Raw genomic sequence first — 72,089 nt, forward strand, 5'->3', positions numbered from 1 at the left:
AACATGAAATCTAACTAGTGGTAAAAAAAAAAAAGAACTTTATTTAAAAACATGGGTTAAAAATTGGAAAAAATTTGATGATTTGACATGGAAGCCCCTTCAGTAGAGAAATATATAACACCATCACGGAGAAATTTTAAGTTGATTTAGGATTCAGAAAATTAAAATTATATCAAGTAATATTTAATATACCTTCAAAAACTGCCTCAAGTGCATCTATCTCCTCATTAGAGTAGTCTGTCATGCAAAATGACGTATGGAAAAATGAAATCCATGACTTTAAAACATTTAACGCCTCCAAGATTAAAATTTTTGTCTCATTTTCAGTTACAAATGTAGCTATAATTTGATAATCTATATTTGTTTTTAATGTCACAAAAACAATGGCAGCAAATACTTTGTAGTACGATATGTGGCATCAAGTAGAAGAATTTCTACTCCACATCGCTTCACTTGTTTTTTTTGCCAACATGTTTGATAAACAAAAAAGAATGTTCCAGCATCAGTAACCTCAACATTTTGCTCACATTTTGGTAGAAAAATACATCAACTGTCAGATCAGTTTCTTTCCAAGCGTCAATCTTCTTTAAAAGATATTTTTGATCTATCATAGAATACATATACACAAGTAATTAAATAAGATTTAACATTTGTATGTTAAATCTTATCTAATTATGTATAGTTATTCAATGGTAGATAAAAACTACCAGCTTAGTAACTCTCCGATTAACCTACTCTTCAAGGTTAAAAAATATATATTAAGTAGATTAAAATATACCTGAATTTGTGTTGTGCTTTTACAGTATGTGATCTTATAGTTTTATTTCTAGGAAAAAATCTTCTGTTATTGAAAGGGGGATTTTGATCTTCAAACATTTCTTTTACTTTAATCCTAAGCAATCTTTTCATTTCTCTAAGATTTAAAATTCCTTCTTTCGCATATTAATCAATCTGCATTGAAAGTTTAGGATCTGTCATAAATTAAGCATTTTTTAGATTGAGCTAATTTCCTCAATCTAAAAAATGCTTAATTTATCAAAAAGTTAAACTTAAAACAATACAGAATAATATGATATATTTTTATAACTTGGAGAAAATATTTTATTATACCTTATCCCTAACTGGATGATTTTCATGACAAGACAAATCATCTATTACCAGCACTATCTTTCTAATGACACTATCTTTCTCAAATGACCCATTCTTTATACTATTTCTAAGTAATTTTAATGCATTTTTTTTTGCCATTCAGTTGATTCTAAAATCTATAAATACAAACTGACTTCTGAATTAAACGTGAAAATCTTAAAATAAAACAAAAAATATACATAAAAACAAATTAAAAATACATATATATACATAGAAACAAATTTAAAAAAATAATAACCTTAAATTCTGGGAAGAGTATAATTTCTCACATAACAGCTTGGGCAGGGCACATAAACTTCTTGCAGTCCTGAAGAACTACATACTTTTTATGGTAATGATTATCAGCAATGCCGTAGTTTGATAATACCATATATCTATTATAATGCAGATAAGTCATATTAAGAAAATTGGACATCATCGCCATATCTTTTTTGTTTATTGCATTCATTTTGAACTTTGTTATTATTGATGAATTATTAATAATACTATTACGTGTTATACCTCATATATCAGTTAAAGACATTTGTCACTTGGACATATTTGGTGTTATTACACTAATTATTTACAACATTACACTGTTGTATTATTTGTATTGGTATATTTTTTGTGTTGTATGTTAATAATGTATTAGCTAGAGACCAAGAGATACATATAAAGGTGAAAGTTTAAAAGAAGAGAGGATCGTTTCATTGTAAGATATAAAAAATTCCTTCGATATCGCAACATTTTGTGTTGAAATTAATGAGTTCTTTTGCAAAAATGTAGAGACCATTATATGCATACAAAATGCAAGTTTGAATTTGCTATTGAAAAAATTATTCTAGTGTTCCTAAATTGGGAACTTTACTGTATAACTTAATTTTTAAAATTTATATATATATATATATATATATATATATATATATATATATATATATATATATATATATATATATATATAAACTTGGGTTAAAGTATGTCATAACAGCCTTATGACATTAAATTGAAAAATTTGGACAATTTTTTTCTTTACTGCTGGTGAAAATAACAGACATCAGTTACTGGATATTAGCTCCAACAGCTATAATTTGAATTTTCAGGAAGTTGTTTAGAGTGAAAATATTTTAAGTTGCTCTACATTATTATTATTGTTATTATTATTACTATTTTGCATTATTTTATTATTACTAATAGCACAATACGAGAAGAAAAAGTTTAATAACCTTTGAATTCAACCTCACTAGTATCATCACTATCATCTTCATTAGTACATTTCTGGATGTCATCATCTCTGAATACATTTTCGAAGATACCATTATTTGATTCCATCATTTTTTGAATTTTTGATTAGCAATTTTGTGTGTAACTAATTTTTTAAAAGAAATTTAAAATGCGAATAAAAAATTTACGGTAAATTTTACGGACTTTGCGGAGTGACCTCCTTTGAGGGATGTTTTAGTCTCTCAACCATAAAAATAACATTGGCGGCAGATGTTGGGCCACCGCAACGCGCAACATTGGTCTAACGTTTTATCAACGTATGCGCGCTAGCTGGGATCATTTTATCAAAAATATCCATTCAAATGCGGAGTTACTCAAGGTTCCATTCTACTCTTTTTGTTTTGCATCAATAATCTTTCGAAAGCCTCAATCAAAATCAATGCCTTAATCTTTGAATGTAAAACTTATTCTAATTAATTACTTTTATAAAAGAAATTTTTGAAACTATAAGTATTGAACTTGAAAAACTTAATACTTGATTTAAATCAGGGGCGGATCCATACCAATTATGAAAGAATAAAGGGGGTAGATTTGGTTAATCTAAGTTATTTGGTACAGAAAGAAGGGGGAGCAAAAGGAGGGCGCAATTTTCAGGTTCTTTAGTTAATTTTTTTAGAATATTATTATTATACTGTCTCGATCAATGTAATTATGAAGATTCTTCATATATCAATATCCCATCAGTCCGATTTTTGTTTACAACACAATTTTATTAAAATTTTTTATCACTTCCTTTTTTCTATCACGTTTTAATAAAAAAAACCTTTTTTTTTTTAAACTTATCTTACAGGATGCGTATGGTATTTGAGGACAAATTAATATTAAAATTTATTTACTCATATTTCTTGCAAAACTTATTATAACTCCATGACATTTTTACATAACTTTAATTGACTCTTAGCCTATATAATTATTCAATAAAATCCCTATTAGCGGCAATAACGGACTCAATGCGAGATTGGAAACGAATGCATGCCCGAATCAAAAGTTCTTTGTTCGTGTTGATCATTGTGGTTGTTATAGCATCCTTCAGCGATGAAATAGTGTTATGGGGATGTTTATTGGTCTCTCGCTCAACTGCACCCCATAGGTAATAATCAAGGGGATTAAGATCCGGGGAGCTAGTTGGCTTTAAATTTGGGGTGATGTGGTCATAAAAATTTTCGGCCATCCAATCTTGCGTTGTCATGGCTTTGTGTGCAGGAGCAGAGTCTTGCTGAAATACGTATGGTCTGTTTTCACCCGAAGCCCCTGTTGAAAGAAGTGAGATGGCATAACATATCTTTTGTTGCTCGCAACTCCTTCGTTTTCTTCGAAGAAGTCTTTAACTCCGAGTTTGTGCCAACATAAACTGTCCTCTGCATATAACGCAGGACTTATAGAGGAGGTTTTTGTGGACAACTCGACGGATTAGAACCTCAGAGACATTAAGGTCCCTCGCAATAGCCCTCATGGACTTCGAAGGGCTTTCGTGAACGATCTCATGCATTCGTTGGACAAATTGTGTATTTATTGTGTATCTAGTAGTGTCAGAACGTTCCTCATGTGTTTTGCGTTTTGTAACAGTTTCTACATTGCCAACTGATGCTTTTCGACGAACCTTATGTACCAATGATCGGGCGCAGTTAAGAAAATTGAAGATTTCTAAATAGGTGTGTTTCGCGCATATAGCGACGATAACTGCATGTCTTCATTTCTTGTGCTACTTCATATTCCTCAATTGATGATCTAAAAAAAAGAAAAAGAAAAAAAGTAGTTCTCATATATGGATGTCCATATAAGAGAACTACTTTTTAAATATCGTACGTACCTTGTGCTATATTTTTTTTGGTACTTTATTTTTAATAGACTAAAACTAAAACTTTTTTAAATATAAAATATAAAAAAAATAAAAAGGCAGTGTCCTTCTTTAATACAGTATTTACCTAAATTTGATGCAATTTAGGTATACCTTCTAAATCAAATAACTTAGGAAATGTTTAACAAAAGAATTTCAAAGTTTTGGCCCAAAAATTCATTGTTAATAAGTTAAAAATATTCACCAAAATTATTGAAATACCTTTTACCAATTTTTTTTTAAATGCCTCTATTGTAATGACAACAGTTTTTGATCATAAATGAAGGGGTATAATTTCTTATAAAACATTATTTAAACCTTGATTTTGATGAATGACATAGGTACGTATTAACTGAACAATCATTGAAAATTTTAGAGCTATAGCACAATTATTTAATAAGATATATTGGTTAAAGTTGAAGCGAAAGTCAGAAAAACACATCTTTGAGAAAAACATAAAACAAAAAAAATATTCGTAAAATGTATCATTTAAAGTTTAATATCAACCAGGAAAATAAAGATCTGTTACTTCTTTCTTATTTTGAATGTCTATAAATCCTTTCTTAATCTTCCTTATTTTCTTTTCTTTACTTTTTACCATCATCTGGTGATTTGACATACACTTTATATACTTTAAAACACAGTAGTGGTGTAGTGGTAAAGCGCTCGCTTCAGAGATTCCGAGTTCAATCTCTACTACGCCCCTGATAGTACCGCCCTAACTTGTTTCTCCGCGCAACGGCCTCGTTTGTTGAGAGAGGGTTATAACCACTATTTAGTAGCTTCCTCGTCTGTAGTGGCCTCCTCGGCCTTGGGAAGGCGAAATAAATGAAAAAAATAAAAATAAATAAATAAAATAAAAAAAACTTTTTGCATCTTTATGAACTAAAACATTTTGAAAACATATACCGCCACTAATATTACTTTGTGTAATATAACTTTGCGTAAGGTATTAGTGCCATCATTGAACTGAACAGTTGGAGAATAAACTTCAATTTCTAATATTTTTAGCAATTGAAAGTCAATCAAAATTAAATTATCGTTTTCATCAGTGGATGAAACTTGAGTGTCAATTTTCATTTCTCTCAAAGTTTTTTTACTTGGAAAACTTGCAGCATTTTCTGAATTTAACTCTTCTTAACTGTGTGTTGATTAGTTCTAAACTTTTGATTCTCTTTCTATGACAAATGGATAGATTACCCATTAATTTCAAATATATTAATAAAAACATTAAACTTAGTTTATTTTCAATAAATCTGCTTGTAGAACAAGGTATGGGCTCTAACTACTTGAAAATAATACCAGCTAATATAATGAAATATGCTTGATGTTTTAGAGTATATTTTTTAGCCTCCTAATAATTTATAGAATAAAAAAAGCAGAAACTATATGGGAATATGGGAAAAACAATGTATATATAGGATATAGGAACATGGGAAAAATTAAATTAGGAAATTTTTAATTACTTATATGTAAAAGCACAAATAAACTACTTATAAATAAAAAATTTCAGAAATTTAAATACCCAGCATGAAAGAGCAGAAAATTCTAAACAACAGTTTTTATAAATTTTTGGATTTTTTTTCTTTCCCTTTTTTTTTATAGGAACAACCTTAAACTAGAGGTGTACCGGATATATCTTTTTACATTTTCGTTCGAATGCGGGATATGTATTTTTATATCCGGTCAAATATGCAGGATATTATGAATTTTAGAACTTAGTCAAGATGATCGTTTTTAGTGGTTTGTTTATTTACATACAATATCAGTTATAGTGACAATCGGCACAATGATTAAAATTTGTATCTTGCTTTGTAAATTATAGATATTGAATGTGCATATTTTAATTTTTTTTCTCTGCAGCAGAAGAAAACATTACTGTAATTATCATTATAGATAATTAAGTAAATAACATGTTTTTGTTATAAATAAAAGTTATAAAATAAAATACTTTTAAAAATAATCAGTTCAATATTTTTAAACAAATATAAATTAAGAACAACGACCTTTTCTTTTAGAAAACAGCAATTACTAATTTATTTGCAATCAAAATTGTAAAGTGCAAAATTGTGTGAATCAAAAAAAAATTAAATTTGTATTAAATTTTAATTATCTGTCTACATATTTGCATTATATGTTTTTTATTTTTTTTTTGAGAGGTAATTAAAAATTTATTGCCTAACAATAACTTAAATATAACATTGCTATCTGAATTTATATACGGCATATTAAAAACTTTAATTTATTTGTTATGTCATTTTATTGTCTTGCTTTTTTTTTTTGGTTTAATTTTTATCGTATTACTATATAATAATGCTTTAGGAATCTAACAATGTTTACATTGAAAATTAGCATTGCAACGTCAATTTTAATATAGTATTTATACACAGTATAGATACTATACCAAATTTACTATCTGCATAATACATATAAATGTGTTGGTATCAAATTTATGTGTATAATAGTTATATATTTAATTTCAGTTGTGTACACGTATTGTTTCAAATTTCAGACAAACTTAATAATGAAGAGCTTTATCTGGTCATTATATAAAATAGATGATGCAAGTGATGCGTATACAAACTGTAATACCTGTAAAAAAAATGATGAAATGGTGAACTATAGAGGCTGAGCAAAAATATTTTAGTACAGCACCTCTGCTTAACCACATTGAAATAAGTCATACCAATGAATATTATATAAAACGACATAGAAAGTGATCAGAAAAGAACAGCTTAGGCTGTCGACAAAATCACACCAGTAGTTTTGTCAACTCAAACTACAGTAAAAGACGAGATTGTTTTTGAAACTGCTAAGCAGACTTAAATAGATTAATATTCAAAGTCACAAAAAAAATATAGAGCATTAACGACTCAAGGTCCAGTTTGAGACCTAGAGTCATTAATGCTCCATCGTAAAATTAGGTTGATGATGGCCTTAAACAACCATTCATTTACTTTAGTTGAATATACTATTTTTAATAACTTAATGCATTATTTAGAACCCAGATGTTGCTTGCGAACTAGAAAATATTTTTCTTAAACAATAGTACCTTAACTTTACATGGAGTTAAGTAATAAAATTTATAAAATAATATTATATTAGCTTTTCTTCAGTTATATGGACATCTCATGAATCATTTATTTCATTGTCAAGCCACTACATTGATAAAAATTTTAACAAAATTGATGTGGTATTACATGGTTCTCAATTTCTTGAAAGCCATACTGGAATAAACATATTCGAAAAGTTAGAAGGTATGTGGGTTAGCTGGTGCTAGCAATATGTTAAGTGGCAGTAATCTAGCTGAAATTCCCCCAATCCATTGTATTATTTATTTGCTTCAATTGGTTGTTTCAGATTCAATCATGAGTGAAAATATTGTAATTGATGTTCTTTCAAAATTTTGTTGTCTTGTAAATCATTTCAATCATTTATTCCTAGCATTCATTCATTCCCTAGCATGTAACAATCTTTAGCAAATTCAGCAGCAACCACAATTTTTACCCTCGTTGTTTTGTTCAAGTCCCAAAAAAAACTGCACTTATCTTATGCTTGAAAATAAAACAAATTAGAAATTCCAGTTTAACTATACTTAGCAGAACGTTATGGTTTAATTACTTTGTTTACATTATTAAATTGTTAAAGCCTTTTTTCCAATTCACTCAGGAAATGAGTTCATAAATAACAACTTTGTCTTCTGTAATTCCGAATATACGCTCATTAAAGAAATTTATGTCAAAATGTCAAGTTAATTTAAGTATTCAAAAAATGAAGAATGAACTAATAACTTCTTTTAAAAATCGATATTTTATTGAAACAAATGTTCTGAAGTCTTTGAACATTTTGAAAAATAGGTATTTTGTCATAGCTACTTCAATTAGTCTAAGATATTTCTTTCTTTGAAGATGATATCAAAAAACAGGCTAAGTACTGGTTAATTAATGAAATTTTTTCCATTAAAAGAACTCTTGTTTGTTCTGAAGAAGTAGATTTTAGTGTGAATGAAGAATCATCACAATTAAACTTTTTAATTAATACTGAAAAAGAAGACACTTTTGAATCATGTTTCAAAAAAATTATAAATGAAACGACTGAAATAATATTACCTTTCAAAAAATTAAAGTTGGAGAAAAATTTGATTAGAAAAGTTTGGTTAGAAGAGAAAAAAAAATTTTCTGAACCACTTGAAGACAACTTGTTTCTGAACCACTTGAAGACAAAAAGTTATGTTTAGTGAATTCTTTCATGAATGAAAGTAAAACGATTTCCTCTTTTAAAAGCATCTGATTTAAAACACCTATGGAATCCTGCATCATCCATATTTTCTTAATATTCTCAGAACATGGTAATATCTATGAGAAAAAGAGGTCAATGTTTGTGCCTAAAACGAGAAATGCTTTTGTTTATTCACCATAATTGGAAGAAAATAGAATAACTTTTTGCGTTTATTCATTTGTTAAAATTGTATTTGTTTTGTTCTTTGACTTTCTAAGACTTTTTTTTTCATTGAATTTATTAAATTGAATTATAGGGCATTCATAAAGTTTGTAAATATACAGGTATGGGGGGAGGCATTATCTAAAAGTTTATAAATAATATCTAAAGGTGGCCAAGTGTGTATAAACGGGAAGGGATATGAAATTAATAAATAAATATAAACAAGGGGTCCAGACAGCACATATGTACATGGTTGGACCATCTTTATCGTGAAATTTATTTAAGAGTTGACTTTTATTTTAAACAAAGGAACTTATTGAGTAAAAAATTCTATACCGAGATTTCAAAAAGTATACTATAATCAAAAAAAAATTAGGCATTGAAAAAAAAATTTTAAATACTTGGTTAAACTAAGTTTGGTATAAATCTTTTGCGCAAAACAAATTCTTTAAATTTTCAATTTCGCTCATATTTTAAATCCTACAAAAAAAAGTGTTGAAAAGTTATAACCGTGTTGGGTTCATCTTTCCCAAAATTTATGAAAAGTTATGGCCGTGTAAGGTTTTTCATCTTTCCCAAAATGAACGGGTCATATGTTAAACATAATTATAACTTTCGAACATTAATTAATAAAATTTAAAAACTCGATAAACTTAACTTAAGAATAAGATAGCGTAATGAAATAAATTATTAAGTGGTTTCCCTCGCATTTGGGGAAGGTGGTCGAGATAAATATTTTAAGTTATTTTTGTTTCCGGGCTCTAATTATCGTGGTTTTTTGATGCAAAACATTCTCATTATATACAACAATAAATATACGTATATTTAGAGTTTGCACTAAGCTTGATAACGATGCACAAGATAAAAAAAAAGTTATGTTAATTAGCACTTTTAGCTGTGCGCCGGAAAATTATATTGATTTAGAGTGCTCAAAATTATATTTTCACATAGAAAAATCAATTCTCCACCCCCAAAAATCTTGAAGTAAAATGTGTTCTTTAAAAGCTTGTTTATAGTTTTGTTTACTTAGTTCTGCCCATTTGAGCCCGAGGTAGTTTAACATAAAGAAAGAGATACGCTTGTGATCATTGCCTAATTACAACAACGATCATTTAAACATTTTAGTGCAGTATTAGCAGTTTTCGCTGAATATTTAAAAACAACTTCGTAATCAAGTTTTTAGGTGAAGACTTGTTCAAAATCCTGTATTAATTTTATAAAGATGCCAGAACTTTATAATAAAAGGTACAAATTAATATTTGGTATATCCGGCCGGATGTATTATATATTCACCCGGATTGCAGATAGTAAATTATACGACATTTTTAACCGGTTATCGTTTACGGTACACTCTAATTAAACAACCTCCCTAATTTACTTCCGTTTTCAAAGAATCGCTCAGTTAAATATATTAACGAAAAAAAATTATTTTCAAAATATCTAAGGCGGGGGTGCGATCGTCCCTATCGCCCTCTGTACCTCCTCCTACCTAGCCAATACCTATGGATTCGCCCTTGATTTAAATCTAACAAATTATTGTTGAACACAGAAAAAAATCAACTACGTTTTATTCCATTCCAATCAAAGTAAAAAAATACCAATGATATTACCATTGCTAAAAATAGAAAATTAAATTATATCGAAAGAAGAGTTACAACAAAATATTTTGGAATATTTAAAAATGCAAGTATTTCATGGAAAGCCCACGTGAACTTTTTAAATACTAAAATAACAAAAAGCATTTGCATGCTTTACATAGCTTTATATGCTTTACATCAATGTTATTCCAAGCACCTTTATTTCTTTTTCATACTAACTTATCGTACGTATGGTAATAAAGAATAGGTAAGTACCCTTAGATCCAACTTAGTAGCACTTTATCAACATCAAAAATATTCAGCAAAAATAGTCTTTAGTTCGTCGATCATATAAACTGATAGACACGCTGTAAGTTAAATAATTTAAAGCCAACATCTTTCAACGCGTGAAGTCTCGTTTGGGCATAAAAAAAAACGCGGTACAAACGAAATAAAGTTTTAAGAATAGAAAACTTAACGTTAAATTTTAATTTTTGTATTAAACCTTATTGTTATTTTTTTAAATAAGGTAGATAGCGTAACAGTTAATACAATTTTGTGTTTTATTATGCGCTAAAAAAATTTTAATATGCAAAATAACTTGTTATTGATTCGAAAATAAAATTTGCTTTGTTAATACACTTTGTATACGTTTATTATGTCGTAAATCGTTGATCGAGTCAGCTTTGTGGTGCAATCGTATATTTAAATATTTAGCAATAACGTTTTTGACTAAAGATATTATATTATTACTTTGAGGATCTTCATCAATCATATGATCATGCAAATATTTAAAGACAGATTTGTGCATATTACGCAAAAATTTGATTACTAATATTTCTAGAATGTTCCTTTTATTTAAGGTGGTAGTACCCCAAAAAACCGGCTGAAATTTTTTTTTTAAATTTAAATTTTTAAAATTTTCCTTCATTTATTATTTCTACTCTTATAATAATAAAAAAGTTTAAAAAAATAAGTTAAAAGGCCTGAATAGATTTGGTACTGCATCATAAAGCGGCTTAGCAACGGGCCTTGGAGATATATTTCTTGCAATATTTTGAAAAATACAAGTCTAGTTTTTTATAGTTTTTTTTTGTGCTTATGACTAAATTGTTCCTTAGAAAGGTTCTATTGACCAACATAATAAAGAAGAAGATATTGCATACAGTAGTGGTGGTTTTTATTGTGTAAAAAACTTAATGTAATTTTAGCGATTTTTTAGATTGCGTTTTTTTTTGCGATTAACTTTTTGTGCATTTTTTAATTTTTTGACAAAGATAACTTTTTAACCGCTCAATGAAGTTTTTTCAAATCTTCAGCAATTATTCTTGAGTGTATTTGTGATGTGCTGAACCAAAGAAAATCAACTTTTTTTATGTTAAAGTATTAAATTTTGAATTTTAGCAAGCTGTACTTATACTTTTTTCTTTTTATTGATATAATTTAATGATTTTAAATGTTGTTTATTGTATAATTTTTAATTCAGCACATTTTTTGAACATATATAAAACTACTTATAAAATTTGGTTTGTAAAACATGAATGGTTCCCTAGATATTCTTGTTAAAAAAAGTCCATTTTTTTCCCTAAATTTTGCTAATTTATGCGCATAATTACCAAGCAGGGGGTTAAAAAAAATTAATTTTGTTACTTTTTGAAATAATTTAATTTAACACTTCAGAAAAACATAAATGTTCCTAAAAAATATCAAGTTTTAAATTTTTTTCCTCTGTAAGGGTACTACCACCTTAAATCATCTGTTTGCTCTAATATTCTTAACTTTGTTTTACCAAAACTGCATAAATAAATAACAACAGATGCGTTTATAAGGTCAGACAAAAATATCATTATCATCCTTTATATTAGCATCTAAACATTGTATTCTTGATGGTATAATTTGAGACTTACGGTTGCTACTTACAGTTAAAATTGATATTGGTGTTTGATCTAAGCAATGAGCATTATGAGAAACAGCCAGTTCACGATGAATCAAAAGACTTTTATACGCAATTTTAAATTGGCAAGCTATTGGGTTGTTATAATGACCACCACAACTACGAATAGCACAAAAAAATCAAATTATTGTGCCTAGAAAATCCATTTATCTTCCTGTTGCATACATACTTTGTCCATCTGGTATTTCTTTAAGATTTTTCAGAAATTCAATTATTTGATAAATGCGTGAAAATATTTCTTATTTGTTCCAATTTTGTGTATGGCACACTTAAAATTTTTTTTTATAAATTTAGTTGGTTTACTATTCTTAAAATTTATAGGGCGGTTTTGTTCTCAAATACACTCTTTAACTTAAAGAGTTTGTGCTGCAACTTTCACTATAATTTTTTCCCGTACTCAGTCAAGGTGTCAATTTTTAATTTTTGTAGCAATGTGCAGACCTTGTCCATTCTGAATATCTATTAATTTTTTCAATTATGACCACTCTAAAGGATTTTCATTAGTATCATAAATTGCTAGTGTAATTCGTATGAGCTTTAGCATGCGCGGAGGATCTGGTCAAATGTGTATCCGACAATTTTATATAGAATGAGGAAACGAAGATTTCATATTTTCAATAGAAATATTAATTCCTGAAAAAAATTGTCATACTAATATTTGAAGCAGTTTCAAATCTAAGCGATATAACTTCTACATCACTTCATTAATAAATTGTAGACAACGTTCTATAATGTTAGCTTTTCACAACCACCTAAACCATCAATTAAATGTATGCAACAGAAAGCTTCTAATGTCCATTCGCAGTTTACCATAATTTTGTGATAATTAACTTACAGTAAGGCTTGTCTATCAGTTTGATGAGTCAAAGCTTTAGTTAAAATTAAACTTACTCATTCCCCAGTGGGCTTCGGGACGTCCACGAGACGTCCATTTTGGACCAGAAGACATCCCAACTGGATGTAGTGGCGACGTCCAAAGGACGTACCAATTTAAACGCTTTCCTTCCGTCCCAAAGGGGCGAAATAAAGACGTTCATAGGATGCCGACTTACCGTTGTGCTTAGGACATCTGTATACCCTTTTTTCCAGCAGAGTTTCGTAGGACGGATATACTATATATAGTACACCCGTCCTACAAAACTCTGATATTTTAGGTTTTATGTTTCGAATTCCGCTGTTTAGTTTTCAATAATGATGCAAATTAACAACTTATCGAGTTACAAGTCTCTAAGTGCAAAAAGCAAACAAATAATGTTATAATAACATTTATTCGCGAAAATTAATTCTCTTAAAACAAATTAAGATAAAACATTAATTGTCAGGCTCTTTATTCTCTTTGTTCAAACTGCCAGCTCTCTTTCGAATAGCTCTTTTCAGTAAGTCTACAACATTGAAATCAATTATATCCTTCGTCATTTTTTTTGTAGAATCCAGAAAAGCCCTAAAAGATAAAAAATTTTGTGTAAAAACATCAATAATTAATAGTAATAATTGACAAACAATAATGAGTTATTTCAGTGAATTTTTTGGAGATCGATAATACCAATAATGGTGGTTAGCGACAATTGCTGAAGAAACCTGTTTTTCAGTCATTCATACATGAAATGATTATTATTAATACTAATATTAACTACCTTATAATTAATAATTAATTACTTTATCAAATAATAAATATTGAAAATACATACCTAGTAAGCAACGATAATGCATCGTCTTTGAAAATGCTCTTTTTCCGGATATTCCATCCTTGCTGAATAAATTTAGGACATCGTGAACCATCACGCATCTAATCCAAGCCTTACAGTTGTTCGTTCATCCTTTCCTCTGAGTGCTTTTATTGCTATTTTTTATATAAGAAAAAGTAAAAACTTTATTTGATCGGGATAACATTATTCTGTTCAAAATAAATTCACCAAATAATTAAAAAGGAAAATCGCTTAAGAGTTAAAAAGTATTGTTTTCCAAAAGGTAACTCTTTTACCACCATTCACCGTTGGTCTTTTCGCACCATTCACCGTTGGTCTTTTACCACCATTCACCGTTGGTCTTTTACCACCATTCACCGTTCATACAAACTTATTAATGAAACATGAATTTATATGTCTGCAAAAAAACAAAACGTTTTGAAAGGGGAAATAATACCTGATATATAAGGTATTATTTCCTTCATCAAAAATTTTTGCAACATGGTACATTACATGGTAACCTTGCATATATATATATGCAAGGTTACCATGTAATAATTCCTTACAACTAAACTCTTATCTAACTACAACTTACCTATCTTATGTATTTATTATTTTTCAACCTATACTTATTTTTTAACTTCTAATTTAGTTTACATAGTTCATTCCTTTTAATTTTTCAATTTGTTTCAAATAAAATTTTCATCAAACTTCCACCTCATAAAATTTAAACTGCTCAAAACTACGATGATGAATATAGATGAATAGGTAATAGATATAGTAATATATGTTGTGCCTTATTAAAAATCATCATAGAATGTTTAAAAAAAAAATAATTTTTTTCCATCTATGTATCCGAATATTCAACCTTACCAATAAGCAGCAAACTTATAGACTTTGTAGAATAGAAAATTATGAAGGTATAAAATGTAAACTAATTAGAAAGTTAATCTCAGATTTAAAAATGTATTTGTTGCATATAATAATAAAAATTATTTATTCACCTTTTTATCACAATATTTTTTATTTTGAAGTTTTATTTCCTCTATGTCAAACTCTTCCATGGAATGCATAGGTCGCATGTCCTCCACCCCAATACTTGTATCAACATCACCGCCATCAATCAGAGATGCTAAAGAATTTATAATCTGTATTTGGTTTTCCTCTAATTTTTCCATTTTCATAAACATAACATATTGGAACTCTAAAAAAATAGTTATATTCATATTTATAATTAATTTAGAGCTAGACGCTATTTTTCTTTAAAGATCACACTATTTTAGTTAATAGACCACAAAATTTTTCTTTAAAGATCTTTAAAGTTATTTTTAAGTTATTTTTCTTGAATTTTTGTGTTAAAGGACACACACGTTAAATTATTAAAATTAAAAACATAATTATTTAAGATATTTAAATATGTTTTTTTTTATCGATACCTTGAATTTTAGTAATAAAATCACAATCGCTGAACAGTAATTGAATACTAAAAATAAAATAGAAATTGACATAAAAATAAAAAATCTAAGTGTCGAAAAAAGAACTTATGTTTATTTGTCATCTCCTTGAATCCTGCTCCACCATCAGCAAAATTATTTAAAGGTGCTTTAAAAAATGACCAGCTCGAGCATCGAATAGGAGAGCATGGAATAGAAGAGTTTTCTGAAAAATCTTCTCTTCTTGTTCCACTGGAGGAAGATAGTGATGCAGTTAGGGCAGGTGATTTAGTTCTGCTTTTGCTTAAAAGGCAAAGAGAATTATCTTGGTGTGCTTTATTTATTTCTTCATCTTTTTTTTTTGTCTAGATTAGTAAGCTTATATTTTTGTGTAGCTAAATTTATAAAAAATGAAGATGATGCAAAGACAGGTTGATACTCTTCTCGGGAGTGTTTTTTATCCGTTTTTACATTCGTAGAAAGCTCTTACTTATTGTATAGTTTCTTTACCTCTAAAACTGGACTTAGAGTGTGAAGGTATTTCTTGGGCAATGCTAAAAAAATATGCAACTTTAAAACCAATTGGATAACTATGTTAATTTATTATCTAATTGGTTTTCAATTCAGTCATAAAAGTAAACAATTTCAATTTAATCATAAAAGTAAATTAATAATTTTCTTATAGTTATTATTTTGTGGATCTAAAGTGAGAAGATAAATAGTTGCTGAATATTTTATAGAGGTAAAAGTTATGTAAGTTGCAACTAATATAAAGAATTATTGAAATAATTGAAAAAAACAACATCAAATTTGAAGTAGAGTTTCCGTCATCAGAAGATGATGAAGGAAAGAGTAATAATGGTTACAAAACATATCATTATTGCGTAAAGTAATATTATTTTCTAAATCATCAAACACAGTCCGTTTGTGCTTTTGGATTCCTCTTTGAGTGCATCTTTCGCAAGAGTAATATCCAGTATGGTGAACAATGCCTTTTAATAGTGCTCTTGCTGGAGCATCACATACAAAGCAAAATACAGATAAAATATTTTGCTTACCCTTGATGTTTAATGATCTAGACAAAAGTTCCTTCAATTCTTGAACAAATTCTGAAAGAAATTTTGACATTTTTGGTTTAGATTTACCACCAAATAAGCCTACCATAAATGGTTGAAACTTTCCAAACTGAACTATGATTGTCCATAGTGGATACGAGCTAGATTTCTATATAGGTAGGCCATCTATATTCACATTTAAACATATATCCTGTGATTGGTATTCATGTAAACTCAATACTCTTTTAATGTCACTTTCTATACCAAAATATACATATGCCTATTATACAGCAACTATATCATGTGTATTCTTTGTACCTAATACCGTGCGAGAATCCTTGGGTAAAGAATGATCTTTTTGACTTAGAAGTACTAACAAATCATTAACACATTGTCGGGTACATCCATGTTTTAATGACCAAAGTTTTAACGATTTGCGAAATTGGGAATCAAATTGGGAATTGGGAAAGAAATCATTCTCCTGATTCGAGTTTTTAGAAATATTTCCTGTAATTGATTTGCAAGAGCTTATATCGGATATAGCATTCTCATCGTTGTTTGCCAAAACAGAATCATTATTTGACTCACAGGAAGAAATACTGTCAAGTTTGCAAATACTATTATTGTTGCCTAAACTTGTAAAACTGCAGTTAAATGCAAAACATTGACTATTTGAACTGTTATGTTCATTAGTGCTAACATTTAGAATTTCATCATTGTTAACTTTAGGTAGGCTGAGAGAAACCATTTCGGATAGAGCATGCACAGTACTACGACGACGACGCCATTGAAAATATCGTTCTGTTTTGATAAAATTTAAAAAAATACATAATTAAATTACAAAAGAAATTTGAAAAAAATCTTGGCTTGTCAGAGATACTAAATTAAATTTATAACTAAATAGATCAAAAATTTAAGCCAAAAATTTAAACACATTAAAAAAAAGGAGCAATTTCAAGCATTATTTGTAACCATCTAACCATTTATTACTTTTACTTACAAAATACAGATATTTAATAAATCTCCGTATTTAATAATATTTAAACAAATGAATAATCCTGAGTTCTTTTAAAATTTATATTTTTTAAACGAATTAATAATTAAAAAAAGGAAATTAAAAATTATAGACAGTTTTTTTATTTTTAGCTACAATAAGTTTAAATCATTTGTAAGCTTCTTTTACTGAAAGAAGCTTATACGAGGCTTAAAAGATGCCTGAAAATTTGAGGGCAAAGACAGTCGACTTTCAACAACAAGTTTGTTGCTTCAGGCTGTGGATGTCGTAGCAACAGACTGTTGATCAACATTGATGCCCCAAGAGAAGCCTAAACTTGCTATAGCGAGTTATGCAGAACTTGTAAGTTTTGCACTGCAGATTTTAAAAAATCTGTTGGTGCCATTTGGCATATTTAGCATTTCCCTAAAGATTAGGAAAAGCTTGATTCAAATATAGAACAAGTTTTAAACATTTTAACAACAATATAATAACGAATTTTAAACAAGTTTAAGAAAAAAGCATTTATATAAAACTAACTTAGAGACACCGTGGAATTAAATTATTACCTTATTTTTTTCAAGTTTTCTGAACGTCTATTTATGTTGAAACAATTTTTATGTTTTTACGATTAGGTTATGTAACCAGAAGTTTAATCAAACTTTAGGAAAATAATTTAATGAGTTTAAAAACTCGTTGAACAATATTTTTAACTCGTAGGAAATAGTTGTGAACTCGTCGACTAATAGTTTAAACTTTTACTAACTTTAGCCTCGTTAAAATATCTTTTTAATCCTTAAAATTGAAATCCCATTGGTTAATGGAAAATCACGGTTCTTTTTTAAAAATACTCTATTTCAAACCTCTATAACGAAATTTCATTCCTTCTTCGTCCGACGGACGTTTAATGAACGCCTGTTTTAATGCCGTAAAAACCGTATGAAAGCAGGTGTCCGTAAAACGTCCGTAGGACGTACAACTAAAACCGGGGACGGACAGAAGAAATTTTAACGTTTTTTAGACATCGTGCGGACAACGTATGCCCACTGGGGCTGAACCTTTGCTACAATTTCTAAAATCACTAAGCGTTTATAGAATTTGATAAAACTTTAATAAAGTTTGTTGTTCATTCAAAAATATAAACTTGGACTTGTTGCATCACATTTTTCTAAAGAGTTGTTTAAATGCAGTAAAAATAAATACTCGACGAATAGATCATTGTGTACCATAAAAAAACAAATCTATCTCATTTTTCGATTTCATATCGCGGCTCTTATCTCTTCAATAAACTAATATCCAAAAATACTACAATTACAAAATTAAGTAATCCGAATACTTTGAAAGCCATATAAATATACATTTTTGTTTTTTATTATGTATGTATCTACCAAACACAGATTTTATCTGCTTTTGATTATCTAATAGCTTATTATATGTGAGCTTAATGCTAATTAATGCTAATTGAGACCTTGCTAAACTAAAATTTTTTATGAATTAAGGATACAAAAATATTAAACCTAAAAGCGGTTACTTGTTGACAAGACCTTTTGGTCTTCTGCAAGTTTCACACGCTTTTTAACAGCAAAACTTTATTTTTTATGCTCAATTTATTATTTGTACTGGGTAGTTCTCATTACATATATGATATTTTATTTTATACATTGTAAATGAATATTAAAAATAATAAAAACGAATATCATTGTAAACGAATATTTACGATTACAAATTTGTAAAGTTTTGATAAAAAAACAATAAAAGAAGTTTAAGAATTAAGGTGATAACAATTTTTAAACAAAATTTTCTGATAACTTTTGTTTACTGTTCCGTGTATTTTTTTTTTATTATTATTTTCATGCAGCTTAACTCAAATTGGAAAAGGAATTTTGTCTCAATGTGGATATGGAACCATTAAACGCTTTAGGCTCAGATATACTAACACATTTTTGTTCATAGGAATGATCCTTTTCTTGTTACATAATAATGTATCAGTACAAAAGTTATTGTGGTTATGGAGTTCTATGCATATTTTTTGTATACCATAGTTTAAGCCTTTTTTTCTTTTCTTTAGTCCACTGTCGTAGATGTTTTGCGCAATTTTTGCATACGATATATGACGCCTAATGTTTGTATTAGCCTCTGTTTTTACTAATTATTTTTCTAATTTTCTCGCGCACTTCGAACTTATTAAGATCCCGCCGTTTCATTATTCCACTTCTGTCAACAAAGAAACTTTATCTCAAAAGTAAAGTATTCTCTGTGTGACCAGACTTTAAATTAAAAAAATAAACTTACTAAGAGTAATAAAAATCTGCAGCGTAATTAGTCATTACAGTGTGTTAGCGTACACTAAAAATCTTAATTTAGTAAAACTCAATTTAGCCAAAAACGAGCTTTTGCTACCGTAACCTTAATGTTCAAAATACTACAATAATTATACATGATAATACATGATAATTCTCATCATTGTATTAAGCTCGTGTAATAAAACTATTTGAAAAAAGCTGTCGTAAAAACGTGACAGCAATTTTCACATTTAAATTAAATTTTTTTAATGTACATTCAATTAAAAAGCTTAACTTGAATTTACAAGGTTTTGATAACAGCCTGACGATAACTTTAAACTACTTTTTTGAAAAACATATATTCGCACACCCATCCTCCAACTTCTTTCTCCACCCACCCCTTTTATATAAAGTAAACTTATGAAAATTATTATACTTTTTATGATTCAGTATTACAAAAATACCTAGAAACAGATCTTACATTTATGACACCAAAATGTGTGGTGATGTATTCCCCCGGAAGATTATTGTAGTCGAGGAAACTTTTATTTACTTTTATGTTGTACCATTTATAAATAAACATTATTTATGATAAAAAGTTTTCACTTTATTTTGATACAAATTATTAAAACTTATTCTTTGCACGATATTTGAAGGTAGCTTTTAAACTTTGAATTTTTGTTAAAAAGGTTTTTTTGTATGTCTGAAAATACAAAAGTTTTCAATTAATGTTAAAGTTTTTTTCTGCTCTAAAAATGGTACTTAAGCAAACAAATAAACTACAAATTTTCTTTAAAGATTTATTTTAATAATATGTAAATAAGCAGAACAAACAATAATAAATAACAATAAGTATTCTTAAAAGCTACTTAAAATATGCATTATACTTTCAAATACGAATTTCAAATATTTGATTCATCTAGACAGTCAAAGAGTCAAATAAAAAATACTGAAACAAACATCGTGAAATAAACTTTAAAATGACTAAAAAGTATTGGTATCAGTATATTGTTAATAATTCGATAATTTTCTTTAGATTTATAAAGGTATTGCTTTTATAAGATTAAAGTCAATGGGCGTGTTTATTCTTATACTTTCGGCTCAATATGTCATACTGTACTTTTATGTACGGCATTCTTTTGTCTTGCTTATACTATAATTACTCTGTTTTTGTTGTTGTTTTTTAAATATTTTTTGATTTTAGATTTTAATAAAAATATAAGCTGTATACTAATAATAGCATAAATAATTTTGTTTACTCATTCTTTTAACACCTAAGAACAATTTGTTGTCATGAACATTAGAAATTTTTTGCTATTAATTTTCACTTTTATGCATGCTTTTCAATTCATGGCTTGCGGAAAAACACCACTTCTAAAAATAGATGGTAACGTTTTGATTGGTGGATTAGTTGCAGTTCATGATGCAGGGGGTAATAACAACTTACTATGCAGTAATAACATAAGTATGTTTGGCATAATGAGAGTAGAAGCAATGCGTTATGCAATTGACAAGGTAATTTAACGTTAAAAATAAATATTATTTTATATTAAAATATATTAAAATAATATATTAATATAATATATTAAAATAAATATTATCTTGTCATCTTAGCCTCTGTCATTCTAAATATTTACAGATTAATAAAGATCCTGATCTTCCTTTCTCCAATGGAATGAAATTAGGTATTGAAATTCGTGACTCTTGTGGAACTGAAACAATAGCACTAGATGAGTCTCTACAGTTTATAAACGCTGATGAACTGTCATGCAAAAGTCAAATAACCAAACCGTTTTATGGTGTTGTAGGAGATGGTTCAAGCGTTTCTACTGCTTCAGCTGCAAGTTTATTATCGCTTTTTAAAATACCATTGGTAAGGTGATTTATCTTATTGTCTCGATGTACAAAAGAATCCTTATTTTGTTATTTCTTGTTTATCAATGTTATCTCTGTTTTACAAAAATAAAATAGTGAAATAATAACTAGATTAATATTTATTTATAAAAATAAAAATAATTGAAAAAAAGTTTTCATTAACATTTAGTTACGAATAACTATCACATCTAAGTTACAGTTACATAATTCTACATGTATGTTTTTTAAAACAAAAAACGTTTTCAATTTCTGTTGGAAGACTTTCTAATATTACAAACAATTGAATTATTTTTAAAAAAATTGTTATAAGGAATGAAAAAAATATTTATACTAAAAAACATTTAAAGCACTAACTATCCAGTAGGCGCGGGACCTAAAAAAGACATCTTTTAAACGTTCAAAAGACGTCCAAAACGTTCAAAAGACGTCCAAAACGCTTAATAGACATTTAAAAGACGTCTTTTGCCCACTCTGTGCCCACAACAAAAATTAGAACTAATAAAAAATAAAATTAATTACCAATCAAATAAAATACTATTAATGAACAACCAAATACAAATATTTACTTCTTAGTTACTTATAGTATATAAAATTTGTAAAATAATTTAACCCACAATTTGAAAATTTTTTTCCTATTATAATCTTAAAAATAAATTTTTCCAAGTTAAAGTTGTAGTAATTCTTGAATTTAGTTAGTTGGCATAATTTAATTAATTGGTTGAATTTATTTAACTACAAAGCTAACCTTTGATTCTCTAAATGAAAAAATTAATTAAACTAGGTAAACATAATTTTTTTTTTTTTTATTATTGATTAATAAAAATTAACAGAATATTGTAAAACTGTGTCAGAGGTTTGGTAACGTTATTACTTAAAAGCAAAAAAATTCAAAAGAACTGAACTACAAATTAAAAGCTGCAATTGTTGATGCAATTGTTGATGCAATACCTAAATGAAGAAAAGGGTATCAGGGAAATTGATAAAATCAAATAAAAGATAAAATTACTTAAAAACGGATCATTTCACATTAATTTGTTATACTACTAAAAAATTTTCACGAAGTTTCATCTGCTTACTTAAAAAATGTGCTTAAAGAAACAAAAAATTTTTTGTTAACACAGACAGAGTAATAAATTTACAAATGAATAAAAAGCAGTAACAATAACTTTAACTTGTTGTTACTTTTTTTATTCATGTTCTAAAAAGTACAATCAAAGCAAACTGAATTTGTTTCAAAATAATAATTAAAGTAAAATTTTAAAAAATAAAATTAAATCTAAACAAATTTTTTTAATATTAATTATGTTTAAGAGAATATTAGTTGTTCAACTAATATTCTGAAAATAAAAAGAAAACTACTTGGTTTAGCAACCAAAAACCATTACTTAATTAAATTTTTAAAAAACCTTCAGAGAAAGCTAATTTAAAGAGAAAACTGTGTTGTATGGTAGGGTGGGCAGCATGCGCCCCTTGATAAACTTTACTGCGCACAATTAGTACTTTTACAATTTCTAGCTTTTTTCTTTTTAATAATATCAACGTTTACTTATAAAAGAAGACGTTAAATTGAAATGAAATTAAAAAAAAACCTCATTAACTGTGATAAGTATAAAATTCAATAAAAAAATATCGGTACAAACACTATTGTCCCCAGTCATGGGAGCAAAATGCTTCCAGGGAAACGACTCACCCCAAATAGTGACAATATTATTAAAAGTTCTTAAAAAAGAATAATTATTCTTAAAAATAGCTAACAGTTCTTTTAAAAAACTCATTCAGTTTTGCAGCATAACAACTCCTAAATCCTATGCTTATAACATTTATCAACGTGCATTACTACAACAATTGATAATTAAATAAGAAATACTAGAGAAAGCTACGAGATTATCAAAACCTTTGTAAAAAAGCAATGCTGCATTAAGAGTTCTAAGGTTAGGGGAAGGGGAGGGGTTTATTGAAATAAAGGTAATGATCATAGTTTCAAATGCATGAGCTTTAATGACAAAATGTGTTATACATTCGGTGAACACAGAGGACCGGTTTATCTACCAAATCAAATTTAATCTTAAACGGTCTAATTACCATTTGCTTAAATAGTTGCGTGACATAAGAATCGCTTACATTTATTTTGCTCACAATTTTCCCAGCAGCGCATTTTTCTCTTCAAGGTATTAATGAAAATTGTTCTGACTTTTTGGTGAAATTATAGTTTCTTATGTATGGGGACTTTTGTTTTGTTTACTTTTGGTCTGAAATTTTATGTTTCTTAAATAATGATTTTCATAATCTGAATTTAAGTAGCAATGTTTAGTTTACTAAAACTTTACTAAAACCTGTTTTTTTACTAAAACTGTTAACTAAACTGGTTACTAATCTGCTTACTAATCTAGTTACAAAATACTGTTTTTTTACTAAAACATTACGAAAAGTTTTTTTTTTTTACTACAAACAAACCACCAACTTCCTTTACTTGCCCATTTGTGTGATTGCGTAATGCTACTTGTTAGTGCTTTAGTCTAATCCAGCTTTTTCCAGAATGCAGCCTTCATAGCATCTTATGCTAATTTTATTCTATTGTTTGTTGTATCTCTCTGTTTTTTCCACATATTACCATTATTTATGTTTTAATCTTTTAATATGAATCTAAAGAAATATCAAATTTACATTTTTTACTTTACTTATCATATAACAATAAATAACTTTTGCTTAAACAAAAGTTGTTTAATAACTATAAACATAAAGCTAAACTCAATTTTGTTTTTAACTTACTTTTGAAATAATTTTAAAGCTTTATAAATATTATTTAATTGTTTGAAATTCTGAATTAACCATGTATGTAGCCCTCCAAGGGTGTTATAACCCAAGTAAACCAAGAACATCTTGCCTCATTTGTATGTTTATTTCTAGTAATTGCAAGATAAATAAAAACTTTATTGCTCGGAATTCAAACTATTTAAACTATTAATAAATCTGAAAAAAATACTTTCGCAAATAAATAATAAGCAACCGTGGAGTTCAGCCACAGAACCAAGAGGTTCCTTGTTCAACACCGGCTCTAGCCCAACAAGCGACATTATTAAGTTAGGTTAAGAAAGAGGCGTGTTATAGGTTCTCTTGTAGCACCTTAATAACTTTTTAAAAAAATGCTCTTTACTTAACAAACATTTGCAATTAGCAGCAACATTCTAACAAAGTACTCTGAAAATTGTAAACCAAATTCAACTTTAATAAAGGCAGTAGTAACGACACTTTTTATTCGATGATAATTATAATATATAGATCATATAAATATTATTATTCTACAATACTCCCACAGAGACAGAGGGGCTTCTTACTTCAAGTGGGTTTTTTGTCTCATCGTAACCTCCAAAAATTTTATTTTCACATAAGTCGTTTTTCAAAATCATTTTTACTTTTGACTTTTAGATCCTAAAAATAAATAGTCAAAACAATAATTTCTTAGTTTTATATAAATAAAAGATGTCACTAGAAGTAGCAACTGTCAATACTACGTTTGAATAAACAAAAAAAGTTATCATATTTCTAATGATATATAAGGTATTCCAAACTAGGATTGAATATTTATAAAAAATCTTTCTTCATTCAAATCAACAATAGTAATTAATAATTTTTTATCTGCAAACAGTTTTACTAATATTTTTATCTGCAAACAATATTTTTATTATTTTTATCCGCAAACAATTTTATTTTCATTTTATCTGCCAGCAGTTTTATTTTTATTTTTATCTGCAAACAGTCTTAGCAGTTTTCACGGTCATCACAGTCAAATGCCGGGAGGTCACCGCAAAAAATCTTTTTTGGAGGTCATTTTGTTATTCAGCATCTTTTATGAAAATTGCCTTAAGTCAAAGATATTTTGTAATTATTATTTAATTGTAAAAAACAGCTTGAATTATTTACTTTGATTGCTTTTAAAAGTAAATGCTAGGTTTATAAACTTTGTTGTGTTAAAGGTTTTAAAATATGAAGCGATTTAAAATATGAACTGCAACACAATGTAAACAGATATTGTTTATTTTGGTTGATGTTTTTATCTTCGTTTTCGAAATCTGTAATTTAATAGAAATTTAAAATTATTGTTCTATTGTGATTTAACTTATGCTGTTTTATGCTAAAATACATTGAAGAAACAGTAATTAAAGAAATGTGTAGCAATATAAAAAAGAAACGGTTGCTTAATTTAATAAAGCGTTTTTCTAGGTCTGGAGGCTAGTGACTGATTACTATAAAAGATTTCGGAGTCTAAGGCTATTTTAAAGCAGAGACCCTAAGCAGACATAAGACCATTAAAAAAGAAAAAAAAATCTCCGGAAAAAAATAGGCCCCTAAAACTGCGGTACCTAGAAATATTGCCCCCCCCCCCCCCCCCCCCCCCCCCCTCCTTTCTTCTTCTTAAAGCAGCACTGCTAGAGGCTAATTTTTTCAGAAATGCTGAGGAGAGAGGGAGGCTAGCTGTAGCTAAATAAGACTTGTCCTAGTTTGAGAGCTACTTTGAGAGATCAGTATTATTATTTTTTTTTATTTGTATTTAGAGATGTTAAAAGATTTAACGTGATAAGCGTTATTCTACATTGGTTTAAGTTTTTTAAATCCTAATTTAAAAGACTTAAACCAATGTAGGACTTTTCATTAAGAGAGATATCACGAATAGCGGAGATTACAGTTGCTTGATACACAATGTTGCTTCTTAAACATTTATTGAACAATGGACAGAGATTTCTATTAAAGCAATTACAGTTTTCTTGATTAGGATTTGCATTGTTGCTTAAAATGTATTTGTTGTGCGAATTTATAATGGATTTTATACTTGGCATACAACTATAGCTAACATTGAATGTATTCCTGTTAGAGATTTTATGCAGTTTGTTATTATTAGGAAAATGTTTATCAATTAGCTTCAAAAAACATTTTCCCACATTGGTGCAAACATTTTTGCTGAAAGCAGGGTTAAAACAAATAATGTTGCGTGCTGGTCTCCGTTTTTGAGTTGATATTGCTTTAGGATTAAACGTTGGACTAAATTTATAACCAGACTTAGATAAAGTTTCATTATACAGAGCGACAATATTTTAAAATATTTTTTTGTCAGAGGAATTTCCAGACATTTTAAGTTCAACTGAGTGTGGTATTGGAACGTCGAACGCTCCCATGGAAACATCAACCATTTGATTGCTTTTTCCAAACCTGATCATTTTTAAGAAGCAAACCCTTTCTTGCATGAAATATTAATGATATGTTCTTTTTATTTAATGTAAGGTGTTGTTCGGCAATATTGGTAGAGTTTTTTAGAAGTCTTTTAGTGGTAAAAGGGTAGAAGTCAATAATACCAAAAACTAAAAATTTATAAAGGTGTTTATCTTTTATGGCCTTAAACCAATTGATAACATTTCAAGTGTTTTTCCATTGTTTTAATTTTAATTTATTTCTTAGGTATGTATTAATTTTAGAAGATTATCTTTTCTAATTCTAATTATCTTTACTAATTCTACCTAATTTTTAGCAAGATTTAATAAACGGACAGTCGGGTTGTTTTTGAAATTATCTTTATGGTCTTTTAACAGGGCCTTCTTAAGAAAAGGCATCGGCATCGTGCAGGAATTTTCTTAACTAAAGGCCGGTTTTAAAAAAGCTGTTTAAAGATGTAAAATATTGTTAGTTATTTTTAAAAAAATTTAAAATAAATAATTTATGATGCCTTTAATATGCTATTTGCCAAACTGTTGCTCAATTTAAAAGTCTTCAGATTGTAAAATATCTGTATACAAATTTCCTTGTGAAGTATCTGAAAAAAGCAAGTGGTTTTTGAGTATTCCTCGCTCACACTGGACTTTAACAAAATATAGCGTTGTTTGTAAATTGCATTGGCAAGATAATGCTGAGTTTATTTTATATCGTTTATTTTAATCCTCCATCAGTGTTTCCCAATATCTTTAAAAGTTGTCTATCCTCTCCACCACCAAAAATGAGAAAAACCTTATCTTCTCCTTCAAAACGAGGTTCCGAAAAAGATGAATTGAAAGAGTATAAAATCATTGATAATTTAAAATTTAAAGATGTTGAAAATACTTTTCGACTGAAAATGAGACAATTACTATTAAGCAAAACAGTTCTTTTTTTTATCCAGTCTTACGTTTTTAGTTGTGGGGTTCCACTATTTTTGCTAATCAAAGTTTAATGTTTGAAGCAACCTCATAAAACAGAATAACTTCATTTAATACAAAGTCACCTTTAAATAAAGCTATTAGATATCTAAAAGTTAAAGATCTGGATCATAAAATCCAAATATTATTTCAGCATCTAAATGTAATGGAAAATCATTCTTTTGGCTTTACTGTAAATTCGCCTGTGATAATTATTAAGGCTTTTGAATATTTTGCAACAAGTCGTTCCGCTTACAATCAATTGTGTTGTGATTATCAGTTGCCAAGTATTCAAACTTTAACTCGTACAACTTCAAAAATAAACTCTCAAGATGATTTGCTTTTTTTAAGTTCTGTGCTATGAAAGTCTGAGGGAAAAAAAAGAAATTGTGTTTTATTGATAGATGAAGTTTATGTAAAAGCTGCTTTATTATATCAAAGTGGAAATATTTTTGGAAAAACCGTTAACTATCCAGAGAAATTAGCTACTACTGTACTTTCATTTATGATCAAAAGTCTTTATGGTGGACCTGAATTTTTAGCAAGAGTTTTATCAGTTAGTAATCTAACATGATTTCCAACTAGACCAAACCAAATTAATTTTTAACAACGTAATTTTTTTATGTAAAGGTAAAGTTGCAAATATTATTGATACTAATAAAGTTAACTGAAGCTTTTTTTCTAAATTCAAAACAGTAGACAGTAAACCTTGGTTATGTCAAAATAAAACTTATATTTTATATGTCCATCTTTTGAAGTGCATAAGAAATAATTGGCCGACTTTAGTTAACTTATACACACTTGAAAAAAACCAATTATTAAAGTTATCTAAGTTGACTGAAACATCAATAAATCCTAAACCAATAGAACGACAAAAAGTAAGCACTTGTTTACAAGTATTCAGTGAAGAGACAGTTGCAGCTTTGAAAACTCATTTCAAAATAGACCAAGAAAGTGTCAAGGATACTATCTTTTTTTTTTGATTTGATTATAGAGTTTTGGAAAATAGTGAATGTTAAATGTCCTGGTGCAAATCTTAGATTTAGGAATGAGTCCGGTAATAATGAAGTTAACTTAAAAAATTGCTTGCTATTGCAACGATGGCTGAAAATATGAAACCAACATCTGGTAAACGAGTTCGCCAGTTTACAAAAGAATCAAGCAATGCACTTTCACATTCTTGTCGTGACCTATTTGATTTGTCTTGCCATCTTTTATCAAGAAGGAAATGAATGTGTAATTTTAAGTTGATTTTCTTCCAATCCGGTTGAAAAATGCTTTGGAAAATTACGTCAAGGATCAGGTGGTACTTATTTTGTAACCGCTAAATTAGTTATTGAAAAAGTACGTATTCAACATGCTAAGCTGGTGCTCCAGTGAAATATTGATGTAGAAGGTAGTGATGGCCATGACTGTCTTTTATGTTTTGATGATTTAGATGATGGGGAAATTTATATTACAATTTAGCAGATCTAGAAGATAGCATAAACATAGAAATTTTATATTCTATTGTTTATATTGCTGGTTATGTTCAAAAGTATTCCACTAAAGAAATCGGAGATGATACAGTTACATATTATGAAAAATACGGAACTTGTTTAAATACATTAAGAAGGGGAGGACAAACTAATCCATCTGACACTTTATCTCAATGGTCCTTATTTTGCTAAATATTTTTTTCTTTATTAGATAAAAGAGTTTGCAGAACTTTTCTGATTCGACAGTTTACATTTATTGTAGAGTGGTACATATTTTCTGTTTCAACGAAACAATGCCAAACGATGGCAAACATGTTTAAAGTTTTAAAGAACTTTACATTACTTCTCACACTCCCAAAAGTAATAAAGAAACTAAACTCAAACAAATTAAGTTTATGTAAACGTTTTTTTTCCTATTTAGTACAAAATAATTTTTTTTTTTTTTTTTTTTTTTTTTTTTAACGTTGCTTATTATTTCTTTTAAATTGAAAATCTCAATTAAAAATGTTTTTATTGAAGTTACGAGCATTTTAAAAGTTATTAAAAATTTGTTAATTAACCTCAATAAACTATTTTTGCAATAAGAAATAAAGAATTTTTTCAAACAGACTGTTAACTACTTGTATGTTTAATCTTAGAATAGCTATAAAACTTTTGTTAATCCGCCTTTTTTTTTTAATCTGCCTTCAGTCAAAAAATTTTCCGCACGGTATATAGACCTTCTATAAAGAAGGCCTTGTCTTTTAAAATAATAAAATAATTGGAAGCTGTATTAATTTTAATTTAATCAAAAACTTCATGATTTTGAAAAGGCATTTACCTACTATGTTAATTATATTTACTATATATATATATATATACATATATATATATATATATATATATATATATATATATATATATATATATACATATATATATATATATATATATATATACATATATATATATATATATATATATATAATATATATATATATATATATATATATATATATATATATATATATATATATATATATATATATATATACGTGTATATATATATATACACATTTATATATTTATATATATATATATATATATATATAAATATATATATATATATATATATATAATCTTTAAAATTGTATTCTTGTTATACGATGTTTATATATGTTATATTATGTTGAATTTTGATTAAAAAAGCTGCGTATAAACTTTTTGTTTAAAATATATTTTGATATTATCGTATATTTACAATATTTCGCTGACCTATTGCGGTTAGCATCATCAGGTGTAATAAAAAACGTTGCAAAAATTGTTACAAAAATCAAAATTACAAAAATATCTTGCATAAATCAAACCGTCGAAAAAGAAGACATTACAGACGTAAAATAAAAGTAGTTTTTATTAAATAATATAATGGCGTCAGTTAAAATTTTGACCAAAATGGTCTCAAAGTTCTTTTGTTTTTATTCATTATATTTCTACCTTTAAATTTTCTATTCTTTTTTGAAAAAGATTTTTCGTTTGCACTTCGTATCTTCAAGTTTTTTGTTTTTTCTTCGGTTTTTTTTGTGAATTTCTTTGCCGTAAAGAGCAGTAATAATATCTTTTAAAATCATATTCTTGTTATACGATATTTATATATGTTGAATTTTGATTAAAAAGGCTGCATATAAACTTGTTATTTTAAATATAATTTGATATTATTATATATTTACACAAAAAAAAATATTATTATTATATTTATATAATAATATCAAAATATGTTTAAAACAAAAAGTTTTTACGCAGCCTTTTAAATCAAAATTAAAAAAGCAACATCGAAAAAAGAACACATCGAAAAATTTTTTTTATATTACAGTTAAAGTATATGTAAAAACACACTTTTTTTGCTAACTTATTGGATTTACTAAACAAAACTGGAACATTAGGAAGAAAAGCACTAAAAGATGAAGTTCTTATAAAATGCTTATATAAAATAAAATAAAAAAATAAAAATAAAATGCTTGTATAAAATTAAGTTTCAATTCAACAACAACAGAATGTTCAGAGTCAGATATACCAATAGGGTTATTAGGCTATAGTCTAGGGAAGCAATGTTTTGGCGCGACAAATTTTTGTAAAGATTTTTTTTTAATCTAATAAAAAGCGTAGTTGGAATCCGGGGTAATTATGCACACACAAAAAACGTTGATTTTAACATATCTTATCCCCAATATCCTAAATTATTTTGTAGTGTGAGTTTTTACTGAATTTTTAAAGTTTTTATTAAAATTAGGTGTTATTTTATTTTGAATATTTTTTAATAATCACAAAATATTTAAGATACCAAATGCAAACGAAAAATATTCTACCCCTCGCCCCTTTTCCCATCATAACTTGTAAGTTTCAATATCAAGATTCAACGCTAAACACGATTTTATGAGCAACCAAGCCCGTACCCTACTGCTAAAACTTGACTTTAAGTAAATTGTATTAAGGTGGTTGTATGGTCAAAATTTTAAAATCGCTTTTTTCAACCAAACAATATTGATTTTTTTCATACAGTATTAAAAACTGCATGAAACAAAAAAAAAAATCAAAATTTTACATTTGGACCCATGTTTTGGGTCGCTTAGTCTAAAAAGTCGCTGCGATAAATATTAAGACAATGGTAGATGCTATAAAACTCAAACTTTCAGTGTTTACTTGTAATATATTAAAGAACTCACGAAAGCAAAATTATAAAGTTAACTTAAAGCACCGAGGAGATACAGTATATACAGCTAATGGGTCAAATTTTACTCCAAAACAGCCCCCATTAAGACCCCATAACTATGCCAAAAAATAATATCAAAAAAATATGAGTTTATCATATATATTATTACAACTGTACAAAATTTTAAAGCACCATAACAAGTAGTTCTCAAGTTATTTATGCTCAAAAATGTCGTTCTGAGAAAACAGTAATTTAAAAAAATTGATATAGAAAAAAACAAGTTAAAATATAAAATAAGCTCTGATTTTATTTCTAAAGATTTCTAATCACTCTTCAATGTATTAGCTAATAACAATGTTAATAAACTAAGTTTCTAATGAGTTTTAATTAATTTTTTAAATACCATAAAGAGGTAAGTATCCTCGTTAAGAAAAATATAACAATTTTGAACTAAAAAAAAGTTTTTTTCAAAAAAGTAAAAATTATGATAACCAAATTAATATTTTTGAAACAAATAGTTACATCAATTGAAAAATAGTAAAATCACTAAAATATCCAGGGCCATAAGCTACTCCTTCACTTTCTTCATCTTGATCACTGTAACCTTTTCGTTATGCCCTTGTTTGTTTCCGACGTTGCTTTACCTCATCAGTCAATTTTTTGCAATATTTTTAATTTTATGACTATCTCTTTGATTGTAAAATGTAATACAGTTTTTGCCAGGATTTATACCAAGCTCTAAATAAACATTTAACATACCAGCTAATCCTTCATTGATATTAATAACAGCTGATGCTGCACCTATCTCTAAAGCAGTTTGCCCCACATAAACATCTTTTGGACACCATTTCCAAATTATTGCATTCAAGGCTTCATTATTGTTTTGAATTTTTCCATGAAGGCACTTTTTTAACAAGCTTTCATCTGATAAATCTATGAATACTGGCTTAATTATGTCTCTGATAAAAATAGGCATTCCAGGTTTTTCTTTATAAACGTTTGTTTTATTAATATTATCTGCTTAGTATTTGCACCAAGTATTATTATTTTGAGGACACATGCATGTCTTACATCAGAAGATGATGCCTCAGAGCAATGAAATAATACAGCTCCTTTATGATTAAGGTAATCCGATATGATTAAGGTGACAGTCATTTTTATGTTTTTGGATAAACTTTTCATATTCATCAGAGTTAAACTTATCCTTACAGAGTTCACAAGCTTTACATTTTTTTGTGCGAACACGATAGTGATGGCATTTTTCTGTATCAACTGCAATAACAGTTACTATACCATTTAAGTTGTTATGTCCTCGTTTCAACCATGTACTCAATGCAACTAAGGCATATAACAAACAAACTCGTAAAAAAAAAAGAAAAAACGATAATTTTATACAAATCTGATTGGTTGTTAGTGGCGAACCGAACAAGTTTTTATTTATTGATATTTAATTTATGCAAACAAAGAATTCGTAAATAAAGGAAAAATATGAAGCGCCTGTTAGTTTTGCAGGAGATATATCCATATAATAATAAAGATATCTTGAAGTGTTTTTTTGACAAAATTTATGAACTTAATTACAAATTAATACAATTGTGTTGGTATATTTATAAAAAATATGATACTTTTAAAAGCAGTTGAAATGAATTATGTTATATATATTTCATTTTGCGTTGTGCTAACAACAAAAAGTATTTATTAGTGACTTTCATAAGGAGTGGTTTTGGCGTATGAGATTTCGGAGCCATTTTTATAGGGGATAAATGAACAAAAACAATGTCGATCTCAATTGATACCAGAATGTTTTTGCCTTTCTTCTTAATTAATAAAATACAATGGATAACTTTTTAGATAGAAAACAATTGTATAAAATGATTAATAGACCATTACTTATCTACAAGCTGCACTTTGCATGAGATACGGATCAGAATAAATAAGTTTAAACAGTACCCCTTTCTTGTTTAAAAACAAAAATGAAGGGTAGAAAGACGTTTTTCTACTCAGAACTTTCTTGGATTCAACAAGTATCATGCCTTCCGCTACCTCTTTTAAATAGAAAAGCCTAAGTAGACCCTTCTATCACTTCATCTATTTTAAAAAAGTATACTTTAAATATAAGAGAATGCAGTTTAGAACAGAAAAATTGATGCAGTTATTAAAAATTTAACGCAGTTTTGGAAAAAAAAGTTGCGACTGAAAAGACTGACAGAAAAATTGTGACTGTTAAAACGAATTTTGTTTAACCTGGCGTAAACGTTGCTTGTTATGAAAATCTTATGGTGAACAAATTTGTCATGCTGCAGTTTTGTTTAAAAATGATTCCACATATACTTTATTTTGAAATGTTGGTTTCAAAATGTGTTTCAAATATTATTATACTAAAACTTTTATATAAATAATAACGAGGAGTGTGTTGAAGCAAAGAAAACTATTTTCTATCTTTACAATCTATTTACAGTAATTAGTAACATATACATAGAGATTTAACAGAAATAAATGTTAACATTGAGAAAATATATGCTGCTGATCCTATTGAATATACAGATTATAAAAAAATTTAGAAAAATTTAGATGCATGGCTAAACAAAAAAACTTAAAATAACTGTTGATTTTTTTGTTGTTTGCAGGAAAAAGTTTGAAAGTATAACGTAACACACCATTTTTCATTATCTGATATTAAATAATAGATATAGAAATATTGCTGAAAAAAGACAACTTCCATATGCTTAAATACCATTATGTATCAAATAACATAATACTTTTCCTGTTTGTATTTTTTTAATGATAAAAATCAAGAGTGCTAAAAATAAAAATTGCAGATTGAGCCTTAAATTGCGTACGGTCTATATCTTTATCTATATCTATATCTTTAAAATGTGTACAGTCTATATGCATATCAATTCGAGGATGTCCATTCTTGAAAAATATTTTGGGAAATCTTTTCTAATAAATAGGATAATCTCGAAAAAGGTCAGATTTTTCAAAAAGTGTCACTAAAAATGCTATTCATGAAAAAAAATTTGTACATGTGCTTTTGGAAACTAGTAAAATATGGACCATAACAACCAATGCATGAAGACAAATTATTTAAAAAAAAACTATTTAGTTATTTTATTTAAAACTCAAATACCAATGCCTTTACAATTTTAATACACAATAGTAAATATGGACTTGTAATATCAAATAATACATTGCACATTCCAATAGATAAAAGGTACTTTAATTATGAAGGAGTATTTTATTATTGATTAGTGTATTAGGTTTTGGTAACTTTGTTATAATAATTGATTTTCAAGTTTTGAGAACTTTTGCTTTTATATGTAGAATTATATTTTATATTTCTATTGTATTTCTGCATTAGCTTTTTCAAGTCTTTTATTTAAATGTTTATTGTTTTATAATGAAGAAAATAACATAAATTAATAAATAAATTGAATAAATAACATATTTTTATCTATTATATTAAGATAACATATTTTGAAATTATTCTTTTGGAAACTTTTAAGATGATATGAAATAAAAGGAGGAGTTTCTTGACAATTTAGATTGTTAACAATATCCAGTGGTGTTTTATATTATTTGCATTTTTATCTATCGAAAGTTGTTGGTTCTTTATTCTGTTTAAATCTAACTTACCACTTTTTGCATTAACTTTTATGAATACTTTACTGAATTACTGAGACTGTGGGCTAACATAAGTTAATGAGTTGAAGTGTTATCTTTTTCTGAGCTCCAATTTTCATAAAAAAATGTATCCGTTCGTTAAATATACTGAAATTAAGAAGATTTGAATAAAACAAAGTATTATTCTATATTACTTTTTTTAAGTCTTATCTCCTTTTTTTTGTATTAACGTTGTTGTAACATAAATATGAAGAACAAAACCACTTTATAGTGGTTTTGTTCTTCATATTTATGTAAAACTTAAACTTTGTAATACTAGTTATTTCAACTAAAAATATCCAATATTCGTCTATTAAAGTTGTTTACAAAAGCTAAAACAACGAAAAGCGTCTTATAATTAATTAAACAAAACCGCCATTTTGTTTACTTATCCCCTATTCGCCTTTTTGTTTATTTATCCCCTATAAAGTCATATACTTAAACCGCATGCTGTGAAAGTCCCTAATTATACATTACTGAAGTTATAATAGCTATTTGTATCGACTTTGTGTTCAAAGATATAATTGTATTTATAACAATAAGTTAAAAGTAACTTATGCTACTTTTAAATTATTGTTATAAAAACAAAATCTCAATTAAAGTTTACTACTGATATAAAAATGAAACGAGTTTGAAAAAGAAAACAATTTGTTTATAAAGTTTACTCTCTGTTTTTTAATTGTTTACGCACTCTAAATGGAATAAATTAATTTTTCAAGATGGCCGAACAAGTCCCGAGTATTTCGAAAAATGATACTAAATACCGAAACAGTTTTTTGAATGGGGCTAAAAGTTATAACTATTTGTGCAAAAATAACTTCGATAGAAAAACAACACTATCATAGTTTATCTGAATCTAACGTGACATTCTTAAACATACTCATTTAGGTGTGGTATTGAAAATAATAACTTCAATTATCATAAAAAAATGGTTTTTCATGGATAATTTTCCAAAATAATGTCTGATTATAAATATCAAGTTACATTCATTGAAAACAAACACAAATACGTGCTTTTATGAAAAAATCAAATCCATAGACATAATTCATAAGCCGTAATACACAAACATAAGTCGTAATACAATTACGCAAATAATACAATTCAGCGTACTAACAATATAAAACTAGGTTTCCAAAAGAAGATCATAAGGATCTTATCAACGGAACCTTAAAAAGTGATATTTATAACGTATATATATAAAATAAAAGATATATATATATATATATATATATATATATATATATATATATACATATATATATATATATATATATATATATATATATATATATATATATATATATATATATATATATATATATATATATATATATATATATATATATATGTAAAACATATATATATAAAAGATTTAACGTATTTATATTATGCAAAGATACAACACATTTTAATATATAATAAGCTGAAGATTTAACAAATACATTTTACATACATTTTAGTAGAATTTTAGAATGTTATTCATAGAGAGAATTAATTTTTTTAACTTAATTTTAAAAACAGGAAGAGTAATAGAAGGATCAAAGTTTGGTAATACTATTTTATTCCAAAGACGGGTGCACGATATGAAATACAAAATTGATTGAACTTAGTTCTACAAAAAGGTTCATTTAAAAAACTATAATTTCTTAATGTGTATTTAATTATTGGTTTAAAAAAAAAAAGTTCGTTAAAAACAAATAAAGATAAATCGTTTTTCCATATAAAAGTAAAACATAAGACATTAAAAACGTTCAGTTTATAAACATCTAGAACCTTCATATAATCAAAAAAATATTTTGAATGTGAAAAGCGATCCGCATAATTAACTACGCGGATTCCATGTTTCTGATGGCGATAAAGATGTTGTAAGTTACTTTTATCCGTACTTCCCCATGAATTATGAATTCCTGGTTATAATCCCCGATGATTGCATAATTTATATAATTGTGTATAAATGAATAATAGAGTTGGATTAAGTTTTTTTTTGTTTACATAGTTTTGGGCTTTGTATAAAATGCAAATATTTTTGGAAATTTTTGTGCTTACATGATCAATATGCTTTCTCCAAAAAATATTCTCATCAAGATAAACACCTAAGAATTTTATAACAGTATCTCTTTTTATTATCGTTTCATCAATATAAATTTGAGGCATATTACTTGGTAAAAAACGTTTTTTTCGCGCAGGAGTGAAAGATAACCCATTTTGTTTTGTTAATATTTAAAGTTAATTTATTAGCTTTAAACCAATTAGAAATAAGATTGAGTTCTTTGTTTGTAGTTGAAAAGAGTTCATAAACATCAGTATGGGATAAGAAAAGATTAGTATCATCATCGAACATTTGGAAGCATTGTTTAAGTCGTTTACATAGATCAAAAATAGTAGTGGTCCGAGAATAGACCCTTGTGGAATACCACAGGTTATGCTCAGGGGTTCACTTTACTGACCATCATTACTATACACAAGTTGTTTTCGATTTGTTAAATAGCTTTTAAACCATTTTAAGATTTTATTGTTTAAACCATAATGTTTAATTTTTTTGATTAAAATGCGGTGATTGACCGTACTTTGATAGGTCAATAAAAACATCTAGAGTATATTGAGATTTTTCAAAAGATTCAGAGATGTTATGTATAAATTGAATAATGGCATGTTCAGTTGAACTCCCTTTTCTGAAACCATACTGATTGTAATGAAATAAGTTGTTGTAATTAAAATAATTGTATACTCTGTTGAAGATAATTCTTTCTAAAATTTTAGAAAATATAGAAAGAACAGATATAGGACGATAATTACTGATATTGGATTTGTCGCCTTCTTTATGGATAGGGGTAACCCTGGCAAGTTTGAAACGTTCAGAAAAAATACCTTGATGAATTTTTGTCAATCAAAATACTTTTGATGATTTTTAAAAAGAATATTTTTTAATTGTTCGTAGCAATCTATAACAATATTCCCGTTTATTTCATCTGCACCAGGTGCTTTATTTTTTTTTTAAGGATTTGAAAGCTTTTTTAAATTAATCAAATGATAGTTCGACAGATAATTCTTCAGAGCAAATATTTTTGTCAATAGGTACCAAAAAATCATAAAATGAGGTTTGGGTATTTGGTATTTTTCTTGACAAAGTTGATCCAATTTCAGTAAAATATTTATTGAATTCATGAGCTATTATTTATGGTTAATACAAGCTATTGTTATCGACTTTCAGCATTTGTGGCAAAGAGCTTGAGCATGTTTTTTGTTTTCCAGTAATTTCTTTTAATACTTTCCAAGTGCTTTTTGAGTCATTTTTAACTTTATTAATTAATTTTGAATAGTAAGTTTTTTTCGAATTTTTTCGAAAAGATTTTTGTAATCTTTGTAAATTTTTTCGCTAGCTGGTGTTTTTGTTTTCAGATATTTTATGTGTAGCCTTTGTTTTGTTTTGGATGATTTTTTGAATCTTTTTGTAATCCAGGGATTTTTAAAGTGTTTTGTTTTTAATGTAAATGTAACAATTGGGAAATAAGATTCGTAAATAGAGGTGAATGTTTCAAAGAACATTTCAGAAAGGTTGTTTGCGTTTTCATTAAAACTTAAGTGTTTCCAATGTAATAATGAGAGCTGATTTTTGAAAGACTCAATATTTGATGGTTTAAAAAAAACGTTTTTTTATAACTTTATTTAATTTTTGTTTAGGCGGTTGGTCAGTGTTTATGGTTAGAAAGATAGGAAAGTGGTCTGAAAATATCTGTTTTTATAATGCCCAATTTTATATCACTGTTGAACAAGTCTGTGGAAATAATATTATCCAGCAAGGTTGCTGAATTTTTTGTTATTCTAGTTGGACGATTTATTAAAGGAATTGCTCCAGATTCAAAAATTGCATCATAAAAATTTCTAACTTTGTAATCGTCATTGTAGTCAAAACAATTCATATTAAAATCAACAACTAGAAAGTTTTTTTTTTTTTCGTTGTTACCTTTCGCAATAACTTTTTGCTGTAAAAACATACTCAAGTTCTCGCTCACTCGATAACAACAGCTAATTAAAATGTTTTTTGTTCGTTCATTAATAATCTCAATTTTTAATATTTCTCCATCGCCATCAGAAACTCAAAGATCATTTCTACAGCAATGCCTTATATTTTCATGAACGTAAATTAGAACTCCACCAACACGCTTATTTATTTGCTTTTCAAGAGAAATCATTTCAAAATGAGAAAGATAAAAATTAGAATTTTTATTAGTGTCGTTTGAGGTAGCTCAAGTTTCAGTTAAGCAATTAATATTAAAAAAGTATTTATTTTCCTCAAAGATATTTTGGAACTTTTTAAAATTACCATTAATGCTTCTGATATTTACGTGTAGAATTCTAGTTTGAGCGTTGCTTTCCTTGTTTACATTCTTAAATAGAATTCCCTTTAACTCATTTGGATAATAGTAAGAACATTCGATTTTTGTATCGTGAAAATAATTAATACCTGGGTCGGAGTTTTCGTGTAATGAAAAAAATTTCGTTTCAAAAAAATTAAAGGCAAGAGTTTCAAAGTCACTTATTAAAGCCATGATTAGTTATAACAAATAAATTAAAAAGGAGTTCTTCTTAAGAACGAACACATTTACTTCCGAAATTCTCTAGAAAAATTTTATCATATTTTATAACTGCATATTTACCTTCGAGTCGCAGCTTTTTGACTTGATCCCACAACTTTTTTCGGCTTTCGATCGTTTCTTTAGCGAAATCCTCATTAACATAAATCCCTGTTCCTCGCAAGTTTTTTGTAGCATTGAGTACTTTTGTTTTGTCTTGAAAATTTAAAAACTTTAGGACAATAGTTCCTGGTTTCTTATCTTCTTTAGGTGAGCCTATTCTATGAGCTCTTTCTATAACTATATCAGTTTTAATTTTTAGTTGTTTTTTGAACATTTCTTTTACTACATTTTCGCACTCAGCCCAATTTTAGTTTGGTTTTTCATATATCCCGTCTATTCTTAAATTATTCCTTCGAGACCGGTTCTCCAGATCTAATGTCTTTTTATTTAAATTGATTATTTCTTTTTCATAACGCTTCGTGATTTAATTTAATTTTTCCGTGATGCTTATTTCTTGAAAGTTAAAACTTTTTTTTTAAATCGCGTAGGTCGTTTTCTACGCTTAAGACTTTCGATTTGTTAGTGTCTACTTCTTTTTTAATTTTATCTAGTTTAGATTAGTGAGTATTTTTAAATTTGCACTATTTATACCAGTAAAAATCTTTTTTTGATCTTTTGACAGGCGCTCCGTTTCTTTTAAAATACTCTTTTTTTGTTCTTCGAGTTTGTTTGTAATTAATTTCTCTATATTTATCAAAGTAATTTCCATTATTTCCTCTTTTCTTTATTATGATCAAGTTCTTTTTCTTTTATTAAATTCAAATCGGAAACAATTCTGTTCAAATTTACCAAAAAAACAAAACAAAAAAATTTGCCAGAAAACAACAATCAGAAAACGAAAACTTTCAACAGCTGAATTTATTGAACAACTTTACAACCAGAAAACAATAACCAGAAAACAAACAACTTTCAAACAACTTCAACAACTGAATATATTGAATTTTGAATATATTGATTATGTTCTTTATTCTTTTTTCTTTGGTGATTGCTTTGATAAGCACGGATTAAAAGAAAAGCAAACTCCGGATTTCTTTGGTGATTGCTTTGATAACCACGGATTAAAAGAAAAGAAAACTCCGGTATTATCTCTCGTTTTAAACTCAAGAGCAGCATTAGTCATTGATTGCGTTGCAATATACTTTTTGAATTGGAGGTGGTAAGTTTAAAAAACCACATAGTTTTTCTAATGCACTATGCCCTTTTCCAATTTCACGCATCGCAACTACTGAACGTAAATTTATTTAGAAATTTTAAACATAGTTAGACTCCTTTTTATTACTTTGAGGTTGTAGAATAGGTTCATTATTGGCATTAACATTGCTAGTCGATGTTGTAAAGTTAGGTAAAATGCTTAAGTTATTTCTGTCAATTAATGATAGTTCTTTGCTCGCAGAAGTATCTTCATTTTGGGGAAAAATTGGCAAACTTGATTTTTCTAAGCGCTTTTTCTTTTTTTAAAACTCTCGAGGTACCGTTTTCACAGCAAAAAAAGAAGCCAAATATATCATTAAGTAATTTCTCAAAACTTACCGCAGGCAGTTCAATAAGATGATGCTTGATGCATAGATACACGATGCTTACCATTGTTGCTATGCTTTTGCTAAGGAGCAATGTATTCTAGTACTATTTTTTATATGAAAAATAGACGGTTTTATATAGAATACATTAGAAAATAAATAACACAATCATTTTCAGCATGAATGAAAATACCAAGAAAGTTATATTCAAAAAATACAAAAATTTGTAGTTTTTGACCATACTACCACCTTAATCTGCGTTCTTTACCTAATAATCTTATAATAAATACTTTGTTTCATTTATTTTTTGTTCACTTTGATATAACCATGCAAAAATGATACCACTGTATTGCATTGAGCTTTTTTACTCTCTAGTAATTTTTTTTTTCTTTTGTGAACTTTCTTTTAAATGAAAAGAAAATATTATTATGAGGTAAGTTTAAACCTTTTATGAGTTTAAACATTTTTATGAGGTAAGTTTAAAAACACACACACATTTAAATTTGACCTAATTTTCCACGTCAAGAGGTGCTGTGACAGTTTTCTGTGTAAAAGATGATAGCTGCCAAATAAGATTTAAACATCGCTTATTTCTTTTGACTAAAGATGTCAGTTTAATGGTACTTTATTAGTAGCTTTGAATAAGATTGACTTAAACTATAAGTTTAAATTTTACATTTTATTGTACCGATTGTTTCATCAGGAATAACTGTGTGGCTTTTTGCAAATTCAATTGTTTTATCTAAAATATCTGCAGCTATTGAGGGGTAAAAATGGCAAATTGAATAAATGTACAGTATTTTTTATTTTCTTGATGTCACATTTAACCTCTCTGAATATTCATATAAGCCTTTCAAAAAACCAAACAATGAATTATTGTATATTAATATTAACTCAAATCATCCACCCCAAATTCTAAAACTAATCCCGATTTCAAATAATAACTGGCTAAATCAAAACTCTTTTAATGAAAATAAATTCAATACCTCTAAACGAATATTTGAAAATGCCCTTCAAAAAAGTGGTTTTGAAAATTTTGAACTAAAATTTGACCCTGAAAAAAAGAATACAAAAAAGCCAAATAGAGCTAGAAATATAATTCGGTTCAACCCCCCATATAGCAAATATGTTCCCACTAACATAGGAAAAGTCTTTTTAAAATTAGTCGATAAGCATTTCCTGCCCACTAAGAAATTACATAAAATTTTTAATCGAAATACAATTAAAGGAAGCTACAGTTGCACAAAAAATATGGAAAGAATTATAAAAGGTCACAATAATGCTTTGTTAAACAAAAAAGAAATCCAAGATGAAATAACTACAGAAAATTGTAATTGTAAATAAATAAAAAATTATCCAATGAGTGATAGCTGTTTATTAAAAAATAAGATATATAAATGTGTTGTATCCTCTAAGAATGTACCTGATAAACAATGTATTGGCATAACAGAGGGTGAATGGAAAAAAAGTTTTGCCAATCATAGGCAATCTTTCAAAAATAAAAAGTATTCAAAAGATACTATGCAGTCAAAATATATATGGGAACTAAAAGAAAAAAATATTGATGATTTTACACTGAATTGGTCCGTCCTTTAAACAGCGCCTGCATAAAACAATATTTTAAAAAAATCCATACTATGCCTACAAGAAAAATATGAAATAGTTGCACATGCAAACCAAGAATGCTTATTAAACACAAAATCGGAATCAATTTTTAAATGTAGGCACGAACATAAGTTTCTCTTAAAAAACTATAAAAATAAATCACCTCAATTAATAGTTACGTTAAATCCCCCTTTTAAAAAATACTTTTTAAAAAAAGCATAAGTAATCATTTCTAAACAATTCTTTTTATAATAGTGTCAGAAAATTCCACAATTGTGTGAAAATTTACAGTAGTTAAGACATTAGCGACTTCCTGTAATTTAATTCTTGGTATAAATTGAACTTTTATTAACTTGATCATTCATTTCTGATGAGTCTGTATTGATGAAACACAGTGTTAAATGAAAAAAAAATTTTGTTAAGTGATTTTCTTCTAATTTATAATTGCTCTGATCTTTTAAGAACATTGAGCACTCTATTTTGTTATTATACTCTATTATACATACATACATACATACATACATACATACATACATACATACATACATACATACATACATACATACATACATACATACATACATACATACATACATACATACATACATACATACATACATACATACATACATACATACATACATACATACATACATACATACATACATACATACATACATACATACATACATACATACATACATACATACATACATACATACATACATACATACATACATACATACATACATACAGGCATACATATATATATATATATATATATATATATATACAGTATGGTGCAAAACTGAACCAGAATGCATAATATTTTTATTTTCTTATAAAGAGTTTAGCATTTTGAGAATTAATATTGCTGGTAGGAATTATTATTAAAAAAACAATTTTTATTAAGTATTTATTGAAGAAAAATATTTACTTACAAAATAATAAATGAAAAACATGGTGAATCAATTTAGCACCGCGCGAAAAAAAACTGTCAATTTTTGTCAATTTTGTCAATTTTTAATATTTTGTCCATAATCCTTTCGCTGTTTTAACTGCTGCTAATCTTCTATTTGTGCTCTTTACAAGATTTTCGCAAAGGTTTAACGAAATATTTTCCCACTGTTCTTGAACTCGTTCATATAACACATTAATGGATGATGGAGAGTCAGAATAGTTATTAAATTTTCTATTGGGTTCAAATCAGGACTTTGTGCTGGCCATTCTAGCACTTGAAAGTCCTGCGAAGCTAACCAATTCTTAACCATTTTAGCATTGTGCTTTGGGTCATTGTCCTGTTGAAAGATGACCTCATTTATTGGGTAAGGCATATTTTCAACAGTTTCCAATAATTCGTGCTGTAAAATATCAAGACACATTTCCTTAATCATGTTTCTAACTATTCTTCGAATTGGTCCCAATCCATAAGCCGTCATACACCCCTATAGTTTAATATTGCCTCCCCCATGTTTTGCTGTCTGAATAAAATCTTTTTGGGTTAATGGTTCACCTTCTCTTTTCCAGCTCCATTGGCAGCCATCAGTGGTATACCGATTAATTTTAGTTTCATCTGACCAAATAACTTTCTTCCAGTCATCTTCGGTAAAGTTTTCATATTTTTTTACAAAGTTTAATCTTGCTTTGATATCTTTTTTACTAAGTAATGGTTTTTTTTTCTTTTCAATTGCTCGAAATTTACTTTTTTTGAGATCTCGCTGCACTGTCCACCTGCTCACATTTTTTCCTATATCACGTTGCAAAAGTTTAGCTGCATGAGATATCGATTTTGCTTCTCCAGTAGTCAAATATCTGATGACTTTCTACTGTCTACCGCACTCAACTTCTTTGGTCGACCGCCAACATTTTTTTTTAGAATATGCCTACATTTTTTTCTAATTCGTTGCACAGTACTTTGACTAACTTTTAATTTAGAAGCAATTTTACGAGTTGTATTTCCTTCTTCGGTCATCTTTTTTATTAAATCACTCTTTGTCTTTGAAATTCCCATAATATTAAAAAAAACTATCAAAAACAATAAATTTAAACAATAAAATTTATGAAAATAGAAAATTATTTTAGATACAAATATAGTCAATTGATTTGCACACAAAATTATTAAATTAATTTGAGAAAAATAATAAAAATATTGCCTTCATCAAGTATGGTGCAAAACTGAGTCAAAAGATGTTTGTCACTAGATAAAAATACTTGTGCATTGGGGTAAAAGGAGGAGGCGTAAAAAGTCGTAAGAATTAGCACTTTACTACTGTAATAATCCCGACAGCACTAATATATCGAAAACAAAATAAACCATAGTTTTGTATTTTTTTAAAAACTTTGGTTCAGTTTTGCACCATACTGTATATATATATATATATATATATATATATATATATATATATATATATATATATATATATATATATATATATATATATATATATATATATATATATATATATATATATATATATATATATATATATATATATATATATATATATATATATATATATATATATATATATATATATATATATATATATATATATATATATATATATATATATATATATATATATATATATATATATATATATAATTTCTTAAAATATAAAATTTTATAAGAATAGTTATACAAAAACTGATATACTAATTTTATCTAAGAATATGTGTTTATTAGTTTATAACAAAAACTTTAATAACCCAAAAAAACTTTTTTTAATTTTCTTAAATTTATTTAGTGCACAGTTTTAATTTAAAATTTATTTTCAGTTTTAATTAACTAAAAACAAATCATGCACAAAGCGGCCAAGAAGGAGAGGCAAAAAGGGCATACGTATTCCGAGCCCTAAGGTATTAGGGGCACCAGAAGGCGAAAGACAAAAAAAAATTTAAATGAGATTTTAATTACAAAAAAGAAAAAAATTGTTTCAATTGATGAGATATGAAATAAATTGACTAGGTGATGTGTTTAGCCATTAACTTGCTTTGTTTATATTACCAAAGAATCATAGTTTTAAATAGTTTATTTCTTTAATAAATTGTTAATGAAATAAATTATTTAATACTATAATACAACCATCAGGTTTTGTCACAGAAAACCGCTGTTTAAGAACTTAGAAGGTTGTTTAAAACCAAGTTAAAAAACGTTGGTTCGTTTACCCTTTCTCATCAAACTCAGCTTATAATTAATTAAAAATGACATGTCTAAAACCTCCACTTATCAAAGTTTACCAGAATATCAGCCCTTTTTTAAAAGCCGTGTTGCAAACCGTTGGAATATATTAGTGCAGGATGTAATTGATACTTACAGTAAACTTTTTTTAAAGTATTTTTATGTTACGGCATTGGATGGAGCAATATCAATCGTCAGCATATGAACGTCTGGTGTAACTTTTCTTCATCAATATTAAAATTTTATATATAAGTTTTATTGATTATTTTAATAAATAAATAAAAATCTAAGACCTTTATGTTTTCAGCTGAGGTCCCGCTAAACGGGAGACCTTGCTTTACAAGCTTTTGGACACCAGAAGTTCAGAACAGACTGTTGCTATAAAACTAATTGCAAAACGAGCCCGAAGAATTACTTCCCTTATGAGCAGATGAATCTTCTTAGCAATGATTTTTCAAAGCAAATAATGATAGCAAAATTGCAATGAATCTGGATGAACGGTTTTTTTCTATGAGTTCCCTTAGCATAAGCTTGTTTGGGGAACAACATAAGTGAATATCTCTAACGTTGTGCTTTGTCATTTCATCTACCAAATTCAATTTAAAATTGAGATTTGAAAAAAAATTTCATCAAGGTTCTCATTAATCTGGTTAAAATAAAGACCAAGAATTTGTAAAAATTAAAGCTTGAAAAAGTAGACAACTTTATGGAAGATATTTTGCATCTTAATAGTTTAAAGTAGTCAAAATTTTTCCCTTCTGGGAACACTTTAGGATATCTCAACTAAATATATTTTATAGACTATAATACATATACATTCTAGTTCGAATTTTTAAATGCAATGCCAGTACCTGTTGCTAATGACAGGGGCAGATCTAGGATTTAATTCTCCTTTGGCGGATATTTTTTGCGCAAACAGTAACCCCCTCCCTCCCCCAACTATTCTTCTAACGCTATCCCTTCTTATGCAGAAGGTTGAAAAGAAACGCCCCTTAACCTATTTATCAATTGTGAATTTTTCCGTATCTACGTGAATTCATATTTTCAAATCATTCTTACTTAACCTTATTAATCATGACCTTCCTCCCTGTTTACTTTGCACACGAGAGTTTTATGACTGAGTCAAATTTTTTTCTTATGTATATTACAAATCTTTACTAAATTTTGGTCATTCTCTTTTCTATAAAAAAATATCCATAAGTTTAAATTAAATTGAAATTGTACTTATATCTCATTCTTGAAATCCACAGTGTACACTACTAAAAGTAAACAAAACAATTTTAATATTCAAAACTAATTTTAAAATAACTTTTATACCCTGAATATTAATACTCTCTTAACACAAATAGTACAGTCAATTAGGGTTTCAGGAATAAATTTGAAAATTTCCATTAATTGAGTATAAACTAAATTCAGAATATACGCTGATACTCCACAGTATAATTGTTGAAAGAGTATCGGCCTGGAAGATATTTGTTTAAAGCACATGAACCACGTCAAGATATTCTCATGTGTACAACTTTTTATGCAGGACGATTAAAGGCATATGACAGAAAAATACACCATCAACTAGCAAATTGCTTTTCCTTCCACACTTTTATTCCAGGATTTATATAAAATATAATGTATTATGGCAATGTACAGTATTGGATCAAGATTCTTTGGAGCCCAAGTCTTTTTAAAGCAGAAGGCCTCTTTCCGTGATAATCAAAAAATTTCTTCTCAGAGTTTCTTTTAAAAATATATTTTTCTATGAACCGAAACCTCCAAAACTGCAGGGTTTAGGACTATAGCACCGACTATGTAATTCCATAAGGAATATGCAAGTGCTTTTAAAACTTTAAAAAGTTTTTTTAAACCGCCTACTGAGCACAATCCACATTTTTAAATCAATAACAGATTTAGATAATGCCATCTTCAAAATGCTATTAAAAGATTTTTTTTTTATTTACCACTGTTAATTTTACGATTAATTTTGGATATTGGAACAATTATATATGTATATGCATATATATATATATACATATATATATATATGTATATATATATATATATATATACATATATATATATATATATATATATATATATATATATATATATATATATATATGTATATATATATATATATATATATATATATATATATATATATATATATATATATATATATATATATATATATATATATATATATATATATATATATATATATATACAGTGACCTAGAACGGTTAAGAAAGTAAGGACGGGGGAGGGGGTACTGAAACGGATATTAAGGGGGCCTAACGCAGCTAAAATTTAAATAGAAAAAACTGAAACTTTGAGTTAGTTTTGAGGAAAAAGAAAACGCTCCCTCCGTATCATGTCTCTTTGCCAGTGTTTATATATATTTATATTTATCAAGCACCAACTTTTTCCGACTTTCGGTTGTTTATTGCCTTTGGCTTAGCAGAAATGGAGGTTTACCGTTTATCTTCTCATATATAAAAACTTAGTAAAATATTTGGTTCCATTACAAAGTTTAATTGAACTTTAAGTGTTGTTTGGCCGTTGTCATTTCTTACTAAATCTTGCAATTAATTTATCACTACCTTTCAGACTAACTACAGCTCTGAAACTTTCAGCGTTTGTATAGTCCTCGTGAGTTTCTATCTTAAAATTGTTTCCAGGGACAAAGACCTAGGGAAGGATTGCATTGTACGTACCCGCTTTTTTGCTGCAAAACCTTGCAACTAAATTTTTACTGCTCTTCAAAATAGCTAAAGATTTAAAACTTTCAGCAGTTGTATAGTCCCAATAACGTTGGGATGTTAGGAGTTACAACATTATCAGGGCCAACGACACAAAGGGCAACAAATACCCGTCCCATCTTGACTTTTTTTGTTTTTTATAAAGAAAAACATTTAAGCAAAAATAATTGAAAAGAATGTCTTTAAAGTTTTTTTAAATTTAATTGTTGTTATTGAGGTAATAAAAGCGAAAGTGCATAAAACAGAGCACCTCAAAAATAAAAAAATTGAAACTGACTAAACATAAAATTATTCTATTTGAAAACAAGTGAGAGCTATTTTTAAGCATATTATTAGATAATTAAGTTTTAGCATTCATCGCTTAATTTAGGTCTTCTTTTTTGTTCAACATAGGCATTGTTTCCCGATTACGCAATTGCATTCGTATGTTAACGTTGTTCAAGTTATCATTTTGATTTAAATTTTATTCATTAAATGACATTCTAAAAAGAATATTTTTGAAAGTCTTAATTTTTTTTATAAAAGTTTAAAACTGAAACCTATCATTATCATATGAAAAATTAGTATTTTAATTACTTAGTTAATTATACGTATTTGATTCATAAAATGTAATTTAATATATTTATTATGCCGCGTTTCGTACGTTTTTTCCGTTAAGAACTGTTTCGCAAGTTGCGGTGCGAAAGAGCTTCGTTTCGAAAGAAATTTGGTTTTTCATCATTATATTTAAAAATAAACCTTAAAATGTTTATATGTTGCAATACTGAAAATAAAATTTTATTATAAACATTTTGGTATAAAAAAATGTTGTAATTACATCCGTTTATCCAACAAAATTTTTTTATAAAATTCAAAACTTCAGAATTTAATTAATAACCGGTAGTAGAAGTTTATTGGCTCCTTTTCGCAGAGATTTTAATCGAATATAAAGCGCTATATTACTCTTAAAGTCTCTGCGCACGAGAGCCAACATTCTCCTACTTCTTGCCATTAGTTAAACTTAAAGTGACGTCCTTTATGGATGACCCCAAAGAGCTCATTTCGCAAATGCAACTTCTGTAAGCGCTTCTTTCATATGTAGCAAAATAGTTTTATTTCGTAATTTAACTTGCGAAAGGCTACATTTCGTAAGTAGCATTCGCGAAATGAACATGACGGGTTTTTTTGTTTCGTTAAGTTCGAAACGAAAAAAAAAAACTCCTGATTCTCAATATCCTTCCGAAAGAATTTTACTTTTCCGGAACTCTATAAATTGTGACCATTTTAAACGAGCACCTTGGATTTTAACTGAAAAAGAGACATCGCATATCTGTGTTATCAACGTTAGCGCATTTACAATACTATAGAAGATAGGACATACATTATATGTCCTATCTTCTTTTTTAAATCAACGTTGATAACGCAGATATGCGATGTCTCTTTTTGAGTTAAAATCCGAGACGCTCGTTTAAAATGGTCACAATTCAGTGAGTTGTTTGTATCACAACAGCAATATTACAAAGCTATGCTAGCAACTCGTAGTTTACTAAGACAAGCACATATTTTTATAATAATATTATAAAAATTAATGCTCGTCTTAGTAAACTACAAATTGCTAACATAGTTTTGTAATATTGCTGTTTTGATGTATATATCTCTCTTCATATATAGATATAAATTTCTTATATTTATTAATATATAAAAAATATACTCCTATAAAAATATATCCTATAAATATATTTATATGTCTACAAATACAAACATCACAGCAGCAACATTGCAAAACTATGCTAGCAGTTTGTAATTCACTAATCCAAGCATATATTTTCATAATATAACAAAAAGAGAAAATTAAAAAAATAAAAGTTTACTCTTTGCGAATTCATAAAACTGAAGATATAGCATCAAATTATTTTCACTGACAATTATTTGTTGCTTTATTGCATAATAGCATAAAGTAAATAATGCCTTATAAACGGTTAATAGCTTTCTGAATGGGTACAAGTTTATTTAATTTCGAGCATTTGAGTTTTAATTCTAAACAGAAATTTTGCTTAAGATGAATGTAGGTTTTCTTTATACAGAAAACATAAAGAGTTTTCTTAAAGACAACTTCTTGCAAATTTAATTTAATAAAATTACATTGTTTTGCTCTAAAGCCATTCGTACATTATAACAAATGTGATAAACAAGGCACTGAAAGAACTTCACGATGCTAACTGCAAGTTTTCTTCAAGTTGCGCAATTAATTTCAAAATGTTTTATACCTAGATTCGATCAGATTAAGCGGATTGACCATTTAGCTCCATACTACTTTAGGCCTTAATTAATTTAGGCATTAACTTTCGTTAATTAAAGTGATTTAAATCCAAACCTCGTACCGAGATTAGGTTAGGCAAAACTTATTTGTCTAATGAATGAAAAAAGCCATTATGCTCAATCTTATTTTGTAACACTCCCGCGTTTTTCGCAGTTAAGTTACTCGTCAGCAACTCAGTAACCGTAAAAAATAAAAAATACAAAATGCCCGATGGAATTTTAAAATGTAAAGTAGATTACATTTTAAAATTCCATCAATAATTAGTAATTTAATATTACTCTTTAGACGGCCGCCTAACATGCCGTTCCCTAGTTCCGCTCCTGAAAGGTTAACGACCTTTAAGTAAACTAAAAACTGATTTTCAAAAATGATTGTAAAGCCACACACAAAAAAAGAGATTTAAGAATGTCTATGGAGCATATATGTTAAAAATGAATTAGATGAAACTATGTCGTAAAATTACATAACAATAATAATAATAATAATAATATATATATATATATATATATATATATATATATATATATATATATATATATATATATATATATAAATGCAATAAACATACACAAATATGCATACATGCACATATAGGGGAGAGTGGGGTATTGGCGAACACCTAAGCGGGAATGCGAATTAAAGACACCAGTTATACAAAATTGATCATATTTATTGCTTATCAATTAGTTTAACTACTCAGTCACAAACCCTCAAAAGGAATTTTTAAAAATCTTATTATAAAATAAAAATTTATGCCAGAAATAAAACCATTGGTGTTCGGAATTACCCTGCCTACGTGGGGTAATTCCGAACACATTGGGGGGCAATCACAAGCACTGTTGTGTAATAGCGAATAAAAAGCTAATTGTAAGTCTAAAAACTATATTATGCAACAAAAACAAAAAAAAGGAGTGACTTTATTTCCATAGAAGCTACAACAGAGTGTTACTCAAGAAAAAAGTTGCATAAAATTATCAGAAAAATTTAAAATCAAATTATAGTGAACAACATCCGCAGCTTCATTACACTACTGCACGTCTGGAACTGAGCATAGGATCCCTTCTCAGCAGGTAAAAAAAAATTGTCGAATTTATTTTTTTACAATGCTGTTTTGACCATGTTCGGAGTTACCCCGCGTTCGGCATTACCCCACTCTCCCCTATACATATGCACATAAACACACACACACACACACACACACACACACACACACACACACACACACACACACATACACACACACACACACACACATACATACATACAAACCTACTTTCATATATTTCAGAAATTAATAAGATGCAATTTCATTTGTGGTTTAAAAATGAAAGTGTTTTTTAAACTTTTTATACAGTGTATTTTCAAATGATTACATTTACGACGGGCCGTGGCTAATAATTGAGGATTTTGGCACTTGTGATTTTACTCTGCTCAAGTGATAGTTTTGGTTGGTATTTGACCGAAGTTTGTATTTTTGGAAAAAAAAAAATGTAAAAATATCAGAAAACGCTTTTGGCAGCAAGATATTCTAATATTTATACATAAATATTATTATTTGAAGCGAATTAAGTTATTCTATATCTAGTACATTTATGTATTTTATTACAGGGTAAGGGTTTTCTAATCTCTTTATATAGTTAATTGCTTTACATGCGTGGTTTTGTAAGCACTGTAATCTTATTAAATTAGTTTTTTGTGTGTTAGTCCGAATAATATATGCTTAGGGGAGATGACAATGAACAAGACTTAAGTTGAGCATTTTGCGCGATTTATAATCAAGAAAGGCCGTAGATTTATATAACACACTTATAAAAGAAAATATTTTTGTTTCAATGAGACTAATATGTTTCCTCCGTGATAGGTTCTCATCAAAGATTACTCTCAAAAACCATGTATGGTATTACTCGATTTGTCATTGACTGACAATTTTGGCAACTTTAACGGAAGATTAATTGTCTGATTTTATGGAAAAGAGTAAAAATTGTTTTTCACAATTTCACAATTTAAATGTTAATGATAAGTTATTAGCTATAAATAATTGGGTAAAAGAGAAAAAAGTTTTATGAAATAACTAATATTTAAAATTTATCTAATCATTTAATAAACAATTATTTATTAAATAGTTAGATTATTTCAAATAAATATAAATGATTGCAATCATTTATATTTAAAAAATTGAAAAAAAAAAACATAACTTGCGTAAAAAAAAATTATTCGGTAATTATAAAAGAAAACAGGTTAATAGAAATTTTGTTTTCCACTATCCGAATAATATAGAATGACTTCGCTAATGGCAAACGTCTTTTTTCAAAGGAAAAAACAAAAAGTTAAATTAGTAAACAAAAAAATACGCAAAACACTATGAATACCATGGTGGCCAGCATACAATCACTGAAGATGTTTGCCATATCAATGCCTGAATTTTTTCAATATAATGAGGGAAAGGAAGCGAAGAAAGCTGGCTCAGAAATTTTATAGCTCATTGAATATTCAAAATATACGGCTGACTCCCTTAGACTGTGGACATGCACCTTCCGCTCAAACTTTACCGTTCAAGAAGTTTGGTGTTGAGAGCATCATTCTAGTGGTTGAGCACTAGGCGTCTGCTCTTAACCGGAGAGAATGTGTCTAAGGTCACAAGCCATCTCTTTTAAACTTCTTTTCTAACTGAATACTATTATGTCTAAATATAAGTAAAAATATTTAAGAAGATAATACTATCTTTGTTTTATGCATTAACATTAAAACTTGATTTATGTTCATTTTATAAACATTTAATGCTCCAAGTACACGTAGAAGAGACTTTATAGTACAGCTCTTTCAGCTGCAAATAATATTATGTACGCGTTTTATTTTTACTGTACAATATTTTAATTTTGTACGATTTGTGCGTTTCGATTGTTGGTTTCAATGATTATAAACTTTATCTTTACATTAACTAATTATTATTAACGGCTAACTAATTATTTTTACTCGACAGCTAAACATTTTTTTTAGCTGTTATCGTTTACTTTACATAACGTTATGCAAAGTAAACTATTTTAAAATATCTTTTGTTACCTCTCTGGAAATAAAAAAGGTTGGAGTCATTGCAAATAGTATTATTTTTAAAATTTAATTAAAATAACTTGTTTACACTAGGAACAACAACGGTCCTAAATTAGACACCTGAAGAACCTTCAAGTTTTACGCTAAGCAAGTTATATTAATTTCTCTGCCAAGTTTGTTGCTCAGGATTATTTTAATTTAATGGTATTATGGTTTAAATCAATTAACTTTACATGATTTTACATCAATCATACTGTGAATTTATATGTATTAGGTATATAATAAGTTTTTTAATTGAACCTTATTTGGAACATTGGTCGTAAATTATGATGGGCTCATTGATCGGAGGATCATAGTTAGTATTAATTAATAAGACCAAACATGCTTTTTGTTTAACGACTGCCCGTAAACCAGAGGTCTATAACCATAAAATTTACCCTTGTCTTGTCAACAGCAAGACTGGTAAATTATCTGGTCATAGATCTACTATAGTTATTTCAAGTTGAAACTTTCAACCTGAAAAAATCTATACTATATGTTGAAGCAAATATTTTTGATATAGGAGAGCTTAAAAATTGGCAAACTTTTTTTTTCTTTTTTTTTTTTTTTTTCTTTTAATTTTTTTTTTACAGGGTGCTTAAAAAAATAAAACAAATGTCTAAAAGTAACCAGGTGCATTAACAAATATTTAAGGTTGAGGAATGTTATAGGGGTTTTATTTTTTAACACCCTTTATCCATACACCCACATTCTTAATTTTTAATGAGGTGGCGTCTCTGATCAAACATGTTTTTTTGTTGTTTGTTTTTAGTTTTTAACTCTCACTATTATATTTATTATTTGAAAAGTTGTTTTAACTAACTTTTATACGTTACTAAGTTTGTTTTCACCTTCACACTCACATATATAGAACTGTTTTTGTTGTTGTTGTTGTTGTTGTTGTTGTTGTTGTTGTTGTTGTTGTTGATTTTATTGTTTTTTAATATAAAAAGTATTTTTACATAGCGTTTCTACTTAAAATATTTTTACTAACGCCTAATTAAAAGAAAGGAAAACTATTGCAAAAGAACTTTGAAAATTTTTGTTTGCTTTTTAATTAAAACTGCTATTACTTTTATTCATTACTAGATATCTTACGGGGCTACAAGTACAGAGCTTTCTGATCAATCAAAGTATAGTTTTTTACTTCGAACAGTTCCTGATGATTCACTTCTGTCACTTGCTATGTTAGATTTCATAGAAAAACTTACTTGGACATCAGTGTATATTCTTTATTCAAGTGGATCGTACGGGGAATTCGGCTATGCTTCATTTAAAAAGGCAATTACAAACAAAAATAGCTCGCTTTGTATTGTTGATCGAAAAAAAGTTCCTCCTGGCGCTTCAGTATCCGATCTGAAAAAAATTATATTAGAGTTTAATAGATACCCTAAAATTACCGGAATTGTTTGTTATTGTGAGACTCCTGACGCAAAAACCATTGTGAAAGCAATTAATGAAGTAAATCTTACAAATCATTATCGAATAATTGGAAGCAGTATGATTCCGTGGTACCAAATTAAAACTAACAATACTATCAGTTTTTCGCTTTACCGTAAAGATAGTTCAATGGAAAATGATTTTTATAAAAACTGGTATTCTAGTCTATCTCCTGATAACTTTACCGTCAATGATACCATTCAACATACCTACGAGAGCGTATTTACAAAATTTTGGAAACACGCATGCATAAAAAATGGCCGTCGTACTAACTCAAATTTAAATTGTGATAACACCACAAGTAGTTCGTTTAGGTTTTGTTTAAACTCAACAATTGAGGAAACTTGCCAGAAAGATGATCTCTTATCCTATATCTTTGATGCCATTTATGCTTTTGCTCATGCAATACACAACGTTCTTGATACCGTTTATAAGGGAAATATGACGTTATTTTTGAACCAAACTACTGATGAATTAGGTTTTTTTGAGCATTTGAAAAACGTTTCCTTTAACGGCAGCACAGGATTTATAAGGTTTTACAACGTTAATGCCCATTATGGGATTTATTACAAAGAAGAGCTAATAAAAATTGGAATTTGGCAATCATCAGTAGGATTGAATATTTCTAATGAGTTTGATTTTAAAATAAATAGTACTTGTCATAACCAATGCCAATTATGTGCTAAAAAAGTGTTCACTTCTGAAAAATGCTGTTGGACATGTGAAAAATGTAAAGAAAACGAATACCTTGAAAATAATTTTTGTAAAATCTGTCCGAATGACTTCGAACCCAATGAAAATTGCAATGGTTGTAAAAAGTTACCTGAAAAAGATATGGATAAAGTTTGGAAATCTACAATAGCAACATTATGCTTTTCAGGTTTACTAGCAACAATAATCACTATAGCCACATTTTTTAAACATAATTCAACGCCGATTGTAAGAGCATCTGGAAGAGAAATAACTTACTTAATTTTAACAGGAATTATGTTAATGTATTTGCTACCTCTTCCTTTGTTAATTTATTACAACAAGAAAATGTGTGCTGCATTTAGGTTTGGGGTTGGAGTGTGTCTTTCTATATGTCACGCATCGCTCTTTATTAAAACCACTCGAATCGATAGAATATTTTCAGGACGTCAAGATCTTCTTTTTATAACCCCGCATTGGCAAATTGTTTTAACAATTTTTTTTATTGTACCCCAAATATGCATTTCATGTATCGGGATCTACCAAAACGAATACAAACCAATACGAGAAAAAAACAAAATGGTGTTAAAATGCTATTCTGAATCAGTAGATTTCTATGCTACTGTGGCCTATAACTTGTTGCTAATATTTTTGACAGCATATAAAGCTTTTAAAACTCGCAAAGTTCCTTCAAACTTTAATGAGTCTCGTTACATTGGATTCGTTATGTACACTTCGATTGTTGTTTGGTTGACCTTTTTACCGTTTTTCTTTAGTTCTTCCACCGAACTTCAAACAATATCAGTTATTTTGGATACAATTATAGTTGCAACAACATTTCTAGTAGGCCTCTACGGTGTTAAGATGTATATACTTTTGCTAAGACCAAATAAAAACAAAAAAGTGCACTCAGTAACATTTTTTGAATATAAATCAGAATCTTCAAATGGAACAGTTGTTATTGAAGCTGACAAACAAAGCATACAATTATCTATTTGTAAAAACCTTGACAACAATAATTAAGAGATAAAATTTGGGTTGCTTTATGAAAAAATCATAATAATGGTTTGAGATCTTAGACATATCTAAACGTTATGAGGAAGCGCTGTATGTAAAGATAAAAATAAAATGTTGAGAAAAAGAAAATATGGAAATAAAATAATGAAAATAATGATTGAGCAGCCGTAGCGCAGTAGTTAGTACGTTTTGTTAGTAAGTTTTTACGCCACCTCTGGGCAAGTTATACAACATTTATAAGGAAAGAGGCGTGAAATTTTTTTCAAATGCTCTTCCACGGTGCTCCGTGATAAGAACGTAAGAACTTCTTAGGGCACCTATAATAAAAAATATATAGAGAGAGTTCAGCACAATTAGGGTTCGTACATTTACCTTTTTCGTTTTCCTTCGTACATTAAACTTTTTCGTTTACCGGTAATTTGGTAAATGAAAATTGAAACACCGGTATATCGGTAAAATACCGGTAAATACATTAATATCTATATATTAATACGAACACAACAATGTAATACCATTTTTATTAAATAGCATTTTTCAAAAGGTAACTTTTTAAAAAGTTGATATTATCCGATGTCTTGCATTCAAACCAAGATATAATTTTAGCAAAAATTAGCTCAGCTCCCAAAAATACTCTTTCAGTTTTAACACTTGTTGAACGAATGTTCATTAATAACCAGTAAAAATACTCTTTCAGGTTTAACACTTGTTGAACGAATGTTCATTAATAACCAGTAAAAATACTCTTTCAGGTTTAACACTTGTTGAACGAATGTTCATTAATAACCAGTAAAAATACTCTTTCAGGTTTAACACTTGTTGAACGAATGTTCATTAATAATCAGTAAAAATACTCTTTCAGGTTTAACACTTGTTGAACGAATGTTCATTAATAACCAGTAAAAATACTCTTTCAGGTTTAACACTTGTTGAACGATTGTTCATTAATAATCAGTAAAAATACTCTTTCAGGTTTAACACTTGTTGAACGAATGTTCATTAATAATCAGTAAAAATACTCTTTCAGGTTTAACACTTGTTGAACGATTGTTCATTAATAATCAGTAAAAATACTCTTTCAGGTTTAACACTTGTTGAACGAATGTTCATTAATAATCAGTAAAAATACTCTTTCAGGTTTAACACTTGTTGAACGATTGTTCATTAATAATCAGTAAAAATACTCTTTCAGGTTTAACACTTGTTGAACGAATGTTCATTAATAATCAGTAACAGTATTGAGGTTGTTATTTAAATTTGAATCCAATTTATCATTTAAGTGTCTCCGCATTAGTGTGCAAGATGCTTTCTACAATGTCAACAATACTTTTAACAATTGCGGCTTAACTGCTAATATTAAAAATATCGTAATTGTCTTTAAAAGAAAAAGCCACATTTGGGTTTGTTATAAAGTGTAAAACGTCTGAAAACATTTTCTCTTAAATGCAACTTATTATTCCTTTTTTTAGAACAAAGCTTAAAAAAGTGTTTTGGTTACTTAATTCATCTAGCTTAAATATTATTGTTATAAAAGCTACATATAAACTAACCTTTTCAGTGCAGAGTGTTTCAAAGGCCAAATTATTAGGTTGCAAGCTTGATATATTTAAAAGTAATTTTACTTCACTTTCATTAAAGTTTATTTTAAATCTATTATACTTTTAAAAATAGCATCTTGAATTTTTAAAAATCTTTCAAGCATACTTTATAAACTACTCCATCTAGTGTTACAATCTAACATTAGAGAAAGTTATTTTCCAACAGTTTCTTGAACGAATTTTTGCAATAGTTTATCATTCTTGGTTGGCGATTTCCTTAAAGTTTTTATAACTTTCCAAGTTTTTGTTATTAAAGAATTTACTTCTGCGTTTTGTAGAACAAGATGGGTAGTCTCGGACGCTTCATCGTCTACTTCAAAGTTTTTAAGTTCATTTTCCGTATAATCAGAATCAGAGTCAATATTAAGCATTCATTAATGTACAAGATGTTCATTCTTGAACATCTTGTACATTAGTTGTGCTAATATTATAAAGTACTCACATTGTTGTACAATACATAACTTATGGTTTTTATTAGGTAACTTTACTCTTATTTGGTGCGTTCTTTTATTAACCGCAGCACCGTCTGATGCTATGCAGACAATATTTTTCAAAGCTATATTAAACTCTTCTGGCTTTCTAAGAATAATAATATTTGTATACCGGCGGTTTTTAATGTCTTCTCATCTGTGGTAAGACTAAACAATTTTTTATTTAATTTATTTTGTAAAATTTAATTTGCAGATACTTTCCTTATTTTATTGCATAATTCATTACTATTTTTAAATGGTTTTGGACGATTTTAGTATCTCTATGTGGCCTTTTGCTTTCAATAACATCTTTAAGTCTTCAGATTTACAAAATATATATTGAAAGCACGGCCATCTTTTGCAATTATTCTTAAAAGTAGAGCTTCTAGAAATTTTGATGCTACAGCAAATGTCGGTTCTTTTGCGCGTTTTTCTATAATTCTTTCTAACATATTAATTTTTTTGATGACCAGGTAAATCACCAGTAGTTCCATCTGCTGCTATAATTTTTTTTGAGCATAGTTTAAATACGGCTTTATCTCTTGTTTCTGTACGATGACAGTAATTCAAAATTGAACTTTTATCCATCAAAAGATATCGTAGATCTATAAAATAAAATTTAAAAAAATAATTTCCTTTAACTATAAAAAACGTCAGCAATCGACCAAATTTTATTACCTGATTTTGCAAAACAAGCAAACGTCTATATTATTTCAATCGTTTTTAATTACAGCCGTTACGTTTACTCAAAAGTTAAGTTCAAAAAAAAGAGTGTTTTACACTCCTTAGATTTATAATGTTATTAACAAGAAATTGTATAGAAATAATTTATTTAACTTTATTAGCACGTTCTTTAATATATATAAACCAGCTAAAAGGACCGGTACGATACGGGTCCGTGGAAAGTCTATGTAAATATATATAAACTCGTTATATATAAATATTGTAAAAACATAAAAATATTTTCAGGACGCTTAGATCTTCTTTTTATAAACCCGCATTGGCAAACTGTTTTAACTTTTTTTTTATTATACCGCAAATATGCTACTCCAAAACGATTACAGATAAGATAACCATAGTTGTAACCAGATGTAAGATAACCATTCGCTAGATTCAGGTTCAGGGAATGAAATTTATTTATTACCATAGTTTTTTGTTACATATTATTTACCTAAAAGCAACTTAAAAAACAAAACACTATTACTATTAAATTAAACACTATTACTCATAAACTAAAAATTTATAATAGTTGTTAAAAAAAAACAATAAAAATCACAAAATACAAAAATAATAACTGAAGAACTGAAACCTCAATATGACACATTTTATAATGCTGTGTAAACATCTTCAGTTGCTATCGTGAGTTGCAATCGCAAATACTGACAGGAAGTCTGCAGGGAATCTAAAACAATTTTATTTTATGAGTTATGCTTGATGTTATTACCCTTATGGAAATATTCCATGGGTATTCCATGGAAAACCCATGGAATTCCATGAGTAAACCATGGTTTTCCCATGGAAACGGAAATTCCATGGAATTTCCATGGGTGACTTTTCATGAAAACTGATATCCGTGGACTTTCCATGGATGAACCATGGTTTTTTTTTCCATAGCTCATGTTACATGGTAAATATTCATAAAACCATGGGTTTTACGAATGCGCTTATAAAGATGCCGTCTTAACTCGTAGAGTTACAATTATTTCTAACTTGAGTGAACAATATTTACTGCATTCTTCTATTTTTCTGTATTACTATATATATATAGACTATAAATTATATGTTTTTTATAGTGTATTACATTTAATATGATTTAAACTAAACATACAGACATAAACAACTAGATATATTTGCAATAGTTAGAATATGATAAATTAAGTTGACTATACGTACGCGTTTGGCACGAACAGTAAGCGTTTGACGGTAGTTTTGCGCGTTTGGGGTTTGTACGCGTTTGTGTACGCGTTTATATATTAAAAAAAAGTAAATAAAATTCTTTCAAAAATATTATTTGAAAGACTTTTAATAAATGAATTTTCTAAAATACAGTTAAAAACAAAATGATTGAAAAAATTTTAATATTAAAACTTAACTATGAAACACGAAACAAAGTGAATTAAATTCCAGTAAACATTTAAAAAAAAAGTTTTTAAAATTCTCATTAGAGAAGAAAAAAAGTTACTTCGAAAGATTATTCAACTACAACAAAGAAAATGCGCTCGTTTTACGCAAATTTTGTTTGCTTTGTAATGTCTTTTTTCCCTAATTATTGTAAATAACACCTCAAATGTACTATTTGTCAAAGCCTGTTTGACATTAGTTGTCGTAGACGGTCTGCAATTGAAGATCATTGCAAATCTATCAAACACAAAATGGCGTTGGATGCTTCTATATAGTCAAACAAAGTCGATGAAGAGTTTTGGTCAAAACGAAAAGATATTAGCCATTAAAGAAGGGACAATTGCATTCCACACAATCAAACACAACGATTGCTTTAGAATTGCTGATTGTACATCAAAGCTAATTAAGAAATTTTATAATCCAAGATTTGCTTGTGCGCGTATAAAATGCGAAACAATAATTGTAAGCGTGTTCAAGAAATATCGTGAAACTAACTCAAAAAATGCTTTATTATAAGCATCATATGTGTATATATAATTCTTTCTGATGCATCAAACCACAAAGACGTTAAAATGTATCCAATTTTGGCTTGTTATTTTGATGATAAAGTGGGAATGCAAATTCAGTTATTAACATGGATTGTGTAAATGGAGAAGCATCAAATATTTTATCAGAAGTTATCTTTAAATGCATTAAAGCAAGCAATATTTCTTTAAAAATTTTGACTATTTCTGCAGACAACACCAATACCAATTTCGGAGGTTTAAAACGAAACGGTTATAACAATATTCAGAAAGAGTCAATCGTTAAGCTAAACCGTGAAATCATTGGTATCGGTTACAATGTTCATATTTTATCAAACGCAATAAACACTGTATCTGGTTGTTTTTCTATTGATGTGGAGAATTATTATTCCTAGAATTTACTTATTTTTTTACCGTTTTACTGTTGGAGTTTCTAGTTTAGAAAATTTCTGCGATGAAGCAAGTGTAGAATATCAAAAATTGCTAGGGTTCTGAAAAGTTTGTTGATTGGCCTTACTTCCAGCTATTGAAAAAATGCTCAAGTTAAATCAGCCACTAAGAGTGCACTTTTTAAGCTTAGAAAATTGTCCAAAACTTTTATTTGACTTATTCAATTACAAAATGGGAAAAGTTTTTTGTTCACAGTCAAGCCGATGTTTTTTATAACACGGTAAAAAAAATTAAGAAAGATGATATTTTTGCTGCTGAAGTTGCCGTAGTATTAAAAGATTTGAAAGACCAGATAAAATCTAGAAAAGAAGAAAAATTTCTACCTTTTATGGTAAGATAGCATTTGCAAATTACCGAAGAAAGTAATCATCATTTGAAAAATCAATTTCTTAAAGAAGTAGACATTTTTTGCAGTGACTGGCTAGAGTATATAGATGAGTGGACGCGTCACTTTAATCAGGTTGAAGTTTTTAAATGGTCTTTACTTAACTGAAAAGTTAAACAGATTGCAATTATTGAAACTATGACTTTTTTGAAAAATCAATAAAAATCACATTCGATGACAATAAGTTGTTCGACGAAATTCGGAGAACTAATTTATATTGCATAAAGGAAAAGTTTTCTTATTGGAACTCACAGTCTGTTAAATGTAAAAGCGAGGGGTTGAAATTTTTTTTCATTACAAAAATAATCACGTTCCTTATAACAATTTGTTAAAATTGGTGGAAGTCGCTTTATGTTTGCCAGGTACAAACGCTTCCGTGGAGCGATTGTTTTCGATTGCCAATGATATTTGGACGGTAGGGAAATCCCAACTTATAATGAAAACTTTGGCAGCTATTTTGTTCGTTAAATTTAGTTTAGGAAAGTATAGCTGCTCAGAGTTTGCAGAAAATTAAAAAAAAATGTTATGTTGCTGAAATCATTTCATGAAAAATAACTGTGATTTAAAAATGCAAATAGAGTTTAATATTTTTTCCATAATTTAGTTTCTTCACATGCTGTTTTAAAACAAATAAACGAATTTTTAGTAAAACCTATTTAAAACAGGTTCTTAGGCGGGTGGAAGCGAGGGAGACACGTGCTCCCCTGCGCTTTTTCCTATTTGACTAAAAAATTGAAAGTAAGCAAATGTTCAAAAATTGTTAGTACAACACAAAAAAGAGCAAGGCAAAACCGTCTTGATAATATAAAAAATGTAGTTAATCATCTTATTAGATTTATGCAAAATCTTATCAAAAATAGGTGAATATAGACGCTAAAAAAAATTGCCCTTGAGCACCTTTATTTTTATTTTATTTTTCGCGTCTCTTGAAAAAGTGCTCTCCCTTTAAAGAAATGTTATTTAAATCAGGCTGTTATGTATGTATTTATACATGCTAAATTTGCCTTATATACGTCTAGTATTTTTCAAGTATGGTCACCTTAGATGAATGTATCTATTTTATAATGCATCATAATATGATATTATCAAAGATGATGGTCTGGAGACGTAAATCTTGGTTCCTAGACGTCTCGAAACTCATTTAACTGTCTTGTCTTTATTTTACGCCTCTGGATACTATCATATTATAATGCATTATAAAACGCATATATACATTTATTATTTATATATTTAATTATATGTTATTTATGTGCATAATGCGTAATTATAACGTAAGTTATAATGGATAATAATTGTAAGTAAAATGAATTAGTAAATAAAGAAAATATGTTAGTATGTGTATAGTAGTTGTATGATGTATTGTCTAGATTGGTGAAACGGGCAATGAGACTAACTGTGGTGAAAACAATAATGAATATCAAAATGTGAATGGTACTTTGTTTGACATCTACCTGGTTCTACAGATACAGTTGGCGGTGCATTGCACTTATAAATTGCCTTGATGTTTTTTTTGGATTGAATATGTTGTACTGATGATTCTTTTTAATTTGTTGAAACTTGAAGTTATTAATCAACAAATTTATATATACTATTTTTATCAAATAGTTAATATAAAATAATAAACATATAAATTGTTATATTTTCTGTAAAAAATGTTTTCTTAATCTATTTCAATTGTTTATCACTATGTATATCAATTAAAGTATTATATTACTTGTAATTTTTTGTTTTATTTATTTTCAGTATGTTGTACATATGCATGCGTTAAATACTGTAGGGAAGCCAAGTTTTAATGTTTTAGGTGCATTAGAGCTATTATTTTTCAAAGATTTGTAGGATTCAACAAGATTTAAATTTTATTTTGTTTATTGATTTTCTTCGGCGAAAGCGATCCCATAGATTAAGAGAACCTAAGAATATTAGCGACTTGCGTGTTAAAATTTGTTTTTTTATGGTTTAATATGACAGCTCAAATAACATTAGATCAAAAAAACTTGAAAACAAACTATGCTATTTTACCATGAAAAATCCATGAGTTTTTCTTGGAAAGGTGCTCCTAATACATATGGAAATTCCATAGGTTTTTGGAACACTTTTCCATGGAAAACTCATGGGTTTTCCATGATAAACTCATGGGTTTTTCATTGTTAGCTCATGAGTTTTTAATGAAAACGCGTTCCAAATACTCATGGTTTTTTCATGGGTTTTCTATGGAAATTTTTAGTAAGGGTAGGTTTGACATTAATACCTCGTAGACAACTATGGTATATCAAAACTACAATGTTATTTAAATTTTCAAATTACGATAAAAATCCATTTACATTTATAACCGAGTGTAAAATATTGTCAATTATAATCATGATTATTCAAACATAAACAAAGGAATTTTTAATTATCTTTGACCAAAGATTCTTTTTCAATTTTGTTTTGCATTTTGAGTCACATTTTATGATCGTGTATTCAATTTGTTTCATAGTAATTTCTAAAAAAAATATAACACCCTGTGATAAACTATTTGAAAAGCTTAGTATACATAGTACATACATACACAATGAAAGTACATGCTACCATATAAAATTTAGTAAAGTGATTATTAAAATTATATTGCATAAATAATATACATGCTTTACCATGTATTGTTTATTGTTAGCAAAATATATATATATATATATATATATATATATATATATATATATATATATATATATATATATATATATATATATATATATATATATGTATATGTATATATATATATATATATATATATACATATATATATATATATATATATATATATATATACAACCCGTAGATGTTGTCCGAAAGTTTTTTCCAAATTTTGTTGACAAAAAGTAAAAATTAAAATGCAAGACCGGAGTTATTTTTTTTTATTAATTGTTAGACTGCCTGCCCCAACCAAACCCTCAGTCGATGTAGCAACACTCCCTTGCGGGTCAGGCTATTTGTCAGTCGATGTAGCAGCACTCCCTTGCGAGTCAGGCTATAAGATAGTCGATGTAGCAACACTCCGCGCATGATTTACAGTAAAAAAAAATAAAAATAAAAACATTTTATTAAAAAAATTAAAAATAAAAACATTTTATTAAAAAAAATAAAAACATTGTTTATATTGTTAAAAACATTCAGAATGTTTTTAAAACATTCTGGTCAATTAAATTTGCGTTTTTGTGGTTTTTTTAAAAAACGATTTATTTGTAATTAAATTAATGGTTTTTACTTTCGTCCAACACGCAAATGTTGGACGAAAGTCAAAAGTAATTAAAAGTGACGTATGTGTTGGCGTAAGAATCACTTTTTTCCTTCCGCTCTTCCCAATGCGGTAGTGGTGTAGTGGTAAAGCGCTCGCTTCATAAGTGAGAGGTTCCGAGTTCGATCCCTACCATGTCCCTGGTAGTACCGCGCTCAACTTGTTTCTCCGCGCAGCGGCCTTGTTCGTCAAGGTTCGGGTTTCGGAGTTATAGAGTCGAGAGAGGGTTATAACCACTATTAAGTAGCCTCCTCATCTGTAGTGGCTTTATCGGCCTTGAGGAGGTGAATAAAAAAAAAAAAAAAAGACAACAAACTATAGATCTATATATATGTTGTATATGATATAATATTTATAATAGTATGGGAATACTAATATTACCAGTTAATTGATTGTATACTAGTAATAGAGTATTTACTAAATACCTCCTTAATCCAAGCTTCGTCCTGTTCTTTCAAAGCATATCATAAATAATAGCTTCTTTCCAAGATAATCAACTTATTTTTATAACTTTAACTTTAAAGTAATATCAACTACTTTAAGTTTACTAATATTAAAATAACATCCAGATTAAGTAATTATAATCAACTTTTTCTACAAAAGCGCAACATTAACTATACTAACAAGATTATTTTGTGCCATTTTTAATAAATCTAAACAGGTCAGACCTATTATTTAATGTTTATAGTTTCTTGTAAAACTAATCCAAAGCTTCATCGCTAATTTACAATGTTTTGCCAGTATTCAATATGGCTTCCGTCAAAAAAAAAGCCTCTTATTTCCTAAACGGTATTTTTACGGAGTTAGACATCTATTTATTAATATGATATGATTGTTATTTAAATTTATGTTATTAAAGTTCATTAAGTTTGCGTATTAAGATTATTTTGGTCCCGTGAGACATCCCATAATGCTATGCGGCTAAAATTACACTATTTTGTCGGGAGTTGGCAGCCCTTGCTCCCAGATGATGTTGTAAATGCGTCATCTAGTGAACGGAAAATTTCGGCTTCGGCCGAAATACCGGCCGAAGTTTCGGCCAAAACCGAAACCGAAATTTCTGCTTCAACGATTTTTTTACTTTTCTTGTTTCGGCCGAAATTTCGGTTCAAATCGCAACCGAAATGAACCGAAACTTTTATAAGATTTTTTTTAAGTTTTAAATTAGAGTGGGATCATGACGATTTCCTAATTGTAATCGTTTGTTAGAAAATCAATTTTTAATTATAACAATTGTAGAAATTTTAATTAAAATCACGTTACATAATACTTTTAAGTTACTAATCTCAAATCATTTTTAAAATGAATTAACATTTAAGTAAAGCAACCCAAACCAATAGTTTTATCAAAAGTTTCTCAGTACTAAAATTTTACAATAGAAAATAATCTATAAAAAATTGGTTTATGGAATCATTTTACCGTGGCAGCTAGTGATTTTAAAGCCCTCCCCCTTCCCCCCTATCCAATATAATTTTTGTTCCTACGGGCCTGAGAGAGTATGAGTTAGACAATTTATATTTCAGTTATTGTAATTACTTGCTTAACTATAATTAGTTTAGAGTATTGTCATTGTCGTAGATTTTCATTTACATCTGACAATCCTTGTAAAGATTACATTAAAAATTTACAAAATGACTATAATATACAAAAAATGTGCATTTAATTATTTTATTCAATTTTTAACTCTTGATGCTATTAGGCCGGGTGAATAAAAATAAGCAATTGCTTTTACTGATTAATTGGTCAGTTTTACGTGAATAAAAACTTAAACAATTTTGCAAAAGTTTTTATTCACGTACAACTGAACAATTACTGAGTAAATTGCTTAACTTTACGCGAATAAAAATTTGAGCAAAACTGCTTAAGTTTTTCTTTACGTGAAGCTGACCAATTATTGAGTAAAAGCAATTGCTCTTTTTTATTCACCCGGCCTATTGTCAACGTTTACTACTGTTAAAGTTATTTATATAACTTTTTTAACTTTACTTATAAAGTTTAAAGATGTCTTTTTTCCTAAAAGTTCTGTTAGTGTTGTGACTTGCAAAAAGGTAACAAGCAAGAGTTGTGAGTTGTACGATTTTCTGATAGACGGCTCTGGCTTACCTTCACGTGGTTTCTATTGTTAAAAGAGACTACTATTTAGTTTGATTACTGGAATTTAAAATTTTAATCATTTAATAAAAGCCAAAACACTAATTAATTACAATGTGTATTTTTTTTTACACCAAATTCTATAATTTAAAGAAAACTCTATTTAAAACTTTTTACATTTGTTTAGGTTTGAGGTGAGAGGTTCAAACAACCTTTTCACTGAAAATTTAAATATACTGATTCATCTTGTTAAGTGTTAAAATATTTGTTTACACTAATTTCTTTAATTTTAAGTAATATCTTTTTAATTTAAATTTATTTGAAATTGTTTTTAAAACTTTTGTAGATTGGAAAGGCGCACGCTCCTACACCTGAGAAAATGGATAAATTGATGTATCTTGTAAAACGGGAAAATAACTGTTTATACTAATTTCTTATAAACCTCATACAAATTTTCTTTTAGGGTGGGGAGGGGGCGCACGTCTTCCCTTTAGTCAAATTATACTCCACTAGTATATGTTGTAAAGTAATAAAGAATAAAATTCACTTTTTATGCTAGATTTGTTCATTTTATTAGAGATAAAAATATTTTTTGCAAATGAACCATTTTTAATAATAGTATGTGTTAAACAATCACCACGATTCCCACCCCTTACACAAAAATACACCTCTCATTCTTGCTAGTGGTCTGGGAGCAAAATAAAATAACTTTTGTTTCATAAAAATGACAATTTACATTATTAAAATACATTGTTTTGAAAACAATTTCCATCTTTTGTGGGGCAAAGTCGCAGTTTGAGGCTAGGATGGAGGCTAGAGGCGGCACGCCTCTAGCCTCCATGCAAGTTATAGAACATTTGAAAAGAATTGATAAAGTTATAACAACTTTACGTTACAAAATTTAGAAAAAAATTCAACCCGCTTCTCCCGAAAAAACCCTTTGGAGGGATGAAAGTACACACATTCCTGATTCCAAAAATGTAAAAACTGAAATCAACAAATTACGTCCGAGAAAAAAAATTACAATATTTTTGCATTTTTGCATAAATTGACAGTATATTAGTAAAACCAGTTTGGATGTTTTTCTGTTAAAAATTGTGTAAAAGAATTAACTTATTATATCTATCTAAATCCATAAGCATATTTGACTCAAATACTAACAGCACAACCCTACAATGTGCTCAAACTAAAATTCTGGGAAAGTGCTACTTCAATTTAAAGTGCTCAAAAACTTAGCTTGATGAATTTTAATAAGACTTACATTTTTAAAAATGCCAAATTCTGCAAGATCACATGAAGTCAACAGGAAGGTTGTCTGCTTCTTGTGCTTTTAAAAGTGTGATAGACAAGTGACAACATTCATCATTGAAAAACTTCTTTCTCTACTTGATAAACCAATTGATTTCTCTGATACTCGTATCTCAAAGGAAATATGTGAGAAATGCAGAATGAAACTGAGGAAAAAGCGTTCTGGCCAGCCTGTCCTCTTGCCACCTATCTTTAACTACAAGAGCATTCAAGTCAGACCAGAGACACGAAAACAAAACTGTGACTGTCTTATTTGCAAAAGTGGAAGGATAAAATTGAATGAAAAGCATCCACTCAGTGCTGATCCGATGCCATCATCAGCAGAAAAAACTCACAGAAGATGCACAGAGTGTCTTGCTCTTGTTGGCAGAGGCCTTTCCTATAAGTGCAATCAGGCAACATTTAGAAAAAATATTCAAACCCTTGTGACAAAAGACCAAACATTGGCATAACAGATTATATCCTCTGTGATTTCTTCAAAGATGCATTTCCAAATGGAACAATCAGAGTTGCACAACATAGTAGAAGACCTCTCCCCATCACAAAGGTAAATTGGTAATATCATTTTAATTTTATAAAATATAAAATTTACTATAAAAATAACAGAACCCCACATCATTTAAAATTTATTGTCAAATTGGTTTAGTGAAATTTATATCTTATTAAACTTTATTACACTATTAAACTAATTGTTCTGTATTTTAGGATCTTCCAGTGCCAAAAAACTTTTTGATAATGCTGCAATCATGACAGTAAAAGACCTTGTTACTGTTCGGGTGAATATTAATTTATCAAACTCTGGTGTTAAAAAACTTGCATCAAAAATCAATCAAGTCAGAAGAACAAAAGTTATTGAAAGCAATTTTCATGTAAAGTTTGATGCCTTTTGGAAATATTTATCAGATCATTTACACAAACTGACATTGATTTGCTACTGAAAAAGCTTCAAACACCAAAAAGTCAAAAACTGTCGTTCATTGCAATGAACTGAAAAAGCTTTTGAATGAAGTTCAACAGTCTCGACAATTATTCTCTGACAACATTGTCAAGCTTGGAATAGATGGTGGAGGTGGGTTCCTGAAACTCAGTCTGGAAAAAATTGACACAAATGTCACTCTCCCGCATACAAGCGATCGCTCATCAGTCACTCACCCGCAAGCAAGCGATCGCTAACTGCACCACATGCCAAAGATAGTGGAGTTAAACAACAGCTTTTGGTTGCAGTTGCAGAAGACATGTCAGAAACACATGAAAACACTAGACAATTGCTTTCATTAGATCAAGCCAACTCTACAAACTTCTTTATTTCTTGTGACTTAAAGGTTGCAAACATTGTTTGTGATTTACAGCACTCGCCCCTACACATGGTGTACTGCTGATTGTCAACATATTACATTTCCTGGGCAGCTTAGGACTTTTGGCTCTATCAGAAAGAGCTTTAGAGACTTTGAATCTGTAGGATTGGACTTAAAAAATGCAAAGTTTTACAAGAATATCACTCATGCGCCTTTGACTGATCTTTCTAATCAAAGCTTGTTTTTGATCTCATACCTCCATGGAGCTACACCCGATGCTTTGGGTTGTCAATCACTTGTTTAAGGCCTTAAGAAACATTTTGCCCAAAGCTGATGATTGGCCAAGACTCCTAAACATTCAACCACAACCCCATCATAAATGTCAATTTGCTGGAAATGAATGCCACAAGCTTTTGAAGAATGTTGATCTCCTTTAAAAACTAGCAGAAACTGACTGTGCATTCCAAGCTATTGGTATCATTAATGCCCTTCAAAAATTTGGAGCAGTTGTGACTTTGTCTGTCTGCTTTGAACTTTGTCAGTCTGCTTTGAACAAGAGCTTGATCCACACTATGCAGTAAAAATTGATGCATTTCAAACCTCATATCTGGCTTTGTCAAATGTTTCAGTGATGCCCAAGGTACGTGCAGCCTTCTTTCACATCAAAGAATTCATTAAAATGAAGCACACTGCACTTGGACCTTACAGTGAGCAATCAACAGAAGCTCTTCACCACTCATTTGCTTAACACTGGAAAAGATACAAAAGAGACGCAAGTAATCCTAACTATGGTAGCAAATTGAAGACTTGCATTGTGGACTACA

General features: G+C 28.1%; 1 protein-coding gene across 1 annotated transcript; it reads left to right on the plus strand.

Annotated features, from left to right (window-relative positions):
* The first annotated feature begins 20,850 nt into the window (after positions 1–20,850).
* On the plus strand, positions 20,851–57,897 carry LOC100210315 (metabotropic glutamate receptor 8). The gene is made up of 3 exons (XM_065795682.1): positions 20,851–21,181; positions 21,306–21,539; positions 55,698–57,897. Exons 1-3 carry the CDS (start codon positions 20,960–20,962, stop codon positions 57,759–57,761), a joined length of 2,520 nt encoding a protein of 839 aa, XP_065651754.1. The 5' UTR covers positions 20,851–20,959; the 3' UTR covers positions 57,762–57,897.
* Positions 57,898–72,089: the final 14,192 nt, after the last annotated feature.

The sequence above is a fragment of the Hydra vulgaris genome, chromosome 04 (assembly GCF_038396675.1).
Source record: "Hydra vulgaris chromosome 04, alternate assembly HydraT2T_AEP".
Classification (NCBI taxonomy): domain Eukaryota; kingdom Metazoa; phylum Cnidaria; class Hydrozoa; order Anthoathecata; family Hydridae; genus Hydra; species Hydra vulgaris.

Coding starts and splice junctions, on each gene's coding strand:
- LOC100210315 (XM_065795682.1), top strand. CDS start 20,960: ATGAACATTAGAAATTTTTTGCTATTAATTTTCACTTTTATGCATGCT. Junction 21,182..21,305: donor TGCGTTATGCAATTGACAAG/GTAATTTAACGT, acceptor AAATATTTACAG/ATTAATAAAGATCCTGATCT. Junction 21,540..55,697: donor CGCTTTTTAAAATACCATTG/GTAAGGTGATTT, acceptor ATTCATTACTAG/ATATCTTACGGGGCTACAAG.